At 42.9% G+C, this 72,089-nt stretch overlaps 2 protein-coding genes and 1 long non-coding RNA gene across 3 annotated transcripts; 2 read left to right on the forward strand and 1 right to left on the reverse strand.

Annotated features, from left to right (window-relative positions):
* Positions 1-26,511: 26,511 nt before the first annotated feature.
* LOC118566473 lies at positions 26,512-30,314 on the reverse strand. Its single transcript, XR_004933045.1, has 2 exons — positions 29,705-30,314; positions 26,512-27,005 (listed from the first exon to the last, which is right to left on the reverse strand). It is a non-coding gene; the product is annotated as an uncharacterized LOC118566473 (long non-coding RNA).
* A 7,739-nt stretch (positions 30,315-38,053) lies between these two features.
* LOC105927982 (retrotransposon-derived protein PEG10) lies at positions 38,054-40,326 on the forward strand. The gene is made up of 3 exons (XM_036148642.1): positions 38,054-38,230; positions 38,306-38,569; positions 38,645-40,326. The coding sequence occupies exon 3, from the start codon at positions 38,782-38,784 to the stop codon at positions 39,784-39,786; it is 1,005 nt and encodes a 334-aa protein (XP_036004535.1). The 5' UTR covers positions 38,054-38,230; positions 38,306-38,569; positions 38,645-38,781; the 3' UTR covers positions 39,787-40,326.
* Positions 40,327-42,583: 2,257 nt separating this feature from the next.
* On the forward strand, positions 42,584-43,836 carry LOC118566456. Its single transcript, XM_036148643.1, has 3 exons — positions 42,584-43,311; positions 43,387-43,650; positions 43,726-43,836. Exons 1-3 carry the CDS (start codon positions 42,847-42,849, stop codon positions 43,795-43,797), a joined length of 801 nt encoding a protein of 266 aa, XP_036004536.1. The 5' UTR covers positions 42,584-42,846; the 3' UTR covers positions 43,798-43,836.
* Positions 43,837-72,089: the final 28,253 nt, after the last annotated feature.

A 72,089-nucleotide genomic window follows, 5' to 3' on the forward strand; every position in this document is an offset into this window, starting at 1 on the left:
TTTTCTGTTTGTCAGGTTGGGTTTGTACTCCCAGGAACTCTGAGGTCTCCACTAGCTGTGAAGACGCCCCCTCCCCTCACACACACGCACACACCCGTCTTGTTCCCCTCTGCTGGCTGGCGCCTTGGCCCACTGGTGCGTTGGTGGTCCTCTGTGACTGAGGCTGGGTGCTCGGGCGGGCACTGACTCACTCCTGGTGGCTGTTTGACAGGGCCTGGCCCCCAGTGGCTTTGTCAGGGCCTCGGGTCCCTGGCCCATGGGTGGATCTGCTCTGGCGTAGATGGCTGCTGGTGGAGCTTGTCCCCTCTGCTCCCGGGGACGTCTGCGTTTTGGCTGTTGGGGGGTTTCCCGGGGCCCATCTCTCCTCTTCCCTGGGATGGGGGAGACAGCTTTCCCTGTGTTGTCCTCTCTTGGGCACCTTTGCTCTGGGGGTCCCTTCGGGCATCTGGGGTTCTGGTTCCCCTGGCATCTGCCTCAGTGCTTAGGGGGGTGGGTCTTTGGCTCCTCAAAACCACTATTGAGCATTTTTCTCATGGATAAGCCTTACATACACAAGCACACTCTCACTAACACCTACAGGTGCTTGGATCCAGGTATTTACAGATTCACTTCTATACAAAAAAAAACCTATCTTCGGCTGCCACTTTATTCAATTCAATTCAATTCAATTCAATTTTATTTATATAGCGCCAAATCATGAAACATGTCATCTCAAGGCACTTTACAAAGTCAAGTTCAATCATATTATACAGATTGGGTCAGATTATACAGATTGGTCAAAAATGTCCTATATAAGGAAACCAGTTGATTGCATCAAAGTCCCGACAAGCAGCATTCACTCCTGGGGAACCGTAGAGCCACAGGAAGAGTCATCTGCATTGTACATGGCTTTGCTGCAATCCCTCATACTGAGCAAGCATGAAGCGACAGTGGGAAGAAAATATGCATTTCATATTAAATAATACTGTATATTCTTCAGTGATGGTATCAAAGCGTTGGTTGTTTGTATCCATAATACTTTATGTCAGGGTTCGGCAGTCAGCGCCGAGCAGTTTTGGCTCGGAATGTTCTTTTCCTGTTTCTCTCCTCTTTTTGCAGGAAATCGGGTTGCGACTGGTGGGCATGACACACCCCTGTGGCTTGTTACGGCGGGCACATTTAAGCAGCGGTCTGGCGGCTGAAGGACGCCAGAGTGTTAACCTGATGTGGTACGTCTCAGTGGCCACTTTCCTGACAGCCTCATGATTTCCACTATTAAGATTGATCTCTTGTTCTCAGGCATCTCCCATGCTTCGGATCCCGCTCTGAACCTCCCAAGGTCTAATGAAACCTGAGTCTGGCCGTCCCGTTGGTTCCTCCGGCTGTCCACTGACCACCGCTCCCTTCTGTGCTGCTCGGACCTTACCAGTCCACCTGTCCTCCCATCGGACACTTCGATCACCTGCTGCTACCCCGAGGAGTTGCCGACCGAGCCCATGATACTTTATAGGCTGGTTTTACTGTTCTTTTTTTATCTCCCTTTGCATGTGAAGAGATAGAGCAGAGGATGTTGTATTGCTGTTTCCTTTTCTCTCCTGTTTCTGTTTTACCTTTTCTCCATTTTGGTCATCTGTTTCTCTTCTTTTTTTCTTCTTCTACCTTCTTGTTTCAGTGTCCATTTAACATGAAATAGTCCCAGCATAAATAATGGTAACTGTATCAGCAGCAAGGGGCACTTGGCCCGGAAAAGGCATCCCTGATTCAAGACGTTTCCACAAGGTGGAACTCTACACTGTTTATGACCTGTTGTCTTCTGAAGAACAAAGAGGCAGTGATTGCTACTCTGGGTAAACAGAGGAACAAACTGTTAAAAATGGCTACAGTTCCCTCCCCTTGCTTTAAGGATTTAAAGTGTCTCCCAAAAGAAGAACAACAAGGGTTATGGACAAAGCCAAAGTAGCCTTGGTGGTATATCAATTTTGGTTGGACTAAATGTTGCATGTTGCAAATTTAAATCAATCAAATGTTAAGCCCTTAAGGATTATGGCTCACCCAGTTGACCATCCTGTTGATCTTGCCAAAAGGGGAAATGATTGCCTGACTGCTAAGGGGATATAAGAAAGCCCAACTCCCGGTGTTGACAGACCAGCCTATTCAATTCAATTCAATTAAATTTTATTTATATAGCGCCAAATCATGAAACATGTCATCTCAAGGCACTTTACAAAGTCAAGTTCAATCATATTATACAGATTGGGTCAGATTATACAGATGGGTCAAAAATGTCCAATATAAGGAAACCAGTTGATTGCATCAAAGTCCCGACAAGCAGCATTCACTCCTGGGGAAGCGTAGAGCCACAGGAAGAGTCATCTGCATTGTACATGGCTTTGCTGCAATCCCTCATACTGAGCAAGCATGAAGCGACAGTGGGAAGAAAAACCACCCATTAACAGGAAGGAAAAACCTCCGGCAGAACCGGGCTCAGTATGAACGGTCATCTGCCTCGACCGACTGGGGTTACAGAAGACAGAACAGAGACACAACAAGAGAAACAAAAAAGCACAGAAGCACACATTGATCTAGTAATCTGTTCTACATTAGATGGTAGTAGCGGGTGAGCCGTCTTCTCTGGATGATGTCACAGTTAACAGAACGCCAGACCAGGTGTACCTACTATGAAGAGAAAAGAGAGAGAACAGAAAGTTAAAGCAGAAATGACAACACATAATGCATAATTGAAGAACAGTAGAACTCAATAGAGTGAGAAAATTAGATCCTGATATACTCCAGTAGCCTAAGCCTATAGCAGTAAAACTATAAAGGTAGCTGAGAGTAACATGAGCCACTAGTTATAATTTTTGTCAAAAAGAAAAGTTTTAAGCCTAGTCTTAAAAGTAGACAGGGTGTCTGCCTCACGGACCAAAACTGGGAGTTGGTTCCACAGGAGAGGAGCCTGATAGCTAAAGGATCTGCCTCCCATTCTACTTTTAGAGACTCTAGGAACCACCAGCAGACCTGCAGTCTGAGAGCGAAGTGCTCTGTTAGGAACATACGGAGTAATCAGAGCTCTGATATATGATGGAGTTTGATTATTAAGGGCTTTATACGTTAGAAGAAGAATTTTAAATTCTATTCTTGATTTAACAGGAAGCCAATGAAGGGAAGCTAAAATTGGAGAAATATGATCCCTCTTGTTGATTTTCATCAGAACTCTTGCTGCAGCATTTTGGATCAGCTGAAGGCTTTGAACTGCATTTTTTGGACTTCCTGATAGTAAAGAATTACAATAGTCCAGCCTTGAAGTAACAAATGCATGGACCAGTTTTTCAGCATCACTCCTGGACAGAATGTTTCTAATTTTGGCGATATTCCGGAGGTGAAAAAAGGAAACTCTGGAAACCTGTTTAATATGGGATTTAAATGACATGTCTTGGTCAAAAATAACACCAAGATTTTTTACTTTATTACCAGAGGCCAGGTTAATGCCACCCAGATTAAGTGATTGGTTAAGAAGTTTATTTTTGAGGACTCTGGCCCAAAGATTAAAACTTCGGTCTTGTCAGAATTTAGATGCAGGAAATTTAAAGTCATCCAGCTTTTGATGTCATCAAGACATGACTGCAGTCGAAGTAATTGATTGGATTCATCAGGATTTATGGATAAATATAGCTGAGTATCATCAGCATAACAGTGGAAATTAATCCCATGCTGTCTGATAATTTTGCCTATCGGAAGCATATATATAGCAAAGAGAATTGGTCCAAGGACTGAACCCTGTGGTACTCCACAGGTGACCCTAGAGTTTGAGGAAGATTTATTATTAACATGAACAAATTGGAATCTGTCTGACAGATAAGATTTAAACCAGCCTAATGCTTTCCCCTTAATCCCTACAGTATGTTCAAGTCTTTGTAGGAGAATATTGTGATCAACTGTATCAAACGCAGCACTGAGATCTAACAGGACAAGTATAGACACAAGTCCATTATCTGAGGTCATGAGAATATCATTAGTGACCTTCACCAGAGCTGTTTCAGTGCTATGATGAGCTCTGAAGCCTGACTGAAACTCCTCAAGTAGGTCATTACTTTGTAAATGTTCACAAAGTTGATTAGCAACTACTTTCTCAAGAATTTTAGATAAGAAAAGAAGATTAGATATAGGTCTGTAATTTACTAACTCATCTTGATCAAGAGAAGGTTTCTTAAGTAAAGGTTTAATAACAGCTACTTTCAAAACCTGTGGTACATATCCATTTACTAAGGATAGATTAATCATGTCTAAAATAGTGCCACTGATCAAAGGGAATATGTCCTTAAACAACTTGGTTGGGATTGGGTCTAACATACAGGTAGAAGGTTTAGATGAAGCTAAAATTTTAGATAGCTCAGAAAGCTCTACTGCTTCTAAACAGTTCAAACACTGCGCAGATTCTGAAGATTCCTCCAATGCTGCCTCACTTACTGAGGACGAGGTAATCATGTTTGGGAGGATGCCAATTATTTTATTTTTAATGGCATCAATTTTATTTATGAAGAATCCCATAAAATCATTACTACTAAGAGCTAAGGGAATGGATGGATCAACAGAGCTGTGGCTCTGGGTAAGTTTGGCAACTGTACTAAAGAGAAATCTAGGATTATTTTTATTCTCTTCAATTAATGATGAAAAATATGCTGCTCTAACTCTGCGGAGGGTCTTGTTATACAACAATAGTCTGTCCCTCCAGATTAAGTAGGATTCCTCTTGGTGTGTAGAGCGCCATTTTCTCTCCAATTTCCTAACATTGTGCTTCAAGGAACGCAGCTCTGAATTAAACCAAGGAGCAAGCTTCCTGTGAATAATCACCTTCTTTTTCAAGGGAGCTACATTGTCTAATGCAGAACGCAATGAGGAAGTCAGATTGTTAGCAAAGGTATCGATTTGTGAATGGGAAGAAACAGCAATGCTGCCATCTACAGGGCATTTCTGCAATACTGAGGATATTAAAAAGGGGACAGACTCTTTAAGTTTTGATACAGCATTATCCGATAAAAATCTACTATAATGAAACCCTCTTTTGGGGGTGGAGAACTCAGTTAGATTAAACTCAAATGTTATTAAAAAATGATCAGACAGGACAGGGTTGTGAGAGAATACTGTTAATTCTTCACAATCAATGCCATATGTCAGAACAAGGTCTAAAGTATGGAGCCGAGAGTGCGTCGGTTCATGCACATTTTGAGCAAAACCAATTGAATCTAGGATAGTTTTAAAGGCTACACTAAGGTTATCACATTCAGTGTCAACATGGATGTTAAAATCACCCACTATAATAACCTTTTCAGTATTTAACACCAAATCAGATAAGAAATCTGACAACTCATCTAAAAACTGAGTGTAAGGGCCTGGTGGACGATACAAAACAACAAACAGAAGAGGTTTTATTGCTTTGCAGTTTGGATGAGGGAAACTGAGGGTTAAATGTTCAAAAGAACTGTAATTATTAGTTGGCCTGGGACTAATTAATAAATCTGTGCACCTGGGATATCCTATTTTGCTGTCTTTGAAGACCTGTTCACATCCAGATCTTTTCTCATTCTCTGTGGCCTTCAGAATGTTCAATTCTATTTATATAGCGCCAAATCATGAAACATGTCATCTCAAGGCACTTTACAAAGTCAAGTTCAATCATATTATACAGATTGGGTCAGATTATACAGATGGGTCAAAAATGTCCTATATAAGGAAACCAGTTGATTGCATCAAAGTCCCGACAAGCAGCATTCACTCCTGGGGAACCGTAGAGCCACAGGAAGAGTGTTCTCTTTCAACTCCATATTACTATATGTGACAAGACGAGGTTATGAGATTTTAATATTTGGCCCCTCGAAACCGGAAATATCAATAACGCCACCTTGGGAATTGCCCCCAAGGAAATAGATCGCCAATAAGGCACTACAAGTTCGTTACCCAAAGAGAACAAGACGATTCCACAACAAGATGTATTTTATTATTCCACGCTAAAACACAATTAGGATACAAGGGACAACACGGGGAAGGAAAGGGGACAGTACTGAGGCTAACCAGCAGGGGGTGGGCAGTCCAATTATAGTGAGCTGGATCTTAAAGAAAAAGAAAATGAATCAATCCAAACGAATCACCCCACTCACTTGTGAACAGACATGCATACGTGGAAAAAAAAACAAATTATCCCAACACACAGCTCCAGTCCTCAGAAAGGGCTTTCCCCCACCCCACCGCCTTCAGCTCTCAGCCTGGAAATGAGAGGGTAGGACTAATAAAGCAAAAAAAACAAAAATAAAAGGCAATAGTAACAGTTTAAACATACACCAAGGCTAAAATGAGGTTGTTCTTAACCTCAAACATAATTAAAAATAATTCAAGCTTTAATTGGATAACCTAAACAAAGAAACCCAAGGCCAGATGCACACAGAAAACAGGATGGTTAGAATAAACAAATATTAACCCAAAATACAGAACTAAGAAACCCAAATTGAGAATTTAGCAGAAACAAATCCCAAAATAACCAAAAACAACAAAAATAAAGCAAGACAGTAACAATAAAACAAAGCAGCAGAGTCTCCAGCAGGCTGCAGCAGCTTTATCTCCGAGCTGGATTATTCTGCCACAACCAAGGAGCCCCTTCTGGACCCGCAGCAGGAGGATCAGCATGCAAATACCTTCTATATATATACACACATTTATATCAATAATTATCAATTGTGGTGCTATGAGGATGCGTAAGTGTGATAGAGTACCTACCAGTTTGGTGTCATTACACTGCACTGGGAGGGGGGGGGGGTCGTTTCATCCACACCCCAGTCCCAAACAAGAGATTTCAGGCACTTTCTAAGGTCAAACAATCTGAGTCAGCCACTAAAATTATAAAGCTAACGCAGCAGGAGAAAACATTACTTACTAGTAGAATTCTTTTCCCTTGAGTGAGCCAAACAATGTCCTCACTACAACATGACCAAGTGTAGGCATAAAGCACCCAGATGAGGGAGACTCCCTTTATGCTCTCCACCCATAAGCTAATTGAACACCAGGTGTCCTCAATCTCAGGAGAGGCTTCATCCTGCTACATTCCACCCCCCCAATAAAAATCGGCGTCCCGACGACTAATTTGAAATCCAGCTAACACCATGGTCTAAAAACAGCAGTTACAGCATTCACCACTGTATCAGATGGATTCCCAACCTGCGGTTCAGGGCCCGCTACTGGTCTAGGGAGGTGATGCACATTTCAGTGTTGACCTGCAGTTGACCTCTGGGTTCGCCGCACCTTTCCCTTGCCGGTATCCAGTTGGGGGTGTTGCGGCACGTCTAGCTCCAACGGGCTCTGCATCCTAGAGGGACCAGGCAGCTCTTGATCTTGTAAAACTGTAGCCAGTGGGCGATGAGCTTGTTGAACCACCACAGCATCCTGCACCAGGGGAGAAGATACAGACCCCGTACGCACGACCAAGAAGTCATCTTCCACTGAAAGATCTTCCTCGGATGGCAACTGATCTGGTAAGGGCGAGCTAAGGACAGACCCAACTGGAGACCCCGTCCAAACCACTGGCTTCAACATGGTACGGTGAACATTTTTAACCTTTAACTCATCATCCACTGGTGCAATAGTATACACAGAGCCTCTTTCCTTAGGTGCTCTGACTACCTTATGCACTACAGAACTCCATACATCATGGATCTTGTGGCGCCCCCTTACCCCAAGCTGTCGCAGCAACACAAATTGCCCTTCTTTCAAAGGAACATCTTTCACACAGTCGTCATTCTTTTTCTTCCTACGCTCAGCAGCCTCCTTCAAACGTTCTCTAGCACCCTCAAAAGCAACCCGCAACCGGCTCTGGTGTTCTTGGATCCATTCATGGACACTGCCACCCACAGGATCCTGAACCCTTCCTAACAAGAAGTCAACTGGTAATCTCGGCTCCTGGCCAAACATCAGAAAGAATGGGGACTCTCCTGTGGCTTGATGAGGTGTGGTATTATAAGAATATAAAAGTTGTGGCAAACAGGAACACCAGTCCCGTTTACGGGACACTGGCAGAGTGCGCAACAAATTGTGTAATGTTCGGTTAAATCTTTCGCACTGCCCATTACCAGCTGGATGGTATGGTGTGGTACGGGACTTCTCAATACCATAGAGACTACACAGCTGTTGGATCAAAGTGCTCTCAAAGTTTCGTCCCTGATCTGAATGAATACGGGCTGGGACGCCAAACTTTGAGAACCACTCCGTTACCAAAACCCGTGCCACCGTGGATGCATGTTGGTCACGTGTGGGGACTGCTAATGTATACTTACTGAAAACATCTGTCAAAACAAGAACATTCTCCAAACCAGTGCGAGAAGGCTCCAACACTGTATAGTCCATGGCAAGGATCTCATTTGGCCGTGAGGCCAACAAGTGCCCCATGAAACTATATACAGCTGGCTGAGTGTCCTTAGCCACTTGACATCGCTCACAGTTACGGCACCACCGTGCCACCTTACCAGACATACCTGGCCAGTAACAACGGAGCCGGAGCAACTCTAACGTCCTCTCAACACCTTGATGTCCATTTCTCTGATGGACCTCTGTTAAGACCTCCTCCTGTAAAGCAACTGGCAACAATACCTGCAGGGTTACTTCTGTGGTTCTTGGGAGGGAAACCTGGCGATACAGGACTCCATCCCGTTCCACCAGCCGATCCCATTGCCTCAGTAGAACTAACGCAGGTTGAGATGAATTCTTACGCTCCTGATGTGTTGGACGCCTTTTCTGCCTCCAGAAGATCAAGATTTCTTGTAAAACCGAATCATTCTGTTGGAGAGCACACAGATCAGAAAGGGTATACTGAGGAAAGGCTGTAATAGCAGCCTGAATTACTTCAGATCTTTTTTCCCCCAAGGCTTGCTGCAAAGGCTCAGGAAGCGAAGTACCTGGAAGCATAGCTTCTAGCTCCTGTACCCCAGGAGAATGCAGGCGAGACAATACATCTGCGTTCTTATTACTTTTACCTGAACGGTACTTTATATCAAAGTCAAAAGATGCTAGCTGCGCTGCCCAGCGCTGCTCTGTAGCACCCAGCTTAGCAGAGGACAGGTGGCTTAGTGGGTTATTGTCAGTGTAGACAATACACTTATGACCTAACAAATACTCACGAAACTTTTCTGTCATGGCCCACTTAAGTGCCAAAAATTCTAGTTTCATAGAGCTATAATTGGCCATATTTCTCTCAGGGGGTCTCAATCCTCTGCTAGCATAGGCTATTGGCCTCACTTTGCCTCCTTGCTCCTGTGAAAGCACAGCCCCAAGCCCACCATGGCTTGCATCAACTTCCAGTATAAATGGAAGAGAGAAGTCCGCATAAGCTAGGACAGGTGTAGTGGTTAATTTTTTTTTCAGGGCCTCAAAACTGTTTTGACAAACCTCAGTCCAATGATCCAGCATCCCTTGGTCCCGTTTCTTCTTGAGCTTGTTTCCTCCACTTTCAGCCACCAGTTTATGCAGTGGTGCAGCCAACTTGGCAAACCCTTCCACAAACCGCCGGTAGTAACTGGCAAAGCCCAGGAATGCCCGCAGCTCTGAGATGGTACTTGGAGGTTGCCAATTGGCCACCACTTCTACCTTACTTGGATCGGTAGAGACACCCTTGTCAGAAATGACATGACCCAGGTAACGGACCTCCTGTTGGAAAAAGGCACACTTTGACAACTTTACCTTGAGGTTCTCTTTCTGCAACCTCTCCAGCACCACCTTCAGCCTATCTAGGTGTTCCTCTATGGTAGAAGAGAACACCACGATGTCATCCAGGTAAAGCAGCAGAGACTGGCACTGCTGCTCACCAAAGATTCTTTGCATCAGTCGCTGAAAGGTGCTAGGGGCATTACACAGGCCAAATGGCATGCGGTTCCACTCAAACAACCCGAAAGGGGTGCAAAAAGCTGTTTTTGCCCGATCTGCTTCAGCCACCGGGACCTGATTATAGCCACTGGCCAAATCCAGGGTGGAAAACCAACATGCACCTGTCAGTGCATCTAACGATTCCTCAATGCGAGGAAGAGGGAAGGCATCCTTCCTGGTTTTACTATTAAGTTGCCTATAGTCGACACACATTCTGAGACTACCATCCTTTTTTCTTACCAATACTATAGGGGATGCATATGGGCTGCAACTTTCTCTGATTACCTGCGTGTCCAGGAGTTGGTTAATATGTTCCTTCACCACATCATAATCAGATGGAGGGATCCGCCTGAAACGCTGGCGAACCGGAACATCATCCATGAGAGGGATCTCATGGGCAATCAGGTTAGTGCAGCCTAAATCCCCATCATGGGCTGAGAAAACAGATGTATACTGTTTAAGGAAAGACCTCACCTTCGTCTGATTGTCTGCTGATAAACTGGACAAGTTCACATCCTTCAGCTGATGCAGTGCCACCCCATGAATAGACTGGGAGGCCACCGTTGCAGCACAGGGTGATACCTCAGTAACACCAGCTGGCAAACTGGCCAAAGTGACTTCAACCAGGGTACCAACCCTGGTTCGGGGGTAAAGAAGCACATCTGTACAACCCACATTGATAACCAGAATATCAGCCATTCCATTCTCCACCCTAACCAAAGCAGAAGAGGCAAGCAATCCGGCTGGTAAGCCAGACTCCAAGGGCTCAAACAAAGCACTTGTGCCTGCATACTTTTTGGAACAGGTGGCTGCAACCAATTTCATCATGCCACCAGGGATACGACAAGCCTTTTTACCACCCACTCTGACAGCTCCAGGGGCTCTATCTAAAGCCATAACATTAGTCTGGTGACACTGATGCAAAGCCTGCCGAACAGGCTCAGGAGCCTGAGATAATGCCGGCAGGTTAAATAAAGCCGAACCGTGTTGGCCAAACAGTTCTCTGTAGCATTTGCTAATAACATTCATCCCCAGGACACCAGGGAGGGGAGGCAAACCACCCCCCAGGGTGTCCTTAACCACCAACACTCCACACTGCATAATTTTATCAAAGAGCTCAACATCAAGTTCTAGATAGCCAATATACGGTATAGCCAATCCATTAGCAGCCCGGAGCTGGAGCCAATTACATGTTTGAAGCTTATCTACACCCCATGGTTCAAAATGCTGATGAAAGAAGCCTTCAGTGATCGTAGAAACCATGGACCCGGTATCCAACAAACAGGGGACCAATACTCCTCCCATTTTCACTTCCACCTGAGGGCAGGATGACATGAGCCTGGAAACCTCTGAGCCAGAAGCAGCACCGCCAGAACTGTGGCTCGGCAGTTCGGCGGGCATTAGTTTTCCGACTGTGGACCACGATGGGATGGCCTGGCTGACTGTTGGGTCTGAGCAGTAGATTGGGGAGGGGCAACACGAATCCCATCACATTCTCTAGCAAAATGACCGGGCTGCTGGCAACGTCTGCAAATAGCGGAGCTCCGGTTAAAAGTAGAACGACCCTGCTGTTGACCTTGCAGTAACGAGAGACTTTGAGTAAGTTTGTTTAACTGCTCTTGCTGCATCTTCAATAGCTCTCTCATTTCAGTCAACTCTGACGTTAAATGCTGGGGGCACTGCACACCATATTGCAACCCGAGAACTGATGGAACAGAATAACTTCGACCCCTAGCACCTCCAGGAGTCCCCTCACGCTCCCACCTGAGTGCTTCAGCCCGAACATCTAGCAGTGTAGCCGTCGGTTTCCCACGCACAAACTGCTTTAACTCACGGCGCAGTGAACCATCAATAACATGCTCAACAAATTGGTCACGCAACAACACCTCAGCATTAGGGACATCACTTGGCGCCTGCTGTCTGACGGCTGCCATTAAACTCATTAATGCAAGGGAAAACTCTTGTAATGTTTCTCCTTCCTGCTGCCGACGAGAAAAGAAAGCCTCCTGCAAGGCAACATACGAGTCTGAACACCCATACAACTCCTGAAGCACCGCAATTATTTTGGCTGGATCCTCCCTTTCTGCTCTGGGACGAAACTTAATTTCCTCACGGGGCTCCCCTTCTAGATGATCAAATAAGAAAAAGGCCTGATCCAGCTCTGACAGGTGACGAGCCCTCATACAAGCCTGCACTTCCTCCAACCATTCCACCAAACCCAGCCCCTTCCTTCCTCTGAAAAAAGGACATTTTCTGTCTCGGGGAACAAGCACCAGCCTCTCAAGCTGTTGGGCACCAGCATTAGCAAAAGATGTAGATGGAACGGGGAGCTCAGCACTTTGACCAAGTGTGGCAGCAGCTTGTCCCTGTTTCAATCTCTCATTTTCAGCCTTCAACTGTGAGATTACCTCCCTTAATTCCTGCAACTCTCCTTCCATAACTACAATATAAATTAAACTGAACACACCAAGGGAACAGGACTTCTAGGCCCACTTATGGGAAACACTGCTGCTTTGTTTTAAACGACACAAGTCACCAAAAAAAAATAAAAAAAAATAAAACAAAAAAATATATATATATAAAAGTGGAATGTCTGTTCTCAAGGGATCCTGTCAACATATATTATAAGAATTTTTTGTTTCACTGAAATATTTAGCTTCCGTAGAGTAAACTGGATGAAATTTGATGATAATTACTTAAATAACTTTTACCAAGGAAAACTTTGCTTATAATATTGAGTGAAATTAAAATCATATTAAAAACCAGAATCAGCTGGGAAACATTGTCACAATGTTACAGATCATAATGTATTGTGAAAAATACTTTTTTGTAATTTACAGCTCTTAAATGATTATGTAATGTTTTCATTCTTGTTTAATGTTTATTTACACAATAAAAAAGCTACATGCATGAAGCTGTACATCCTCTGTTTTCTATTTATGCCTTCCATTGGAATATAAAATCTGCAAAAATACTTTTTTTCATGGATGTGACATGTTCTCAGCAAGCAATATTCTAGGATTTCCCCGCAAATATAGTATGGTTAAAAAGGCAACACATTAGATACATCCAGAGTCACACAGATCCATTGGTACTCAAGCAAACGGTTAAAATTAATATGATATTTTTGGACCCCTAAATGGCTTGTGGTCTGTGGAATTAAAATCCTGTTAATAGCAGATCAAATTTAGACCAAGTACAATGTGAGATAAATCATCTTTCATGTGCCGCGTGGGTGGCTTTAATGCAGTCTGATCCCTGCATTTCCATAATCCCCCAATGTGTCATGTAAAAAAATTACTAATTACAGCCATTTTAACCAAGCAGGTGACATCTTTTGAAGTACTATTACCCTTGCAATCCAATTAGCTTAACACATGTCAGCTTTATTCAGCAGTGATGGGTATATTATCCTGAAACTTAGACCTATTTCCTTACTGATCCCTGAGAGGTAAAACTGAAGGCAACTAGATTTCTTTCTTTTGTCTTGACAATACTTAGCCACATACTGATTTGAAGGTCCTATATCAAAGTTTCTTAAACATAAGGAAGTATGACACTCAAACCAAAAATATACATTACCTATATCCAATTAGGTGATGTATATAAATGTAGGTACCTACATTTATATATGTACACAAACTAAGAAACAGGACATTAGTGTATGTGTACATAAAACATTCACAGGTCATATTTGATGGCTCAGTGCCCGTATTCACAAAGATTTTTAGAGACCTCTCAGAGAGCTACTATCTCAGCCTAAACGTTCTTGCCTAGGAGTCTTATCTTAAGAGTGATTCAGATAGCAGCTTAGAGCGACTCTGAGTAAAGAAATAATGCAATTTTTTATCTTAGTTAGGAGGTATGACACTGTCTTTTTAGAGATGTGATTGGTTGACCAACACACACACACAAATGCATTCCTAGGAATCAAAGAGAAGTAAACCGATTAGACTGAATTAAAAGGTGAGTGTGACATGATTATGAAACTTTGCAATATTAAAAAATTGTCACAAAGAATCAAAATGTTTGAATGTGCCTTAATTAGATTATCATAATCACTTTGATATGGTATATTTTGTTTACTCACCATACTGGTCATTTTAATACTTCATCTTTTTGATATTAATGTACACTCACCTGTCAGCATTTTACTATGATTACCTGCTGGTGTAAAGAAGTTGTATTTGGGAAAATGGCAGACATATAATGGAGAAAAAAGGTGGAAAAATCTGAGAACAGCCTCAGCTCTTTCCTTAACGCTCTGGGAGAAGAATAGTGGTAAAAGGTAAATTGATCCAAGGATCACTGTGTGAATAGGCACACTTTGAAGCACAGATTGATGCACCTTTTTCTCTGTGCATCTTTGTACTTTTATGCGCCAGCATTGAAAAGTACTCTGTGCAACAATCAAAAGCCAGAGGGGTGATGGCATCACACAATAAAACTTCTAGATGACCATATAGGCTACTGAAATTACATCACTAGAGCTGCACATTTAACTCTGCACCACAGAGTCACAGGTGACTCTGTGGTGGCCACAGCCCTCCTCTACGCTGTCGTCTGCTGGGCTCCTGGCAGCGCAGAGCAGAACAGAATGAGGCTGAATAAGCTGGTGAGAAGGGCCACTTCTGTCCTGGGCTGCACTCTGGACTCGGTGGAGGAAGTGGCGGAGAGGAGGGTGTTGTCCAAGCTCACATCCATCATGGACAACACCTTCCACCCCCTGCACCAGACTGTAGAGGAGCTGAGCAGCTCATTTAGTGACAGATTTAGACACCCTGTCTGTAAAAAGGAGTGCTACCGCAAAACATTCATCCCTGCTGCTATCAGACCATACAATGCTGCACTATAACTGCAATAACTTGTGCAATTACTATTTAATACCCTGTGCAATAACCTGTGCAATAATCCTGTTAAACAAGTGACTTCAGCTGTTATAGTTATCCCACTACCTCACTGTTGTTCTTTAGCTGGTACCACTTTATGTACAACGTCAATCCATATGTCACCTTGAATATACATAAGTCATCTTAAATCTGTTCTTTATTTCCTTTATTTTATTTTATTTATTTATTTTCGATCCACTGTACATATGTGGACACACTGTATATATCCTATGCACTTTTCCTCCTTTTGGCACCTTCTTTTTTTCTACTGATTATTGAGCCGATGTAACAAGTGAATTTCTCTAATGTGAGATCAATAAAGTCTATCTTATCTTATCTTAACCCATCAAGCCGCTAAAACGTATTAATTTCCCTTTATGTGCACGATACAGTTTATCTTATCTACACATTAATAATTGTATGATTGTTAAAAAGTTTATGTCCTCATTTCCCACACTCTTTAGGTTGTGGATCAGTCAAACAGCTACATCTGTTTCTGCCAAATTCCCTGCTTATGACACTCTTAGACTCGCTAAAAGTCCTCCCCACTACTCCTAACATTTTTCCCTTTTCTTTCTAAAGGCCTGGAGTGCTTTGTAAATAGCTTTCCTCTTACCGAGGTAAAATTCTAAGAAAAATCTTAGAAATTGGAAAATTCTAAGATTTTTCTTAAAATCACATCACTAAGAGCTTAGTAAGAGGTAAATGCTTCCTTGTCATTAAGGAAGCATTTAACTTAACACCCTTAATTGTTGCATTCCTATCATATCAATATGAACAAAATCAATGAAGAATATTTATTTATTTAGCGCCAAATCCCAACACATCATCTCAAGGTCAAATTCAATCAAATCATACAGACAAATTGGTTCAAATATTTCCAATCTAACAAAACCCAACAGTTTGCATCGAGTCTTGACAAGTAGCATTCACTCCTCCTGAAAGCATGTGTAGCCATAGTGGACAGTTGTCTGCATTCTTGAGAGCTTTGCAATAATCCCTCATACTGAGCATACATGACGCAATGGTAGACCCAACGGCAGACCCTTTAACAGGAAGAAAAACCTACTGCAGAACCCGAATCAGTGTGAACAGCCAAATGCCACAACCGACTGGGGATTTGAGAAGACAGAATAGATTCCTGGCTCTTTCCGTGTCTCTGCCCAATGTTAGAGAGGGTAATGGGATATGATCTGCCCCCTTGGTTGGTGTCACAGCTAACAGAATGCCAGAACAGGTGTCCTTACTATGAAGAGAAAAAAGAACCTAAAGTTAAAAGTTTAGATGACAGCAAATAATGCAAAATTGGAGAACAGCAGGACAACTACACAGAGTGAGAGAGATAGATTTTGATGTCCTCCAGCAGCCTAAGCCTATAGCAGCATAACTATAGCTCAGGATAACCTAAGCCACTCTAACTATAAGATTTGTCGAAAAGGAAAGTTTTAAGCCTAGTCTTAAAAGTAGAAAGGGTGCCTGCATCATGGACCAAATCTGGGAGTTGGTTCCACAGGAGAGGGGTTGGATAACTGAAACATCCTCCCATTCTAATTTTAGAGACTCTAGGAACCACTAGTAGATCTGCAGTCTGAGAATGAAGTGCTCTGTATGGAACATACTGGGCAGTCAGATCTATCATGGAGCTTGATCATTAAGGGCTTTATATATAAGAAGGAGAATTTTAAATCATTTTCTTAATTTAACAGGAAGCCAACAAAGGTGTCGGGACCTGGGAGCTACTCCCTGTCTGTGTGCTGCTGCTTCCTCCCCCTCTCTCCACAGGTGGCAGCTGATGAGCTGGGAGGCTGATGATCACAGGTTTTCCTCATTCCACACTCTTCAGGAGGATCTTAAAAGGGGTTTGCTGCCAGCACTTCACCGCCAGAGTGCTAACCCTCGTGGTCTGGTTCGAGTTCGGACTACTGCTCCGAAGTACTCCACGGCTTCAAGGCTATCCCAAGAATCTCTGAGTTTCCCCTTCCTCCGCGATTCCCAGCTGGCAGCTGTCGGACCACAGTTCCGCCTTTCGATCGCACCCTGCTCACTCTCCACCACTCCGTCACCCAGCCACCCTGCCTCGCCGCCTTGCCGCCCCCACAGTAAGCCTCCCTGTTAAAGTAAAAAATGTTGGTGTTAGTTTTTACCGAGACATGTCATTTAAATCCCATATTAAACAGGTTTCCAGAGTTTCCTTTTTTCACCTCTGGAATATCGCCAAAATTAGAAACATTCTGTCTAGGTGTTCTGTTTGTGATGCTGAAAAACTAGTCCATGCATTTGTTACTTCAAGACTGGACTATTATAATTCTTTACTATCAGGAAGTCCACAAAATGCAGTTTGAAGCCTTTAGCTGATCCAAAATGCTGCCGCAAGAGTTCAGATGAAAATCTACAAGAGAGATAATATTTCTCCAATTTTAGCTTCCCTTCATTGGCTTCCTGTTAAATCAAGAATATAATTTAAAATTCTTCTTTTAATGTATAAAGCCCTTAATAATCAAGCTCCAATATCGTCTTTATTGTCATTGAAACGTACATTACAATGAAATTTGCTTTCTGCATTTAACCCATCCCCTTGGGGAGCAGTGGGCTGCCATGTGCGGTGCCCAGGGAGCAATCTGGGATTAAGGGTCTTGCTCAGGGACCCAGAGTGCCAATACTGGGGACTGAACTGGGTACTTGCATCCTTCTCTGAGTGCAAGCACACTGCTCTAACCATTCGGCAACATCATATATCACAGATCTTACCCCGTAGGTTCCTAACAGAGCACTTCGCTCTCAGACTGCAGGCCTGCTGGTGGTTACTAGAGTGTCCTTTAGCTATCAGGCTCCTAAGGTTGCCACATCACGGACAACCTCACCTGGTCTGTGAACACCACGTCACTGGTGAAAAGGGCACAGAAGCGCTTGTACTACCTGCAGAGGATGAGGAGAGCCCACCTGCCACCGCCCATCCTCACCACCTTCTACAGAAGCACCATTGAGAGCATTCTGACCATCTGTCTCTCTGTGTGGTGTTGAGGCTGCAGTGCCTCCGACTGGAAGAACGTGAGAAGAGTAGTGAGGACAGCAGAAGGGATCATCGGGGCTCCTCTTCCCTCCATTAAGGACATTTCATCTTAGCGCTGTGTGTCCCGAGCCCGTAACATCATCAGTGTTGTGCAATTATACACTGTTAAAAGTTATTTAATGTTTCATAAATAACTCTCTGTCTGTTAAGTATTGTCTGGTGATGATCAGCTCTTAAGCTGATATCAAGACAATGGTTGAAAGGGATGAATTCGAGCACTAGCGATCTTTTAACAGCAAAACCTGCACACACATAGAATAAAAGAGTGACAGCTTCATTTCAAGTTCAAGAATTTAATAACAGAAATAAAATGAACATCCAGAGAACATCACTATGTAATGCTGTTTACCTGAATTAACACAATATTTCCATTACTAGATTTCGATTACTTCACTAGCCTCTCTACTAGGCTAGTGAAACTTAACTAAACCACTAAGCAAAATGAAGATAAAAAGAAGCTAAGCTAAGGAACTATTTACATGCAAAAACAAACAAAAGACAAACAAAAGTGGTTGATCATAATCAGAATACTTCAGTGACTCCTGGTTCACTGCAGATCTGATTAACAAAAACATGGAATGGAGTTAAAACATTTGCCATGTATTTCAATCCATTCACAATGCAAAGCCCAAGTCAAACAAAACATTATTTGTTAAAATAATATTCTGAGGACCGTTTGTCCTGTAAAATCATTTAATTCAGAAACGACCGAGTTTGTTAATGCTGTAGGAGCCATGAAGGTGTTTTATTATTATTATTATTATTATTATTATTATTATTATTATATTCAATCTGATTTATGTAATGTTAAGTAATATAATTTGATGGTTTATATTTGGGTTACTTGGGTTATTATATTTCATTACTTTTGTTTAATTTCTTGTCACAGTAAGTGGGGGCGGTAACATTGAACTAATTTTACGACAGGTGCACAGGCACGGGGGAAAGTAGCCTAACTGGAGAGAGGGTGAGTTACGGGGAAGCCGTATCTTTTGTTGACCGCTGTTACGCTGCCTACACTGTGATTTTTTTTTTTACTTTGCGCACGTTATTATTATTGGATTACTGGATTAAGTTGGACAACCTTTTTCAATAAACTCGTCAAGACGCATCTGGATTGCAGCGGATTTTTGTTTGGTACAGCGCGTCATACAATCATACACTCATACCTCAGCCTCTCAGCGACTGCTTGGCTTTTTGGATGCAAGTCGCTACACTTTTGTCAACAAAAGGCGACATTAGGAAAGCAACTGCGGACGTTTCAAGGACCAAATGGAAGAAAGGATCATCGGAGATAAAGGAAGGAAGACTGGACCGACTTTCGATCATTAAGCCACAGCCTCGGAGGACTCAAAAGCCAGGTAGGCTGGCTGGTGTTTATGTACATTAAGCTGTACATTGGAAGGAATGCGGCACGCATATGCTGTTTGTCCATTGGGGACATTGTTGGATTAAACACCGTTTGAGTTGTCATACCGATCGCTGGCAATGATTGTGTGGATTCGGTGCTGTAATATCTCCGCACTGTCAGATGAATCTTCGCTTTGTCCCTTTGAAATTGCCGCTGCTCTGCTAATGTGCGTGACGTTTCTGGATACGTGGAAGTGTTTGGACGCATTGCAGCCTACACCCATGCTACATTGAAGATCTGCTTTGTCTCATTGAAATTGCCGCTGCTTTGCTACTGCATGACGTGTTTTGAACATGTTTGCATATTTATTAAGATGTAACTGAAAAAAAGACGCAAAAAAAAAAAAAAGAAAATGAGTCAAAAGGGTGTTTCAAGTTCTGAAATGGAGAGTGAGAAAAGGCAATCTAAGCCCACAGCAAAGGCTTTGGCAAACAAAATCGAAACGCTTCAAAATAAAAGGAGAAAGAGTGTGGATAAAGTTAAAGGGTTCATACAACAAATGAAAACATTAATGAAAAATAAGGAAAATGTTTCACAAGTACAATCTCTTTTGGAGAGTTTAATTGATCAGTGTGAAAATGCCATCAAGTCACATGACCTGCTGATTCCTTTACTCCCTGAAGAGCAACAGAAGATCCAAAATGAATGGTTTTCTAACATCATGACCTATAGCAACACATTTCAAAGGCGTGTTGAGCAATGGTTGATTGAGCCAGATGAATTGCTTGAGTTACATGATCAAACTGATTATGGTGAAATGAATAAACAGGAGTTGCTTCCAATACCTGATGAAACTCAGCAACAGGATGCCTTAGTCATTGATGCAGATGAGCTACAAGACGATGTTAAACCAAATGACAGTGTGTCAAATGTGGGAAGCAGGGTGTCCAAATCACGAAACTCTGCCACAGGAAGAGAGTCTGTTGCTTCCAGTATTTCTTCTGCACGTCTCAAAGCAGAGGCTGACTTGGCAGCTTTAAGGACAAGACAAAAATTATTAAAAGATAAACATGAACTGGAAGAGGAGGAGGAACGGTTGCGTAAAAGGAAAGAACAATTTAAGTTGGATGAAGAAATTGCGGCAAACATGGCAAAATTGGATGTGCTCAAGTCTCGGAGCATCTTGAGTGAGAGAACCTCTGTTTCGAAGTGCTCAGATGGAATGAACTCCTATCTGGCAAAAGGACAAAAACTGCTCCCTAATACTAAAGCAAAGTCATTTGTACCACAAAGGTCACAACATGAAATCAACCATGCTGATCTGGATGCAGGAACAAGACCTAAGGAGAGAAATCCATCTCAGTTAATTCATTCACATGGAACCAATTTATATGCAGTGAATCACAGTACTCGAGAAGGGATACAAACGCAAGATGGAGATGCCTTAAATATTGTTCCAAATAAAGATCAAAGCAATGTGCTTGGCATTATGAGCAAACAAAATGAAATAACATCACTGTTGGTGCAGCAGCAGTGTCTTTCATCTTTGCCAAAGAGGGAGATACCAATCTTTGACGGTGATCCATTAAAATATCATGCGTTTGTGAAGGCCTTCAAGAACAGTGTGGAAAGGAACACTGCAAATCACAGTGACAGACTGTATTTCTTGGAACAGCACACAAGGGGTCTCCCCAAAGAATTGATCAGAAGTTGCCAGCATATGGATCCTGAGAGAGGATATGCTAAAGCAAAAGTGTTGTTAAAAGAGCAGTTTGGAAATGAGCAGAGGATTTCATATGCTTACATGGAAAAAGCTCTTTCATGGCCGCCAATCAAGAATGAAGATGCAAAAGCTCTTCGTGATTATAGCCTTTTTCTCAGAGGTTGCTGTAACGTTATGGAAGAGGTGCAATACATGCAGGAACTGGACATACCTGCTAACATGCTAACCATCATAAAAAAGTTACCCTACAAATTCCGAGACAAGTGGCGTTCTGCAGCCTGTGAACTACAGGATAAGTGCAGCCAGAGAGCTACATTCATTGACCTCACAACTTTCATAGAGAAACAAGTGCGGGTTCTAACTGACCCAGTGTTGACCCAGGACGCTCCATCACTGACAACTTATAGAGGAGTGAACAAGCCAAATCCACAAACTCGTTCTGGAATTAAGGGAACCAGCTTTGCTACCGCTGTAGCTCCTGTGATACACAAGACTCAGCCTGGCACTAGAGGAAATGAGCATGTGGAGTTTGCGAGGAGAACATGCATTTGTTGTGGAGAAGGACATTTTTTGGATTTGTGTCCACAGTTGGGGAAGAAGGCACACAAAGAGAGGTTAGGCTTCTTAAGAGAGAAGGGTGTCTGCTTTGGCTGTTTGTGTATTGGACACATGAGCAAAGTTTGCAGAAAACGGATTTCCTGTGCAAAATGTGGTCTCAAACATCCAACTGTTCTTCACATTCCACAAAAGGAAAAGGACAAGGATCCGGAACTAGCTGAGAGGAAATCAGAGGTGTCCGTCGACAGTGCCCTGATGTCAAGTGGGCTTACAGGGGCTGGTGATTACGACTGCAAACTTCCAATAGTTCCAGTGCAAGTTAAGTCCAAGAAGGGCGATAAGATTGTCACCACCTATGCTTTCTTGGACCCGGGAAGTACGGCCGTGTTCTGTACAGAGGCACTAAGGGAAAAACTTAGTGTTCCAGGAAAGAAGGTCCATATTCTCCTACGGACGATGGGCCAAGAGAAAGTGGTGAGCAGCTATATGGTGCCAGGACTGGAAGTGGCCGGCTTGACTGGGGAGCATTTCTGTGAGCTGCCTAAAGCTTACACGCAATCACACATGCCTGTTCACAAGAGAAACATTCCAAAACAGAGTGATATTCAGAAATGGCCTTATTTGAAACATGTTCACTTGCCTGAGATTGATGCAGGGATTGAGCTGTTGATTGGGACAAATGTCTCCAAAGCCTTGGAACCCTTGCAAGTGATTCGTAGTGTAGGAGATGGACCCTATGCAATCAGAACAATGCTGGGCTGGACAGTAAATGGGCCTCTGGATGAAGACGGTGGCAGTGAGCAGCCAGAGTTAACCGTGAACAGGGTGTCAGTTGTGACTTTGGATGAACTTTGGCAGCAGCAGTTTAAGGCAGACTTCCCTGAATGCAGCAGGGAGGAACAGCCTGCCATGTCAAGAGAGGAACAAAAGTTCATGGAGCTGGTTACAAGTTCAGTGAAACAGGTTAATGGTCATTATCAGATCAACCTGCCATTGAGGAATAAGGACATTAGTATGCCAAATAATAAGAAGATCATTGAGCAGCGTGCCTTACATCTGAAGAAGAGGCTTCAGAAGGATTCATCATTTCATGCTGACTATAAGGCCTTCATGGAAGATCTAGTTGTCAAAGGCTATGCAGAAAGGGTGCCTGAAGAGGATTTGGAACGTAATGATGGCAGGGTTTGGTACATCCCGCATCAAGGTGTTTACCATCCTACGAAGAAGAAGATCAGGGTTGTTTTTGACTGTGGAGCTAGTTTCCAAGGAACATCACTTAATGCCCAACTCTTACAGGGCCCAGACCTCACAAGTTCACTGATTGGAGTGATGAGCAGGTTCAGGAAGGAACCAGTCGTCATCATGGCGGACGTGGAGGCGATGTTTCACCAGGTCAGGATACCACCTGAGGATGCTGACCTCTTGAGGTTCCTCTGGTGGCCTGCTGGAGACTTAAGTCAAGAACATGTGGACTTCAGGATGCTGGTGCATCTCTTTGGGGCAACGTCCTCTCTCAGTTGTGCCAATTTTGCCCTCAGGAAATGCGCAGAGGACAACAAAGAACAATTCAGCGAAGAAGCAATGGATAAAGTTCTACATAGCTTTTACGTGGATGACTGTCTAGTATCCGTGGCTTCGGAGGAAAAAGCTGTATATCTTTATCATGAGCTCATCGCAATCTGTGCCAAAGGTGGGTTTCGACTCACAAAGTGGATAAGCAATAGGCGTGATGTCCTAAATGCAATACCTGAAGAGCACAGAGCCAAAGATATGAAATTGTGGAACATGGACCAGGAGTCGCCACCCGTGGAGAGAGTGCTTGGTGTGGAGTGGTGCATTCAGTCTGATACTTTTAAGTTCAAGATTGTTATTAAGGACAGACCACTCACTAGGAGAGGAATCCTCTCTACGGTTAGCTCCATTTATGATCCTCTTGGGATGGTGAGTCCTGTCGTCTTGTCTGCCAAGAAGATCTTAAGGGATCTGTGTAGGAGAGCACTCGGCTGGGACGATGTCATACCCCAGACTGTGGCTCAGGAGTGGACAAACTGGCTGGATGAACTCTGTCATTTGGAGAAATGTAACATCATGAGGTGTCTGAAACCATCAGATTTTGGTGAAGTGTCTACAGCACAATTACATCATTTCTGTGATGCAAGCGAGGATGGCTATGGAACAGTGACTTACTTACTGTCACGAAATGCACAAACACAGGTGCACAGTGCGTTCATCATGGAAAAGGCGAGGGTGGCACCATTGAAACCTGCTACCATCCCCCGAATTGAGCTTATCGCTGCCACCATGGCCAGTCGCATTGACATCTTGTGGAGGAAAGAGCTGCATATGCAACTTCAAGACTCTGTGTTTTGGACCGATAGCACTTCGGTGCTCAAATACATCAGGAATGAAACATCCAGGTTCAAAGTCTTTGTTGCCAACAGAGTCACATAAATTCGCAAGGCTTCACAACCCTCTCAGTGGAGGTATGTTGGAACAGCAAGTAATCCAGCCGATATCGCCTCCAGGGGTGTGAAAAGTGATGCATTTCTCAAGGATGCAACATGGGTGTCCGGGCCTCGTTTTCTCCTTCAACCAGAGGATGAGTGGCCTGTCAACCCCGAGGATATTCATCGACTAACAGCAGATGACCCTGAGGTCAAGAAGGAAACCACAGTAAATGCTGTACAGGCCAGTGAGGAGGCTGATGCAGTATCTTGCATGATCCACCACTTCAGCTCTTGGATCCGTCTGAAAAAGTCTGTAGCCTGGATCTTGAGATTCAAGACTTGGCTCTCATCTCTCTGTCAGAAGAGGAGACAGTTGAATGTGGCTCTTGCACAATCAAGATTGGATGAAGAACAACAACGGCGTTCATTTGAGAGGGATATGGAAACATTCAAGCAAAAGACTCTTTCAGGTTGTCTATCAGTGGAGGAGTTGGAGAAATCAGAGATGGAAATCATTAAGTTTAGTCAAAGGAGAAGGTTTCCAGAAGAATTCGCCATGCTAGAAAAAGGCAAAAGTGTCAAGGTTCACAGCCACATCTACACGCTCTGCCCACTATTGGAAGATGGGATTTTGAGAGTTGGTGGCCGGCTCAGCAGGTCATCTATGCCAGCAGAAGCTAAGCATCCCGTAATACTGGCAAAAGATTTGCATATCTCAACCCTTCTGCTGAGACACGTCCATCAAGAAGTGGGACATAGCGGGCGAAACCACATGTTGTCCAAGCTGCGTGAGAAATATTGGATCTCAGGAGCTAGTACAGCCATTAGGAGTGTTCTGTCAAAGTGTGTGAGCTGTCGACGTTTGAATGCTCAGCCAGTCTCTCAGCTGATGGCAGACTTACCATCTGAAAGGGTGACTCCAGATGAACCTCCATTTACTCGGGTAGGAGTGGACTACTTTGGACCTTTCGAGGTGAGAAGCAGAAGAAGTGTAGTGAAGAGGTATGGAGTAATTTTTACTTGCATGGCCATAAGAGCAATCCACATTGAGGTGGCACCTTCACTCGACACCGATGCCTTCATAAATGCTCTCAGGCGCTTTATAGCAAGACGTGGTCAAGTACGGGAATTGCGCTCAGATAATGGGACTAATTTCAGAGGAGCAGAACAAGAACTGAAATCACCCATTGAGCAGTGGAATCAGATGCAGATCAATGATGTCCTCCTTCAGAAAGGGATAAAATGGACATTTAATCCCCCAGCTGGGAGCCATCATGGTGGTTCTTGGGAGAGGTTGATTCGATCAGTCCGTAAAGTCCTCAACTCCACCTTGAATGTGCAAAATTTGTATGAAGAAGGTCTTCACACAGTTCTCTGTGAAGTGGAAGCCAGTATCAATGGCCAACCGATAACGAAAGCTTCCATGGATCCTCATGACCTGGAACCATTGACACCTAATCATCTGCTGCTTTTGAAGGCATTACAATCTTTGCCACCAGGAGTCTTCCAGGAAGCCGACATGTACGCACGCAGGAGGTGGAAGCAGGTACAGTACATGTCAGACCTGTTCTGGAAGAGATGGGTTAAGGAGTACTTACCTCAATTGCAGGAGCGGCAGAGATGGTCAGGAGTGAAGCGAAACCTTGTCCCTGGAGATCTGGTGCTCGTAATGGACAGTACAGTACCTCGGAACTCTTGGGTCGTAGGACGAGTCCTACAAACCTTTCCAGACCAAAGGGGCTTTGTGCGTCAGGTGCGCATCAAGACTAAGAGTAGCTGCCTGAACCGGCCTATAACCAAGATATGTCTGCTTCAGGAGGCCGATCCTGGAGGTGGGGCAGCTGTTGCAGATGACAAGGCCTAGACCTCTGACTAGACGTCTGACTTTACTTGTGACGCTTGACTAATAGTGACTGTGGTGAACACAGATCACAGGGCTATGTGCTGGTAACCTCTGGCCCTACCGACTGACTTCTCACAAAATCATGAAAATGAAAAAGAAGAAGAATGTAATGTGATTACATATTTTGTTTAGTTTAATTATTTCACGACTCCTATTGTGTGTAATTATTAGGTAATAATTAGGGGCTGGTGTGTAGGAGCCATGAAGGTGTTTTATTATTATTATTATTATTATTATTATTATTATTATTATTATTATTATATTCAATCTGATTTATGTAATGTTAAGTAATATAATTTGATGGTTTATATTTGGGTTACTTGGGTTATTATATTTCATTACTTTTGTTTAATTTCTTGTCACAGTAAGTGGGGGCGGTAACATTGAACTAATTTTACGACAGGTGCACAGGCACGGGGGAAAGTAGCCTAACTGGAGAGAGGGTGAGTTACGGGGAAGCCGTATCTTTTGTTGACCGCTGTTACGCTGCCTACACTGTGATTTTTTTTTTACTTTGCGCACGTTATTATTATTGGATTACTGGATTAAGTTGGACAACCTTTTTCAATAAACTCGTCAAGACGCATCTGGATTGCAGCGGATTTTTGTTTGGTACAGCGCGTCATACAATCATACACTCATACCTCAGCCTCTCAGCGACTGCTTGGCTTTTTGGATGCAAGTCGCTACAAATGCGATTCTCCCTCCGGGTGCATGGGGTCGCTGTGGCAACTCGGTGGCTAAGAGGTTACAACATAAAGCTGTCGAAATTGCCTTGAAAACCGACATTAATATACCATATTGATGCGGGAATAAGGCTTATAACACCATCGGAGGATGGCAGAGCAGAACATTTACGCTCTACGCTTTAAAACGGACTCCTTTTTAGGGGTCCGAAACCGGATGTTAGCAAGGCTAATATCCTGTTAGCTAGCGCGACCTACCGGTTAGCCCTTCGTTCTAAACACCACGGTTTACGAAACATTTTGCCAATAAACCTTTTACTTCACCCTCAGCCCGCTGCCCAAACCTGTCCTTTTCAATTCTGTTCAGTTTGGCCATTCACGGAAGGGGCGTTGAAGGAGGAAGTTGTTGGTTAGCGCTAGCGGGCTAGCGCTTGGCTCTTGTAAGGCTAGCATTAGCCTTACAGCAGCATGTGGCTAACGCCGTGGTTGGGTCGGAGGCCTGGGGTGTGTCTCAATCCGCCTACTTCTACACTTCAAACACTTAGTTTTAAGTAGGTAGTGTGGATAACACAAAAAGTCAGTGCACTGAAAGTACCCGGATGACCCCCTAAAAACGGTCACAAAATGCAGTGCGTAACGATGGACCCTACTCGCACTAAACGGACGCCATCTTGACTACAAAGCGGAAAGGGAGGGGCTAAGGACGTCGGGAAGATTTTTCCATTTTGAAAATAATGGCGGACAATTCAGCCGAGACAGCCGGAGCTGCGACACCGCAATCATATAAATGTAAGTAATGGTGGTAATACGAGGCATTGTACTCTCGTCTAACGCATCACTTACATGTCCCTCACTGACAGAAGCTGATATAATCATTTGGCGAGTTAATTAGCGTAAGTTACATGTTAATGCTACCTAGCTACCTAGCACGTTAAGCCAGCCATTGAGACGAGCACATTAGACATGTGAACTCTATCGTGTTAATTTTAAATAACAGCAGTAATAAGCCATCCATTGGGACGAGCACGTTATCTGTGTGAACGCTAGTAAGTTATGAAACTGGCTTTGTGACTATTTTAGATTATGGGCTGGTGAATACAGTGTTGTGCCGTTGTAATGCTGGATATCACGTATACTATTGACGGGCAAGGTGAGTTATATATATATATATATATATATATATATATATTTTTTTTTTTTTTTTTATTTACCGAACGGCTCAATGTAACCATTATTGGTTTCGTCCCGATAGCGGAACCAATAAAAACTGTTGCGGCCGGACCATAGCTGTGAAAAAGAGTTGGCACTGATTTATAGTTTATTTTAGTAGGGAACAAAACAAAGTTTGTGAATTCAGTTCAGTAGTTGTTAAAAATATATCTGTAATTTGTGTGTTTTTTAGCTTTCTTCCTATATGGAATGTTTTTCAAAATCTTTAACATGTCTACTGAGCCAGAAAGTAATGGTTTATGTTAAAATAAACACTTTATCAAACTAATAAGAAGTACACAATATATTTACCTCTCAATGTTACAAAACAAATCTGAATAAATTACGACCATTCTGCAAAATCTAATGTGTTCAACATTAAACATTGATTTTGCAGAATGGTCGTAATTTATTCAGATTTGTTTTGTTTTTTAACATGCCAGATGAAATCAACACAATCATACAATGGTCATGTAATTTATTCAATCATGCATTTTACATTTTTAAATGTAATCATGGTCAGGGAAATAACATGCCATTGCCATCCTCTGTCTCTGCTCTGCACCAGAGACGGCTCCTGGAGGTGCTGGTGCTGGTCTTCGTGCCCTCCTGACCCCACGAACACATCGAGGAACTTCCCCACGTTATCACAGATGGCCTGCAGCTGGATGGAATAAAAGAGCTTCCTGTTAAAATAACAGGCAGCATCTTGTGCTGGGGGCTTCACCCTGACGTGACAGCCATCGATGACACCAACCACACGGTTGAAGGCTGCGGATCTGGCCAGACGGGCAAAGCTACCCCCGAGGCTAGGGAGCTCTTCTGCGGTGGGATGTCGGACCACCCGATAAAGAAGAGCGGCGATCTTCCCACTCACCCTGTGGACTGCCCGGTGAATAGTTGCCCGGGGCATGGCAAAGGCCCTGGCAACAACACGGTAGGAGGGAGTGGCAAGCCAGAAAAGAAAGATCAGGGTGTCGATTTCTGGGCCCCAGCCATGGTCGCATTCCCTGCCCAACAGATCCATCAGTGCGTTGAATGACACCCTTGAAAGGCGATAGTCAACCCTCATGTCGCTGTGGCCATCAAAGTATAGTGCCAACACTGGCACTGTGGCATTTATTTGGCAGTACTTTCTGGGGCTGAGAGGACGCTGTGAGTGGGAAGAGGAAAGTGAATTAATTATGTTAATTATGTTTTGTTGTTTAAATTTTTTTGTTTAAAATAAAGTTAAGATCTGGTTCTGTTACTGTGTTTTCCTTGTCTTTTCTTAATTAATCAGAATTAGTACATGATAGAACATCAATAGGCCTGTCTATTCTGTTGCCTATTGCTTGGTGTATGTTAGTGTAAAGATAACATAACATTTTGAGCACAAATTTATATATATTTGTGAAGTCTTATATTGATAGAGCTTTTTTTTGTTTATCCACTTGGAGCACACTGAAGTAGCCTACTGATGGTAAAATAACTAGCAGCTTACTGTCACTGTCCTGCATAACATTTATATAGGCACTGAAAAAAACATTTAGTAATTGTGACATGAAATGGTTAAACGTCTGTGAACCTGCTGTGTACATTTAGTAATTCATCAACTTAATGCAAGGAACTGCTCCTGACTGTTATGAAAAGGTAACTGCTGCACTGCAATTTGTGCATGATAGGTGTTTGTAAAATACACAAATACACCTCATGTTCAGCCAATATTTGGAGGATCCTGCGTTAATTTCAACATGCTGTGAACGTAACCCATTGTTGTTTTTATAAAATAAAACGCCGGCATATATTTTTGGCGGTCTTTTTGGCGTCTGAAAAATTTGCGGTCACGTGTGTTGCGTTCGTCACGTCATGCCGTCATTTCCGGTAAGTGTTTTAACATAAGTGTTCCATTTGGAACACTACTAACGGTCAAAAGTGGGCACTACGGCAGTAAGTGGTCAGTGCACATCAGCAGTGCACTGACGGAAGTAGGCAGAATGAGACACACACCTGGTGTGAGCACGTTCTCTTAACCGGCTGCAGTTCGATGAGCAGGGGTTTTCCTCAGCATCCAGCCTTCAGCTCCATTGGTGTTCACTTCCCTGTACAGGCTGAGGAAAAATACACAGAGCTGTTTCAGATGCCGGATTTTTTTCCCTGCATCTGATTGTGAAGTTAGGACTGCAACTTAGCTCTGTATTTGCCCGGACATGTTGTTTGTCCGGATTCAGTCAGGTCCTCTGCTGAAGCAGGCAGTCGAATCTAGCAGACCCTAGATCAAGTGTTGTTGGCCCAGGCAATCTTTCAGATGTTCCAGCAGATGAGGCCATATGGCCCCATGGTTCAGGCCCTCTCCCTTGTCCTGGAGAGGTGGTCTGTAGAAGAGTGCTGAAGAGAAGAGAGCGGGCAGAGGTGTGCTGTGTCTTTTATCTGTGAGGAGGTGGTCACAGCTGACCTCCTGCCGAGAAGAAGGGACGAGCGAGAGAGGGGGAGAGGAAGGCTTCTCCTGGCCCCCCCTTATCCTTTGCAGCAGGAGTGGACTTTCTTTGTTGAATCATCCACTGTTCAGGATTCAATCTGAGATCACTATCATGGCATAACATCAGTGACCCCTCACACTCCCACCATAGACTGTTCTCCCTGCTGCCTTCTGGGAAGAGATTCGGCAGCATCCGCTGCAGGTCCACCAGATTCTGCAAAAGCTTTTTCCCTGTCGCCATCAGACTGTTAAACTGCTGAACTATAAAACTGTTTTTATTTTACTTTATTGCTAAAGGCTAGTGATGGGTCCGGCAACACCGATGCCTCGGCGCATGTGTCGAGCTCACAGAGCAAAACCTGTGTCGATACGTGTCGAAGCACGTATCACTATGGGAAAGTCATGTGACCGATACAGGAACTGTTTCGAACTGACTCTGACGCGCCAAACTGTGTTTATAAGCAGTGTTCCCTCTAAGCTGCACGTGTGCATTCGCGCACAGCATCTGGATTCAGCGCGCACAGCAAAGCTATGCTGCGCAGTAAATAATATACAAGCTGAACTGTAAACAAAATAATAATAAACCATGTTATTTTACCATTTTACCATTTTGCAACTCTGGTGAGATTGTATACCATGGCCCTGCTCTGTGAGCGCCAGGTGCTGATCGGAGCGCACCACTGATTGATGGGTTGGGCAGACGCCTTTATGGTTGGGCAGGTTGCGCTGTGTGTCTTTGTTCTGAGCGTTGTTTCAGAAAATACGGCTGATCTACAATGAGTAGAAAGCTGCTACTCTGAGTAGTCCTACACCACTCTGTCATGCTCAGCGTTTCTGCTTTCAGAACAGATGACATAAGTCAGGCAAATAAGCACAAGAGCATCCAATCAACCATGAGTTGAACGTGAGCACAAGCATGAAAAAAAGCCCGATCAATGGAAAGCAAATAACGTGATTCACCATGGCAACGGCAGGAAATAAGCTTGGAAGTGCGCATATCCTGCGAGTAGAATTAGAAATCTTTAAAGAAGGCATATGGACAATTTTAAACCATAAGAAACAATGCTGTTGCTGCTGAAAACCGCAAGAGAAAATTGTTGAAAAGTCCATGCATGCGCAATATAATAGTCATGTGATGGAGAATTAAAGCTGTTTTCTCACACTTCACTCGTTCAACACAAAAAGGTGAGTATGTGTGTGTGTCGGGGGGGATTGATTACTAAAAGCATTGAAAGGACATGGCAGCAAATCTTGATGAAGTCCAGTCAACTAAAGCATTAATTGGCTATATTCAACACATGCAATTAATGACGAGATGGTGGGTGTTATTGAAATAACTGATCTGATATGTTCATCTTTTTGCCGTTGTTCACCAATCCTTCTAAAAATTAATTGACACTGATTGTCTTGTAGGTGTTTGATTTGTGCCAACCTCACCTTATATTAACCATATAGGCTATATGGAATGGAAAATTAGAGCTTGAAGTGCCAACATTTGATACAGAATAAATTATTGCTTTCATTCTGGAACACCTTTAAACTGTAACTGAGTAACATTTCTGACAGCACAACATACAGTTGCCTCTGAAAGATTTTCTGCGTCTCCTACGTTATTAAAAAGCTGCCGTTGGCATAAAAATTAAGCGCAGCACAAAGATATTGTTCAGAACTGAGAGCGTTCCCTCATTGTGCCACAGCTGATGCCACCCAGGAGGTGCACAGATACTTGGCAGAGGGTCCCAGGATCCTATGATATACTGAAAAAACAAAAGACAGGCTGTCAAAGCCTCTTCCATCTTTCATTACAATTTCTCTGCAAACCAGCATCATGTGTGCCATGTGAGCGGCTGTTTTCTACAGCTGTAAAACTGATATCAAAAAAGCGTAACAGACTCAATATCAAAACGTTGAAACAGCTTCTTTTTTTGAATAATAATTTGTAAAAAAAATAAAAATAAATGCCAGTCCACAATCATCTTCATTCACAACAGGTTTACTTAGAGGTTATTACGTTATGATACAGGTTAACATTATTTATTGGCTGTATCTAAAAAAATCTAAGATATTTCAAATTCAAATGAAAATATAAAAACATACAATGCAACATACAATGACTTAAACTGTATTATTGTGTATACTGGGTCATCAAATCAGTATCAGTTAAGTCTGTCAACTAGGTTGCCTGTAGGGATTTTTAAGGTCCAGCAGGTGTCAGTATTCAGTGACACAGTATCGACACAGTATCAATACAGTTTGCTAATGTGTCGAAACGCTTCATGACGCCTCATCGACCCATCACTACTAAAGGCCATCTAGATTAAATGATTGATTAAGACATTTATTTTTAACGACTCTATTCATTCAGGTTTTGATGTCATCAAGACATTCCTGTAGTCTAAGTAATTGATTGGATTCATCAGGATAAATATTGCTGAGTGTCATCAGCTTAAAGGTGAAAATTATTCCCATGCTGTCTGATAATTGTATCATTCGGAAGCGTTAAAGCAATAAAGAGAATAGGCCCGAGGACTTGAGACTGTGGTACTCCAAAATTGACCCTAGAGTTTGAAGATTTATTATTACCATGAACAACTGGAATCTGACAGATATTTAAACCAGCCTAATGCTTTTCCCTACATCACTACAGTGTGTTCGCATCTTTCTAAGAGAACATTGTGATTAACTTGTATCAAATGCAGACCTGTGATCAAACAAGACAAGTAGAGACACAACTCCATTGTGTCAGCCCATGAGAATATCATTGGTGACATTCCCCAGAGCTATGATGACCTCTGAAGCCTGACTCTTCCATAGGTTATTACCTTGTAAATGTTCACATACTTGATTAGCAACTACTTTCTCCAGAATTTTAGATAAGAAAGGAAGATTAGATAGCGCTGCACAGTGGCGCAGTGGGTAGCGCTGTTGCCTTGCAGCAAGAAGGTCCTGGGTTCAAGTACACCCTTGGGTCTTTCTGCATGGAGTTTGCATGTTCTCCCTGTGCATGCGTGGGTTCTCTCCGGGTACTCCGGCTTCCTCCCACAGTCCAAAAACATGACTGTTAGGTTAATTGGCCTCTCCAAATTGTCCTTAGGTGTGAATGGTTGTTTGTCCTGTTTGTCTCTCTGTGTTGCCCTGCGACAGACTGGCGACCTGTCCAGGGTGTACCCCGCCTCTCGCCCAGTGAACGCTGGAGATAGGCACCAGCAACCCCCGCGACCCCATGAGGGATTAAGCGGTTTGGAAAATGGATGGATGGATGGATTAGATATAGTCTGTAATGTATTAAGTCATCTTGATCAAGAGAGGTTTTCTAAAATAAAAGTTTACTTTAAAAGGGAAGTCCGGTCAACAAGGGAAATCAGGGGATCATTAGCTATAACTAAAACTAATACGTTTGTGGTGATTTAATGAATTTAGCGTTAATCAATAAGAGAATAAAAGCATACATTGTTGTCTGGATCACTGTGTATGTGGGTGGCAAAAATGGCCGCCTGACATTACATCCTGTGATGTAACATCGCGGTGAGCCTAGGGCGTTCTACGCGCTTTACAACCTAATTCAATAGGAACTGTTGTACACACCTGCGATCAGCAACAATTATTTCGGAGAGGACTTCACTATTGAAATATTCGAGAGCTATTGTTGAAGCAACAATGCTCATGTGCATGGCAGTTGGATGTTCCAATACATCGGGTAAAAGTGGAAAAAACATTTTTTCACCTTTCCAATTCATGATAGGTTGTTTTGAATGATTACCACGGTGAAGAGGGAGGATTTGCCATCGAACTTCTGGCCAGAGAAAAAACACGTCATCTGTAGCCAACATTTCTTCGAAATGTTGGCTACAGATGACCATTTTGACCAGAGATTGGTTCTAAAGATGAGTTTTATACTCATCTTCTAATATTGCAGAACCCAGCCCATAAACCGTACTTTAATGCTTATTTGTTGTCTTTTTATGTCTCTAAAATGTAAAATTAGTTTAAATTTAAATGCTTAATACCATGTCTATCCTTGTTTAAGGGGTTAAAAAAATATTTTGGCATGAAAACGGTTATTTATTTACAAGGGGACAGATAGGGCATTGGGACTTGCAGTTACACCTGTGGCATCTCCAAAAAAGTGGAGTCGCTGCACCTGGGTAAGCACTGTTTGTACCAGTCTCTCTCAGTGTGTTACTCCCATATTCTTGGAAGTCTTTTGTGTAAGCAAACCATACAGCGTTCCTTAATTTGCGTGTCTGTTCTCGGCCTGTCTCGTTACTGTGATTCTCTTGCCTGTCTTGCATGTGTCTGATTCTCCAGTTGGCTTCTGAATCCTGGACATTGACCTCCTGCCTTGTCTCCTGACCCAGCATGCCTGCCTCTGTCCCTGTCTGAGTACCTCTGCCTGGAGTTGGCCTCCTGCTACCAACTCAAAGCCTAGATCCTGTATTCGCCTCCCGCCCAAGGCCTTCTGGAAACCTCTGCCTGATGAAATGCTTACTTTGTATGACCGAAGATCTGACTTTGGATTCACTTTCTGCTTCTGCCCTGAATATTATCAATGTGGAGTGGATAATTCAGTCTGTGATCCTAATCTCATACATGGAGCCATTGGAGCCAATCATCCATGCAGGTGCAACCTCCCGGCATCTGATGATTGGTGCCAATCATCAGAGCCACGGCAATTATTGGTGCTGTGTAACACCTTTGTGTGGTAATTACAGAGTAATAACAAAAAGAGTACATATATATATATATATATATATATATATATACATATATATATATTAGGGCTGGGCAAGTTAACGCGTTAATTTCGCGTTAATTTCGCGTTAATTCATTAGACTATTAACGGCGATATTTATTTTATCGCGCATTAACGCATGTTGCTCACATGCTTTCAGTCAGTGTCAGTCAGCACGCACGCTGACTGCAGCGCGCTGTGTCACGGCACTCTGGTGCTCCCCCTCCCCTCTCGTACATGGCTCAGCGGCGCCAGCCAATCAGCACGCAGGCTCAGCCTGGCCCGCCCACTCAGCTCTCACACAAACTTAACACACAAACAGCTGAGAGAGACCACAGCAGCGAAAAAACGTGAACAGGGGAAGTAGCACCGTTTGGCTTTATTTTAATACCGTAAAATAATAATAATATTCCTGCATCTAAATTCTGACAAGACCGAAGTTTTAATCTTTGGGCCAGAGTCCTCAAAAAATAAACTTCTTAACCAATCACTTAATCTGGGTGGCATTAACCTGGCCTCTGGTAATAAAGTAAAAAATCTTGGTGTTATTTTTGACCAAGACATGTCATTTAAATCCCATATTAAACAGGTTTCCAGAGTTTCCTTTTTTCACCTCCGGAATATCGCCAAAATTAGAAACATTCTGTCCAGGAGTGATGCTGAAAAACTGGTCCATGCATTTGTTACTTCAAGGCTGGACTATTGTAATTCTTTACTATCAGGAAGTCCACAAAATGCAGTTCAAAGCCTTCAGCTGATCCAAAATGCTGCAGCAAGAGTTCTGATGAAAATCAACAAGAGGGATCATATTTCTCCAATTTTAGCTTCCCTTCATTGGCTTCCTGTTAAATCAAGAATAGAATTTAAAATTCTTCTTCTAACGTATAAAGCCCTTAATAATCAAGCTCCATCATATATCAGAGCTCTGATTACCCTGTATGTTCCTAACAGAGCACTTCGCTCTCAGACTGCAGGTCTGCTGGTGGTTCCTAGAGTCTCTAAAAGTAGAATGGGAGGCAGATCCTTTAGCTATCAGGCTCCTCTCCTGTGGAACCAACTCCCAGTTTTGGTCCGTGAGGCAGACACCCTGTCTACTTTTAAGACTAGGCTTAAAACTTTTCTTTTTGACAAAAATTATAACTAGTGACTCATGTTACTCTCAGCTACCTTTATAGTTTTACTGCTATAGGCTTAGGTTACTGGAGTATATCAGGATCTAATTTTCTCACTATATTGAGTTCTACTGTTCTTCAATTATGCATTATGTGTTGTCATTTCTGCTTTAACTTTCTGTTCTCTCTCTTTTCTCTTCATAGTAGGTACACCTGGTCTGGCGTTCTGTTAACTGTGACATCATCCAGAGAAGACGGCTCACCTGCTACTACCATCTAATGTAGAACAGATTACTAGATCAATGTGTGCTTCTGTGCTTTTTTGTTTCTCTTGTTGTGTCTCTGTTCTGTCTTCTGTAACCCCAGTCGGTCGAGGCAGATGACCGTTCATACTGAGCCCGGTTCTGCCGGAGGTTTTTTTTCCCGTTAATGGGTGGTTTTTCTTCCCACTGTCGCTTCATGCTTGCTCAGTATGAGGGATTGCAGCAAAGCCATGTACAATGCAGATGACTCTTCCTGTGGCTCTACGGTTCCCCAGGAGTGAATGCTGCTTGTCGGGACTTTGATGCAATCAACTGGTTTCCTTATATAGGAAATTTTTGACCAATCTGTATAATCTGACCCAATCTGTATAATATGATTGAACTTGACTTTGTAAAGTGCCTTGAGATGACATGTTTCATGATTTGGCGCTATATAAATAAAATTGAATTGAATTGAATTAAATTAAATCAAGCTGTATGTTTTGTAAAAAGCCGGTTCATTTCAGTGGAAACACAACAAATTTATCTAAGCACGTGAAAAAACATGAAAACGTCGAGCCACAGAAACGGAGAGAGGAGACGAAACTTCTGTCATTGCCCCGACAGACCCACAGACGTCTCTGACTGAGGCGTTTCAGTCCTCCATGGAACATCCAGGTAGATCAGTGTTCATCTTCAGCAGCAGTTCATGTTAACTTTCAAAGTAGATATTATCTATCATATGTTACTGGAGCCCACACAGAAAATGTAATTAAGACCTTGAAAGAACCCAGTACATATATTAAAAAGTGTTATTTAAGTTAAGATAACATTAGCTAATCCTTTTTTTATCCCACGACGGGGACATTTATAGAATTAAAGCAACAGGCAGGTGCACACAACACAGACAAAATTACATAAGGATTAAAATATATAAGAGGTGGATTAGCAAAAAAACACTGAACATAACATTATTGTTATTATTATTATTATTATTTAATTGTAATAATAAAATAAAAACCACAAAAGCCAAAAGGTCAACAGTTTCATGATACATCAAGCTTAGGGACTGGCTAATATACAGCAGGTCAAAAAAGGCCATATTTTGGCTGCAGTGCTTGCTGTTCTCTTATTAAGAAAAGATCAGCTAGTGCACTAAATTCAATAATTGGGTTGAAAAGATCCAGTATAAAATAAGTGCTACAAAAGTGCTACAAACACTTTTGTTCATATGGCAGCAGAACATTAAAATAAAAGTGCTCTTTACACTACTTTTGAATTCATTCTTGGAATTTGCGCATACAATGCGATTAATCATGATTAATCGGGCAAATTATGCGATTAATCGCGATTAAAAATTTTAATCGTTGCCCAGCCCTAATATATATGTGTGTGTATATATATATATATATATATATATATATATATATATATATATAAATAAAAGGTTTTACCCTTTTGGATTAACCTCTGACTTTTGACTAAATATCAGGTTTTAATATCAGGCTCTAGTATCAGGCTTTTGTTTTTACATGTACAGTGACCTTGAGTGTTTTGAAAGGCGCTTGAAATAAAATGTATTATTATTATTATTATTATTATTATTATTATTATTATTATTATTATTAGAGCCTGATACTAGAGTATCAGGTTGCAGCCCTTTTAGTTTGGTTTAGTTCAAATTAGTCCTTAGTTCTTTTCAATTAAGATTTTGATCTATTGAGTTAACTCAAGTTGATCTAAATCACATCAGTGAAGTTCACCTTCGAGTTTGTAAATGTACCCATTTACATTTTGTCAGGACTCAGCTGGCAGGGCCATGCAGCCTGTTGCCATCTTTGCTTCGTCCACAGGTGTTCGCGGTTGGCTGGTGGGCGGAGTAGGCGCACCTGCAGCTCGTCAGCAGCACCGGAGCTGCACTATAAGATCTGCACTCGGACAGCGGGTGGATGCCTGAGTGTTACCGTTGTGGTATGCCTACCAGCCTCGACCTCACGCCATTAGACTTTGCTCCCTCGCTAAACCGCTACCCTTTGTGTCTCCCAGGTACCTCCTCGTGCTCCTTCGTCCTCCTTCGAGCTCCTCAGTCCTACTCGTGCTGCCTCTTGGGATTTCCCCGTTCATCTTGAGTGGAGCCTTGCTTCTCGGACGAGACGCACTCCCGACGACTCCCAGGTTCCATCCGCTGTCCTGAATCCTCCGGTGCTGCTCGGACCTCTCGCCCCGCTCTCAGCCGCCCGGACACCTACGACCAACATTCAGCTGAGTCCACACTGCCGTCCTCCCCGGTCGGGTTTCTTGCACCTCGTGGTAAGCTTACGTTTCCCTGAATACTTTCCTTGGGGCTTTCCCTTCCCAGAATTAACGTTCTCCCCTTCCCTCCAGATCGACCTGGTCCCCGCCGCCCGAGTTCCTGCCCGAGTATCTTCCTGCCCGCAGATTAGCTTCGCCGACTAGCATTCTCGCCTGTGTAAACAATAAACCTTTTAAAACTTACCTGTCGTTACCGAGTGTGTTTCTGCATGTGGGCCCGACATCTCAAGGCAAACATGACAGAAGAACACTCAGGCCAAAGCGACTCAGCAGGCACACTCGGTGGGGCGCTAGCGGTCCAGCAAGACCAGATCCGTGGGTTAGAATCCACTGTCGTAGGTCTGCAAGGCCAGATACAGAGTTTAGCCGGCCAAATTAACCAACTCACGGCCATGCTAAATGCTAGCCAGCAGGCAGCCGCTCCAGCCCCTCCTACTCCCGCTCCCGAGCCAGTCGTGTTTCCGGTGACGTCACCGCCCGATCCCCAAGCCTCCTCCCCTGCTCCGGAGAAATTCTCCGGAGACAGTGGTGACTGCGGAGGATTTTTGTTCCAATGTGCCCTAGTTTTTAACCGTTCCCCTCGCTTGTTTGACCAGGATGACGTGAAGATTTCTTTTATTTTACGGCTGCTTACCGGCCGAGCCCTTAAGTGGGCAGAGACCCGATTCCCTAATTGCCAGCAGTTTGGTTGCTCTTTTAACGAGTTTATTTCCGAGTTTAAGACAGTTTTTGCAGCTGAAGTTGATGAGGTTCAGGACTCTCGGCGACTTTTAGCCCTCCGACAGCGGGGCAGGCGCGTCGCCGACTTCGCTATTGAGTTTCGCACGGTGGCCGCTGCGGCAGGATGGGAGCAGCGCGCGCTAAAAACCGTGTTTTTTCAAGCACTAGATGAGTCCCTCAAGGACGAGTTGATGCGTCAGCAGGAACCTGCCACTCTTAATGAGTTTATCGCTTTGGCTATCCGAATTGATAACCGTCTCCGGGTTCGGTCCAGGAACCGACCCGTGGGTCCGCTCGCTTCCCGGCCGCCTCCTCCCGAGCGAAGCTTTCCTAGACCGGTCGAGTCACCGCTTCCCCCTCCGGAGCCCATGCAGTTGGGCCGGGTTCGGTTAACCCCTGACGAAAGGGAGAAGCGGATGACTTCCAAGCTGTGTTTGTATTGTGCCTCTGCCGCTCATTTTATTAAGAACTGCCCAGAGCGGCCAAAAGAGTAGGTCCGCCGGTCATTCCGGAGGGACCGGCGGACCAGTCCAAGCAAACACTAACTTCTCCTCCGCGACTTTGTTTAAGGGCTGCGATTGTCTCTTTCCGAGACACTTTTTCGTTTTCCGCTCTGGTTGATTCAGGGTGCGATTTTAATTTAATTGATCAAGCTTTTGTTCAACGGGCTGGTTTTGAGACCGTCCCACTTACCTCTCCACTCCAAGTTTCAGCACTAGATGGTGGAGTTCTGCCCAAGATTACCCATAGAACCACGCCGTTAGAGTTGGTCGTTTCTGGGAACCATAGAGAACGGCTGGTCTTTTTTGTGTTCCCTGTTAAGCACGCGCCCTTGGTTTTAGGTTTCCCCTGGTTACAGCAGCATAACCCACATCTAAATTGGGCAGAGCGGCGAGTTGAGACCTGGTCGTCCAACTGTCACGCCGTCTGCTTACAGTCTGCGGTGCCTTCGTGTCAGACTCCCGCGAAACCACTTAGTCAGGTAGATCCTGAGCTCTTAAAGTTGGTACCCGAGTGTTACTATGACTTAAGGCAGGTCTTCAATAAGACGCAAGCTTGCTCCTTGCCGCCGCATCGGCCATACGACTGCGCTATAGACCTTTTACCAGGTGCCCCGCTGCCGGCTAGTCGCCTTTATAATATCTCCCAGGCTGAGCGCCAGGCCCTGGAGAAATATATCAAAGAGTCGTTAGCAGCCGGGCTGATCAGAACCTCGTCTTCCCCTTTAGGAGCAGGGTTTTTCTTCGTGTCCAAGAAGGACGGTTCCCTACGCCCCTGTATCGATTATCGAGGGTTAAACGCCATCACAGTAAAGAATAAGTATCCTCTCCCACTCCTTTCCTCAGCCCTAGAACCGGTCCAGTCAGCCACGGTCTTCACTAAGTTAGACTTACGTAATGCTTACCACCTGGTGCGGATCCGCCGGGGAGATGAGTGGAAGACAGCTTTCAAGACTCCACTGGGCCACTTTGAGTACCAAGTCATGCCGTTCGGCCTTTGCAACGCCCCAGCAGTATTCCAGGCTCTGGTCAACGACGTCCTCCGAGACTTCCTCAATGTGTTCGTCTTTGTTTACCTTGACGATATACTCATTTATTCAAACAATCCCACAGAACATCAGCATCATGTTCGGCTGGTCCTGCAACGCCTGCTTGAGAACAAGCTGTTCGTCAAAGCTGAAAAATGTGAGTTCCACAAACCCTCTGTGTCCTTCCTCGGCCTCATTTTGGAGGGGGGAAGAGTCAGATCTGACCCCGAGAAGATCAAGGCGGTCCTCGACTGGCCGGTCCCCGAGACCCGGAAGGAGCTCCAACGATTCCTGGGCTTCGCCAACTTTTATCGTCGGTTCATCCGGGGTTACAGCCAGATCGCCGCCCCTCTCCACGCCCTCACGTCGGTCAAGATACCTTTCTCCTGGAACCCGCAAGCGAATACAGCGTTCATGGACCTCAAGAGAAGGTTCTCCCAAGCACCTATCCTCATCCACCCCGATCCAAAGAAACAGTTTGTGGTCGAGATCGACGCCTCGGACACAGGAGTGGGCGCGATTCTTTCCCAGAGCTCCGACCAGGATCACAAACTGCACCCCTGTGCTTTCTTCTCTCGACGGTTGTCTCCCGCTGAACGAAATTATGATGTGGGCGACAGAGAGCTGCTCGCAATCAAACTTGCCCTGGAGGAATGGCGCCATTGGCTTGAGGGGTCCGAGCAGCCCGTCCTCATCTGGACTGACCATAAGAATCTGGCTTACATTCAGACAGCTAAGAGACTAAACCCCAGACAAGCCCGCTGGTCCCTTTTTTTCTCTCGGTTTAATTTATCTATCTCCTACCGCCCCGGTTCGAAGAATCAGAAGCCAGACGCTCTGTCCCGCCTCTACTCACCTCCCGACGCAGAGAAGGAACCTGCAACAATAATCCCCCCGTCTTGTGTTTTTGGAGCCCTCCAGTGGGAGATCCAGGACGTAATCTCCCAGGCCCAGCTCACGGATCCAGACCCTGGAACCGGCCCCCCCAACCGAACCTATGTCCCCTCCTCAGCTCGTACCCGAGTACTACAGTGGGCTCATTCAGAGAAATTCTCGGCTCACCCAGGCATTCATCGAACCCGTTCCTTTTTGTCCCGGCGGTTCTGGTGGCCCTCCATGTCCCAAGACGTCAAGGATTTTGTTCTCTCGTGTCCCGTGTGCGCTCAAAGCAAACCCTCAAACCGGCCACCTGCGGGTCTCCTTCAGCCTCTGCCTGTCCCAGAGCGCCCCTGGTCCCATATCGCCCTGGACTTTGTTACCGGGCTTCCCTCGTCTCAAGGTATGACAGTCATTTTAACAGTAATCGACCGTTTTTCCAAGGCCTGTCATCTCATACCCCTCAGAAAACTACCCTCAGCTCTTCAAACGGCCCAGCTCCTGGTCAAACATGTATTCCGCCTACACGGAATCCCACAGGAGGTTCTGTCTGACCGTGGTCCCCAATTCATATCGCGGGTATGGAAGGAGTTTGCCGTGGCCCTGGGGGCCCGGTATACCCTAACCTCGGGCTACCACCCGCAGACCAACGGTCAGACAGAACGTTTGAACCAGGAGCTGGAGACCGCCCTCCGCTGCCTCACCTCACAGAACCCATCCGACTGGAGCAAATATCTACCCTGGGTAGAATATGCACACAACAGCCATGTCTCCGCCGCAACTGGAATGTCCCCCTTCGAGGTCTCTCTGGGTTACCAGCCACCACTACTCCCCGATGACAGCAGACAGATCGCCGTACCCTCAGTAAAGGATCACATTGACCGCTGCAAACGTTACTGGTCCCAAACCATCCAGGCCTTAAAGGACACCGCCGAGAATAACCGCAGGTTCGCTGACCGTAAACGCATCCCAGCCCCGAGTTATCAACCAGGTCAACAAGTCTGGCTCTCCACCCGTGACCTCCCCTCCCGAGCAGCCTCACGCAAACTGTCCCCACGATTCACGGGCCCCTACGAGATAACCTCCATACCCAGCCCCACGACTGTCCGTCTCCGCCTCCCATCCCACTCCCGAGTTCATCCCACGTTCCATGTCTCTCAGATCAAGCCAGTCAACTCCAGCCCCTTGTGCCCTCCGGCCGAACCCCCACCACCCTCCCAGGACCATCATGGACGTCAGATCCAACGGATCGTGGCCTCCCGTCGACGAGGTAAGGGGTTCCAGTATCTCGTCGACTGGGTGGGCCGCGGTCCCGAGGATCGGTCCTGGATCCCGGGCTCCGCCATCCCGGACCGCTCATTCATTGACTCGTTTCTCTCCTCTCGTCCGTCTACGTCCTCCTCTGGGCCGCCAGGTGGCGACCCTTGAGGGGGGGGTGGTGTCAGGACTCAGCTGGCAGGGCCATGCAGCCTGTTGCCATCTTTGCTTCGTCCACAGGTGTTCGCGGTTGGCTGGTGGGCGGAGTAGGCGCACCTGCAGCTCGTCAGCAGCACCGGAGCTGCACTATAAGATCTGCACTCGGACAGCGGGTGGATGCCTGAGTGTTACCGTTGTGGTATGCCTACCAGCCTCGACCTCACGCCATTAGACTTTGCTCCCTCGCTAAACCGCTACCCTTTGTGTCTCCCAGGTACCTCCTCGTGCTCCTTCGTCCTCCTTCGAGCTCCTCAGTCCTACTCGTGCTGCCTCTTGGGATTTCCCCGTTCATCTTGAGTGGAGCCTTGCTTCTCGGACGAGACGCACTCCCGACGACTCCCAGGTTCCATCCGCTGTCCTGAATCCTCCGGTGCTGCTCGGACCTCTCGCCCCGCTCTCAGCCGCCCGGACACCTACGACCAACATTCAGCTGAGTCCACACTGCCGTCCTCCCCGGTCGGGTTTCTTGCACCTCGTGGTAAGCTTACGTTCCCCTGAATACTTTCCTTGGGGCTTTCCCTTCCAAGAATTAACGTTCTCCCCTTCCCTCCAGATCGACCTGGTCCCCGCCGCCCGAGTTCCTGCCCGAGTATCTTCCTGCCCGCAGATTAGCTTCGCCGACTAGCATTCTCGCCTGTGTAAACAATAAACCTTTTAAAACTTACCTGTCGTTACCGAGTGTGTTTCTGCATGTGGGCCCGACATCTCAAGGCAAACATGACACATTTACACAAAAGTAAATAGCATAAAAACAAATAGCATTTACAATTTGTTGTACTCATAATAAAAATACAAAGGTTATAAAACTAAAATGATTCAGCAAAAGACTGAACAAATTAAATCAACTTAAAATCACTACCTCGGCATTACATATTCACAAAATCATAAATACATTGCGCATATCTTTTTTCCCTTTTAAAGAAAGAAAAAAAAACATTTCCTTTATTTTTACTAATCGTCTCCACACAGGGACAGATCAAGTAGGCCTATAGAAAATATCTTCTTCACAAAATCCAAACAAAATTGGCTTCTAACAACTTAAGATTCTTCACCTTCCTCTCTCCCTCTCTCAAAGTTTTATCTGCAGCCTGCTATGCAAAAACCACACACTGTTCCAGCAAAGAAAAAAACCTATTAACAATTCGATTGGTGGTTGCTGGTCACCTGGGTCAGGCAGCAACGTGCCCTTCAAAATAAAAGTCCAAATGCATTTTAAACACAAAATAACTGATGAAATAACATACTGAATGAAATAAAATATTACAGATGTTTTTAATTAATTTTTAACCATATTAACAAATCTATTCCTTTTAACCAATTTATTTATTTTGCTAACTAAGTAAACCTGGGTTACACTGCCACACCTGTGTGTTGCGCTTTATAAACCTTTCTCTTCCAGAGTTCAGGTGCCAGTTTCTCAAAAACCTTGTGTGAGCAGACCTTCAAGCATTCCTAGACTGCCTTCCTATGAGTGACCCTGTTTGTGTTTTTTGCCTGTTTGCCTCGCCCTTGTCGGACTCTCCTGTTGGTTCTCGGATTCTGGAGATTGACATATGCCTGTTGCCTGACACCTCCTGTCTGCCTCCCGTATCTCTGCCTATCAGACTGACTCTGGATATATGGACTCTTGACTGGACTCTGGACACGCTCTGGTGGACAGGGTGGATTCCCCTACTGGTACCTCTGCCTGCCTCTGATTACCCATGTATGACCCTGGACCGTTTCTGGATTTCCTCTCCTCCATCGAGCCGAGGAATGGAACCGGCTGCTGCTGACAGTTTGAGCTAAGAGCTCTCCCTGGGACCATTGATTGGATTTCTGTCCAACGTTCAAGCAAGGTTAATGGCTTTTTTACATCTCGGACACATTTCACAGTGGAAGCAAAACCCTCTCCATTTCAGAGGTTCCTGAGCCAGTTTCTGAAGATTCCCTCTCAGGCTACGCCTGTTCACTAAATAAATCTCTTAAAATGCTTAATCTGTGTCTGTCAAATTGTCAGGTCTGAGCCAGTTCCATTACACTGGGTTCTGTCTTTCACAGCCACCTCAGTCTTGATGTGGTGCCAATGCATTTTGGCAATGCAGTAAAGTTTTTAGTATAGATTAGCTGTATCATCCCACTATTTTTCTGTTCTTTGTGCTCTACTAGGGATGTAAAAATATCACACTCTACTGACCTCAATATCAAGCCCATGACATTTAATGTATCATAGACATCACTGAAATGCCAGCACTCACAAAAAGACTTATATTTATTACACACACAGCACAATACACAAACACATTTCAGCCACTTAGTTTTCCTCAGCCAAGTGGCTGAAACATGTTTGTGACCGTGCTGTGCATTTAATAAATATTATGTCTTTTTTATGAATACTGATACAACAGTGTTTTTTCAATTTATTTTTCAGCCTGCATTGTCATGATTTGGGTTTTGTTATGGTTTATGTTTGTTCTTGTGATTAATGGGGAAGTCCGGTCAACAAAGAAAAAACAGGGGACCATTAGCTATAACTAAAACTAATACATTTGTGGTTATTTAATGAACTTATCTTTAATCAATAAGAAAATAAAAACATAAATTGTCGTCTGGATCACTGTGTATGGGGGCGGCCACTTCTGCCCATATTTGGGCAGTAGGGGCCGTCTGACATCACATCCTGCGACATGGAAAAGCGGAGCGGCGACAGCATTTCTCCGCTCTTTCCATGCAAAGTCAATAGGAGCCGTTCTACACAGCTGCGATTATCAAAAAAAATTTCGGATTTCCAGAGGACTTCACCATTGACATTCGCGAGAGCTATTGTTACAGCAACGATGCTCACGTGCATGGCCATTGGATGTTCCAACACAACTGGTAAAAGTAGAAAAAACATTGCTTATTTCAACTTTCTGATTCATGAGCCACCGGGCTCGTCGCTGAATTGCCAACTTGAAGATATCGGATTTGCCATCTAACTTCTGGCTAAAGAGAAAAAACGTCATATGCAGCAACCATTTTGAAGAAGAATGTTTTGAACATGACATGAGAACGAGGATTTTCGGTAAGTCATTTTTTAATGTAGAATTTTTTATTTCGAATTTGCGGGGATGGTTACAGACCAGAGGGGCGGAGGGATACCACATGTTATGTGGTATCCCTCTGCCCTAGCATGTGCTGGAACGCTTTTATGTTTTAATATTTAGGCGCCCGCCTATGCATTGAAAATGCATGGCGGAGGCCTTATACTATCCACCTAATAAGGGTTTCTTTATTTTTACTTATTTTTCTTCCGTCACCGTTAATACAGGCTGAACCGTAGGGTCTACCCCCACAAACTATATATCAAAACGTTCGTCTCGACGCCGTGAAGCGGGCTTTTTGTACTTGACGTGACCGTGGTCACAAAATTAACCAAAAACCACTTGTCAAAACCACTTCCTAGACACAGTTGACCTCTCAAAAATGCAGAGCTCAGCATGGCACTTTTTTTGGTACAGTGGTTTAGGTGTTGGGCTGGGATCACCAAAGGTCGCAGATTCGCAACCCGCTGTGGGTACCCAATATTTTTTTTCTTTTTTACAAGTAACAAATAAATAATTTGAACAACTGATATAAATGAATGAATGATGAAAAAATTGCAACAGCAAGAACTACCCCCCGGCCAATACAGCACCACTCGCCTGTGGGAAATGGCACTACACACCATTTTTGTCAAATGTTGAGTTCTGGGCCCAGATTTGGTGAGGCTTAGTTGCTAAAGGAGGCCGATCTGACACATGGCCTTTGGTGAGCTTTGGTGACATTAAGTATTGGCACCCTTTTTGAGGAACTTCCCAGTACAGGATTTGGACCAAACTAACAGAGTACAATCACCCGGTGATACTGGACACAACCATGTTAGCTGCTAACGCTTAGCATGTTGCTAACCGGAAGTAGCTCTAGGAAGGTCTCACCAACTTCTGCTTCACAGAGTTTGTACTTCCTTTAGTAGTTTGTAATGCCTTTAAGATTTTTATTCACATATTTCATTTTTTCATGCTACATTGAAGTATTTATTCATGTTTTAATAACACCAGTTTTCCATGCTGCTTGGATGCAGACCTTCTCCTGTCGGCTGGTATTGACGAAGACAAATCCTTTTCACACTCAGAAGATTTGATTTAAAATCCCCAAGTGATAAAAGCCTACGACCAAGGAACTCGGAAGCTTTGCCCTTTGGTGAGCTTTAGTGACATTAAGTATTGGCACCCTTTTTGAGGAACTTCCCCGTACAGGATTTGGACCAAACTAACAGAGTACAATCACCCGGTGATACTGGACACAACCATGTTAGCGGCTAACGCTTAGCATGTTGCTAACCGGAAGTAGCTCTAGGAAGGTCTCACCAACTTCTGCTTCACAGTTTGTACTTCCTTTAGTAGTTTGTAATGCCTTTAAGATTTGTATTCACATATTTCATTTTTTCATGCTACATTGAAGTATTTATTCATGTTTTAATAACACCAGTTTTCCATGCTGCTTGGATGCAGACCTTCTCCTGTCGGCTGGTTTTGACGAAGACAAATCCTTTTCACACTCAGAAGATTTGATTTAAAATCCCCAAGTGATAAAAGCCTACGACCAAGGAACTCGGAAGCTTTGCCCTTTGGTGAGCTTTAGTGACATTAAGTATTGGCACCCTTTTTGAGGAACTTCCCCGTACAGGATTTGGACCAAACTAACAGAGTACAATCACCCGGTGATACTGGACACAACCATGTTAGCGGCTAACGCTTAGCATGTTGCTAACCGGAAGTAGCTCTAGGAAGGTCTCACCAACTTCTGCTTCACAGTTTGTACTTCCTTTAGTAGTTTGTAATGCCTTTAAGATTTGTATTCACATATTTCATTTTTTCATGCTACATTGAAGTATTTAATCATGTTTTAATAACACCAATTTTCCATGCTGCTTGGATGCAGACCTTCTCCTGTCGGGATACTGGACACAACCATGTTAGCTGCTAACGCTTAGCATGTTGCTAACCGGAAGTAGCTCTAGGAAGGTCTCACCAACTTCTGCTTCACAGAGTTTGTACTTCCTTTAGTAGTTTGTAATGCCTTTAAGATTTTTATTCACATATTTCATTTTTTCATGCTACATTGAAGTATTTATTCATGTTTTAATAACACCAGTTTTCCATGCTGCTTGGATGCAGACCTTCTCCTGTCGGCTGTTGGCTCATTTGTTGTGGTCTCTTGTCATTCACACAGAACAATAAACCATGCCAGCCAACATGAGTTTTACAAACGGCAAAGCTTTGTCTTAAGCAGAAACGTGCCTCTACACAGCGCTGCGTTCTCAGACCAGTGTGATGCGTTCACCAGCGTCAGAAAGCTATGGTGCATTCAGGAGCATGGGACATTTCTAATTTACAATAATATATATATTTTTTTACAAGTAACAATTAAATAACTTGAACAACTGGTATAAATGAATGATGATAAAGGAATTTATTTAACATGTTTTGGGACAGTTTGTATTCAGACGTTTTAAGAAAACATTAAAGTATTTTATGTATTGTTTATTAATTTATTTTATATTAATACTTAATCTCTTCCTTTTCCTGTCAAATCCTGCCTCAAGCATTTCGCTGGCTCTCCTTATTATTGTAAACTTTGTAATGTAACGAGAGTTCAGGGACATCCTACAATCAGGCTTAGGCTACTGGAGGACATCAGGGCCAGTTTTTCTCACTCTACTGATTTCTACTGTTCTCCAGTTTTGCATTGCATTGCATTGAAATGAAAGTCACATTTCCTGCCACAGTTGTTTGCTGCTTCTCCACCGAAGCCAGGCCTGCAAGCTCTCCACCATCAGCCATCACTTATCAGTTACCCTCCTTAACTGCCTCGAATTTTAGTCATACTCAAAAACTGCTAGTTGAAAGAATAATTAATTTAATTATTATTTTCTGTTTAAATATCCAGTCATATTCACTGAATTAGAACATCTTTTTAGAATGTTTTTTAGTCTGAAAATGACAAGTACCTTTTGAAATTAACCTTAATGCAGGTACCAAACTTGTCCTTAAACCACAATAATTGTATTTATTTTACTACTATAATGTACTATTTTAATCTTAAATCTTATTTTTATTAGTTGGGATGGCTGCCAGCACAACACTGCATTATGTCCTCGTGACAGAAATCATCGCTAGAAAATAAGTCATCTACAGGGGTTGGACAATGAAACTGAAACACCTGGTTTTAGACCACAATCATTTATTAGTATGGTATAGAGCAGAGGTGTCAAACGCGGCAGCCAAATGCATTATCATCATTCAACAATGATTACTGAAAAAGACGTACTTCGTTCTTGCAGTTCCTATACTGTCCACGAGGGGCGCTGTGTATTATTCAGAGCAGATAACAAGCAGTACTCTTGTACTGCTTGTTCACCTTCCGGGTCAGAGGTGAACTCCTCCATCTTGTGGCTGCTATTGCTTGCAGTGCTGTGCTGCCGTTTTTCCTAAATTACGAAAGGATATTGTTGAATCAAGTCCAATTAACCCAGACGAAGGGTTCCATTGGGTGTTTTCCTTGCAAATACGTGACGGTGAGTCGTTTATTTAATGTAGGTTTTATATTATGGTAGAAATGTGGTGGCTAGTCTACACGGCACTGAGCTATATGCTACACGTATTGGCATTTTAAAAATGGTCTTATAAGCTTAAAAGATCATTCTACTATTGTTGATTTTGGGGCCGAATACAAGATATGTTCTCAAAGCGTTAAATAAGCCCTTTGATTTTTCAACATTTTGTCTTTTAAGGATAATTTTAAGTTGCTTTTCATTAAATTTGTCAATGGCCTATGGAAGTCTGGAGGGATGGCAGTAAAAGCCTAATAGCAGCGCGATCTCTCCTCCGCTGCAGCGCCGGTAAAGAGCTGCGTGAAGCTGACACCCCACCCACAGAAAAAACTCCGTTAAATAGACGGAATGGTTAGTGCTTCATTTGTGCAGGTTTGTGACGTTAAAATTATCGTTTGTGCTGCTTTGGTTTCGGAGATATTATGAATTTTAATTTCAACCGATGATGTCATCCCAGCCCGCCGCTTAAAAATAAAGTGCTACGGTAAATCATGTTATTGCTGACACTGGAAAAAACGTAACTCTTTTTAATATATTTCTACTGATAAATCAGTAACATTACTATGAAGTTGTGTCATCTACCGAGCCTCCCCCCCCCCCCCTACAGCATTCTTGGAAAATGATTTATATATTCCTGCTTATTGTCAAAGATCTCCTGGGGAAACATGTTTTTGTTTGTTTTTTTAGTTTCCTGACTGAGGGGAGAGGCTGGAACAGTCTCTGTGCAGGATGGCTGGCGTCCTTAATGATGTTCCTCATTTGTGTAAGAAGATGTGGTCAGATCTACCGTTTGGTCTCAACACTTTTCTCAAGAAAGCAGTTTTTAATTTTATATTTTTCTTTTATCAAGCAAGTTGTTTTAGCCGCTATTGTAAAATGTGTGTTATATTGTTTTGTACTTTATTCCTGAATAAATATTAGGATTTATTTTGTCTCATTTAAAGAACTTTACTTTAGATAGCAATGTCCAGTGAGCCACCAAAAAAGGCATTTCATTTATTAGAATGTTCAACTGTTTTCATAAAGTCTATTTTTCCTAATCAGAAGGGTTTATTCTTCTTCGAGAATATAATGTTTATAACATTTTCAAACAGTAACTTGGTAATAGTTGATCTTAGTAGTCATAGTTAATTACTCCTCTGAATTAATTAGAATAGCAAACCTTTATTGCTCTACAGTAGGGAGATTTGGGGGTGTCTGCACCTAACAAAAGGGCAATTAAAGTATACAGGCTTATATAATGCAGAAAACATACCCAAACTAAAATCAATAACAGAAAAACTGCAAAAAATAAATCACACTGGTCAGCCTATAAAGTATAACAACACTGTAAGGAACGATCTCCTAAAACGTTCCTTTGTCCACCTAAGCTAAACCTTTAATTAGGCTGAAGGACCATTCCACTTTTTATTGGCTTTATGCATGAAGTGGGAAATATTGTTCAACTATGAATATATTGACTGTGTTATCAGCTGAAAGTATAAAGCATATAGATTGAATTAGAAATGCCTCAAAATATAGACCAATTTGGTTTGTCGTGTATTGAGCTCAGCACAAAATATTAAAAACTTAACGCTCCCCAAAAACTATTGGGCTGCAAATCTTAATGAAAACTTTATTTTATTTTATTTCAAGGTTGTTGTTGCACAAACAAAGCACTGAAAAAGTAGCCCACTGTGGTTTGCTTTGGATCCAGCTCAGCACCAGCAAAGAAAGAAAAACATAGCACTTTATTTTGAAGCGGCGGTCTGGGATGACGTCATCGGCTTAAAATTAAATTCATAATATCTCCGAAACCAAAGTAGCACAAACGTTAATTTTAACGGCACAAACATGCACAAAGCACTAAAGAAGTTGACCACTCTGGTTTGCTTTGGCTCCAGCTCAGCACCAGCAAAGGAATAACAATGTAGCGCTTTATTTTGCAGAGGCGGCCTGTGGTGACGTCCCCGGCCGAAATTAAAACTTATATTATCTGCGAAACCAAAGCAGCATAAACGCTAATTTTAACGGCACAAACGAAGCACTAAAGAAGTTGACCAGCTTGGTTGGATTCAAAGCAAAATGGGGGGATGGTGAACTCTAGATGAACAATGGCCTATGGAAGTCTGGAGGGATAGGAGTTCAAGTCTAACAGCAGCACTTAGTGTGTGTTTTTAAGTCCCAAAAACTGTGAATAAATGTTTTTCAACATCTTACAATCACTGTGACCAGTTCCTATGCATAATGCACTAAAATAAATGTTTAACTTAGTAAAAGTACTGTTGAAATTGCAAATACTTTTCTTAAACTCTGAGGTTATTCATAATGTTGTGTAAAAGGGAAATCTTTTTATTATAAAAATCAACAACAAGTCCACACAGTGACGCACCCATCTAGCACACGTATGGGGCCAAGGGAATGCCATGATATGGCAGCCCAAACCATCACTGCTTCGCTCTGGGCATGCAACAGTCTGAGTGGTACGCTTCTTTGGGGCTTCTCCACACTGTAACTCTCTCGGATGTGGGGAAAACAGTAAAGGTGGACTAATCAGAGAACTATACATGTTTCACATTGTCCACAGCCCAAGATATGCACCATTGAAACCGACGTTTGACATTGGCACGAGTAACCAAAGGTTTGGCTATAGCAGCCCGGCTGTGTATATTGACCCTGTGGAGCTCCCAACGGACAGTTTTGGTGGAAACAGGAGAGTTGAGGTGCACATTTAATTCTGCTGTGACTCTGGGAGTCGTGGTTTTATGTTTTTTGGATACAATCTGGGTTAGCACCCGAACATCTCTTTCAGACAGCTTCCTCGTGTGTCCACAGTTGATCCTGTTGGATGTGGTCCATCCTTCTTGGTGGTGTGCTGACATTACCCTGGACCCCGTGGCTCTTGATACATCACAAAGACTTGCTGTCTTGGTCACAGATGCAAGGCAAGGGCAATGTATTTATATAGCACAATTCAGTACAGAGACAATGCAAAGTGCTTTACATGATTAAAATATAGCAAAATAAACGCAAGTAGGAATAAAATGTAGATAGAAAATAGAATAAAAGCAAGTAGAGATAGAATGTAGAAACAAAGAAGAACATTAAAAACAGTAAAACAGTTTAACTAGAACAGTCAAAGGCAATTTTAAACAAATGTGTTTGTAATCTTGATTTAAAAGAACTCAGGCTTTCTGCACTTTTACAGTTTTCTGGAAGTTTGTTCCAGATAAGTGGAGCATAGGAACTAAATGCTGCTTCTCCTTGTTTAGTTCTGGTTCTAGGTATGCAGAGCAGGCTGGGGCCAGAAGACCTTAGTGGTCTGGAAAGTTGATACACTGATAACAAGTCTGTAATGTATTTAGGTGCTAAGCCATTTAGGGATTTATAAACTAACAGAAGTATTTTAAATTCTATTCTCTGAGATACAGGGAGCCAGTGTAAGGACTTTAGAACTGGGGTTATGTGCTCTACTTTCTTAGTCTTAGTGAGGACGCGTGCAGCAGCGTTCTGGATCCGCTGCAGCTGTATGGTCCACTTTTTAGGCAGACCTGTGAAAACACCGTTGCAGTAATCTATTCTACTAAATATAAACGCATGGATTAGTTTTTCCAGATCCTTTTGAGACATTAGTCCTTTAATCCTGGAAAAGTTCCTCAGGTGATAGAATGCCGACCTTGTAACTGTCTGTAAATGCTTTTGGAGGTTCAGGTCTGAGTCCATCACTACACCAAGGTTTCAGGCCTGATCAGTGGTTTCTAGCTGAAGCGACTGAAGCTGTGTGCTAACTTTTGATCTCTCCTCTATTGGTCCAAATATTATTACTTCAGTTTTGTTTTTATTCAATTGAAGAAAGTTTTGACACATCCAGCAAGATGTGCACCAACAATTTGTCCTCCTTTGAACTCACCCATGTCACCCATAATGTTGTGTGCATTGCAATATTTTGAGCAAAACTATGCTCTTACCCTGCTAATTGGACCTTCACACTCTGCTCTTATTGGTTCAATGTGCAATTAATGAAGAATAGCCACAAGGCTGGTCAAATTTAGCCATGAAACCTCCCACACTAAAATGAGAGGTGTTTCAGTTTCATTGTCAAACTCCTGTATATAGTGTATTTCACTTACTGAATTGAATTACTGAAATAATTGTCTATACTTTTATTTATTAAGATTTAATTCTAGTGTTTATGTAAGGCAGAGGTTACAAATGTAAACGTTACGACCTTTTGTTTGGACCGTTTTTGCCTTTTCTTCTTTCTATTAAAAACGGCTCTAAGAGAAGAGGTGGAAACAACGCCGCCAAAATGACGCTTGTGGCCAAAAAGTGTATTACGTCAGTAGTGGTTTAGGACTACCGTAGCAAATGAATGGCAAACTTTGACTGTCGGCTGTCGCCAATTAGGTCATTAGCTGCATCTCAGATCGAAATACGCAGTTTGCAGCTCTGCAGACGCAAAGTTTTCCTGGTCGGCAGGTTTTGATGAAGACAAATCCTTTTCACTCAGAAGGTTTGATTTAAAATCCCCAAGCGATGAGAGACTACGACCAAGGAACTCAGAAGCTTTGCCTTTGACGGTCATGCCCACCACCAGGCGGGCGCCTTTTTCAACTTCTTCAGAAGTTGAACGATTCTAGTTATACAATAATGACCACCTGCCCTATTTACTAGGGGGCAAATATAACTCAAGTCACTTCAGCGCGATTTCTCCTCCGCTGCAGTGCGGTAAAGCCGTGCTGCAGCGGTGCGAACACGCGCTCGCACACACACACACGCGCGTATATATATATCTTGGGGGTGCCCGACTGAGTTTGCACTGGAAATAAGTCCGATTTCTGTCAAGAAACTCTTCTAAAAAATCCATATTACTATCAGATGATGATAGCTCCATGGAACTCCCATCACTGTCACTAAGTACTTTATCACTCTCTGCTTCGTACAGAGCACCAGTCGTAGCCATCTTGGAAAATAGTGCGTCGTTGCAGCGGATCTGCTGAGTGACGTCACAAAATGGGATGTGACAGTACTATTTTTGACCAAGATGGGTTCCTCCACATATACATGATTAAATGAAAATTATTCTTAATTAAAAATTTTTTTATAATTTATTGCACAGTATGTAGTAGTTTTATATTTAAAGTACTTTCAGCAGTTTGAATTCTGGTTTTGACCGGACTTCTCCTTTAATTAGTTCATTCTCCTGCCTTAAGTTAAGTTTCTGTTTAGTTTTTTTTTTTTCTTGTTTGGTTTCTATTATAGCTTGTGTTCTGTTTAGCCTTAGGTTTAGGTTCTGTATCAGTTTTGGAATAGTTTGGGTTTTATTGTGGTTTGGTTTTGTTTTTTCCATGCCCATGGGTGAGTTTTGTCCAGCAGTTCCTGTTCCCTGTTATGTGTTTCTCCTGCCTGATCTGACTACCTGCCTTTTCTGCCTTGGGCTGTTTATTTACCACTAGCCTTGTTTTTGTCCTGCCCTTCATTTTTTCCTGCCTGTTTTTCTTGGTTCCTGCTCACACCTGTGTTTGGAAATAAACCATCTTAAAAACGTACCTCTTGTCCGGCTGAATACTGGGTCCGTCTGTCCCTGATCATGACAGAATGATGTGGCCCTAACCGGACCTATCGTCAGACAAGTACGTTGTATTTTTATTTTTTCTCTCTCAACTTGAGCCCGCCGCAGGTCTGGAGCTCACCCTCCAGCAGAACCATGTTGCTGAGAGAGTCACTGGAAGGTTCCAGGCTGGTGATCTGTCCCCCCGGCGTCGGTCCCAGATGCCACCTCCTCAGCAGCAGCACTCCCCCACAGCTGCCCCACCGTCGTAAACACCGACAAGTGGACAGTTGTGTTTTCTCCTCGGATCCTCCGTCTGCTTCCAACGTTACGATGCAGCCTGTCTCTCCCGTGGTCCGGGAAGTGGGGACCATGGTGTTTCCACCTCTTGTCACTGCTCCGGACATCTGTAAGGAAGTTCCGCAGCCGGCCCGTGACGCCGCGACCCAGGAGGGTCCGCAGCCGGCCCGTGATGCTGCGACCCAGAAGGGTCCGCAGCTGGCACAAGACGCTTCGACCCAGGAGGATTCACTGTTGGTCCACGACACTTGGACCCAGGCGGGTCTACCACCGGTCTGTGATGCGGGGACCCAGGAGGGTCTGCCGCTGGCCTGCGACGTGGGGACCAAGGAGGGTCTGCCACTGGTCCACGATGAGGGGGTTCAGACGAGCCCTCTTCCAGGCCGCAACCCTGGAAGAGGGCTGAACTGTTTAGATGCAGTAGAGCTTTCTGAGCTATCTAAAATATTAGCTTCATTTAAACCTTCTAACTGTATGTTAGACCCAATCCCAAACAAATTGTTTAAGGAGGTATTCCCTTTGATCAGTGGTCCTATTTTAGACATGATTAATATATCCTTAGTAAATGGGTATGTACCACACGCTTTTAAAGTAGCTGTTATTAAACCTTTACTTAAGAAACTTTCTCTTGATCAAGATGAGTTAGTAAATTACAGACCTATATCTAATCTTCTTTTCTTATCTAAAATTCTTGAGAAAGTAGTTGCTAATCAACTCTGTGAACATTTACAAAGTAATTACCTACTTGAGGAGTGTCAGTCAGGCTTTTGAGCTCATCATAGCACTGAAACAGCTCTGGTGAAGGTCACCAATGATATTCTCATGGCCTCAGATAATGGACTTGTGTCTATACTAGCATTTGACACAGTTGATCACAATATTCTCCTACAAAGACTTGAGCATACTGTAGGGATTAAGGGAAAAGCATTAGGCTGGTTTAAATCTTATCTGTTGGACAGATTCCAGTTTGTTCATGTTAATAATAAATCTTCTTCAAACTCTATGGTCACTTGTGGAGTACCACAGGGTTCAGTCCTTGGACCAATTCTCTTTACTATATATGTATGCTTCCGATTGGCAAAATTATCAGATTAATTTCCACTGTTATGCTGATGACACTCAGCTATATTTATCCATAAATCCTGACGAATCCAATCAATAACTTCGACTGCAGTCATGTCTTGATGTCATCAAAAGCTGGATGACTTTAAATTTCCTGCACTTAAATTCTGACAAGACAGAAGTTATAATCTTTAGACCAGACTCCTCAAAAATAAACTTCTTAATCAATCACTTAATCTGGATGGCATTAACTTGGCCTCTGGTAATAAAGTAAAAATGTGTTATTTTCGACCAAGACATGACATTTAAATCCCATATTAAACAGGTTTCCAGAGTTTCCTTTTTTCACCTTCGGCATATTGCCAAAATTAGAAACATTCTGTCCAGGGGTGACGCTGAAAAACTAGTCCGTGCATTTGTTACTTCAAGGTTGGACTATTGTAATTCTTTACTATCACGAAGTCCACAAAATGCAGTTCAAAGTCTTCAGCTGATCCAAAATGCTGCAGCAAGAGTTCTGATGAAAATCAACAAGAGGGATCATATTTCTCCAATTTTAGCTTCCCTTCACTGGCTTCCTGTTAAATCAAGAATAGAATTTAAAATTATTCTTCTAGTGTACAAAGCCCTTAATAATCAAGCTCCATCATATATCAGAGCTCTGATTACCCCATATATTCCTAACAGAGCACTTCGCTCTCAGACTGCAGGTCTACTGGTGGTTCCTAGAGTTTCTAAAAGTAGAATGGGAGGCAGATCCTTTAGCTATCAGGCTCCTCTCCTGTGGAACCAACTCCCAGTTTTGGTCCGTGAGGCAGACACCCTGTCTACTTTTAAAACTAATCTTAAAACTTTAATTTTTGACAAAGCTTATAGTTAGAGTGGCTCATGTTACCCTGAGCTACCTCTATAGTTATGCTGCTACAGGCTTAGGCTACTGGAGGACATCAGGCGCTATTTTTCTCACTCTACTCATTTCTACTGTTCTCCAGATTTGCATTGCATTACATTGAAATGACTGTTGTCATTTCAGCTTTTAACTTTTTGTTCTCTCTTTTTTTCCATAGTAGGTACACCTGGTCTGACGTTCTGTTAGCTGTGACATCATCCAGGGAAGACAGATCACCCGCTATTGCCATCTAATGTAGAACAGATTACTGGATCAATGTGTGCTTCTGTGCTTTTTTGTTTGTCTTGTTGTGTCTCTGCTCTGTCTTTTGTAACCCCCAGTCAGTCGAGGCAGATGACTGTTCATACTGAGCCCGGTTCTGCTAGATGTTTTTCCTTCCCGCTAATGGGTGGTTTTTCTTTCCACTGTCGCTTTAGGCTTGCTCAGTATGAGAGATTGCTGCAAAGCCATGGACAATGCAGACGACTCTCCCTGTAGCTCTACGCATCTCCAGGAGTGAATGCTGCTTGTCGGGACTTTGAAGCAATCAACTGGTTCCTTTTATATAGGAAATTTTTGGACCAATCTGTATAATATGATTGATTTGACTTTGTCAAGTGCCTCGAGATGACATGTTTCATGAATTGGCGCTATATAAATAAAACTGAATTGAATTGAATTAAACCCTGGGTCTCGTCGGGACCCTGGGCATCGTGGTCCTCGTCCAGACGACAAGCGGCGTCGTGGTCCTTGTCCAGACGACAAGCGGCGTCGTGGCCCTCGTCCAGACAAGCATTGTGGGTCTCGGCGAGAAGACAAGCATCGTAGGTCTCAGCGAGAAGACAAGAGCCCCATGGAGACTTGAGGATACCTGGGCCTCTTCGAAAGCTGTTGCCCCCGCACCTTAGGCTAGACAGACAATTTCCCAAGTGGCTGAACAGGCTGTCTTGTCGGAGGTGCTGGAGGGGCTCCTGCTGAGGTTCCTGGTTTCTAAGAGTCTGCCTGAACCTGAAGCCTGTAGCCCGGGGCCTCCTGAACCTGAAGCCTGTAGCCCGGGGCCTCCTGAACCTGAAGCCTGTAGCCCGGGGCCTCCTGAAGCTGGTAGCCTGGCGCCCTCTGAAATCTGTAGTTGGGCACCCCCTGATTCTAAACTCCTAGCTAGTTTATGTTTTATCATTAGGGGGGGCCTGCACCCTCGACGCCCGCCAAGGGGCCTGCACCATCATCGACTTTGCCCTCGAAGGGCCCTACATCGTCGTCGACTCCGGCCTTGAAGGGCCCTGCTTTGTTTCCAGCCGCCAGACAACCTGACACAACGGAGTCGTCCTCTGAGATGTCCGCTGGAGAACCTGACACAATGGGGCCGTCCTCCAAGAGGTCCGCCGGAGAACCTGACACAACGGGGCTGTCCTCCGAGAGGTCCGCCAGAGAACCTGACTCTCAGGGGCGGTCCTCCGAGACGTCTGCCGGACCACCTGACTCGTCGGGGCTGTCCTCCGAGACGTCTGCCGGACCACCTGATTCGTCGGGGACTCTGGCCCTCCGTCCTGTTACCTCCCTCCACCCGCCCGGTCTGGGTTTTTGTGTTAAGGACGTCTGGAATCCGCCCTTGAGGGAGGGGCTCTCAGGATTTGGATTTTGTTATGGTTTATGTCTGTTCTTTGATTAATTAGTTCACTCTCCTGCCTTAAGTTCAGTTTCTGTTTTGTCTTTTTTTCTTGTTTGGTTTCTATTATAGCTTGTGTTCTGTTTAGCCTTAGGTTTAGGTTCTGTATCAGTTTTTGGAATAGTCTTGGTTTTATTGTGGTTTGATTTTGTTTTGTTTTTTCCATGCCCATGGGTGAGTTTTGTCCAGCAGTTCCTGTTCCCTGTTATATGTTTCTCCTGCCAGATCTGACTACCTGCCTTTTTGCCTTGGGCTGTTTATTTACCACTAGCCTTGTTTTTGTCTTGCCCTTCATTTTTTCCTGCCTGTTTTTCTTGGTTCCTGCTCACACCTCTGTTTGGAAATAAACCTTCTTAAAATCGTACCTCTTGTCCGGCTGAATACTGGGTCCATCTGTCCCCAATCATGACATGCATCCAATTTATTTATTTTTAGACCAGTTGAGTACGCCATTTCCTTTGTTCTCAGTATTGTAAGACATTTCATGATATCAAACTCTTACTGTATGATATTAGCACAGTAACTAGATGGTATAATATTAATTCCATCATCCATAAGTCAACAACAAAAAAATTTGGTCAAAAATAAAATAGCTTATCATGCCTTTCTCAATCACCAGCCTCTCTCCTCTCTCACTTACTCACCTGGTTCCTTCTCCGATTTCTGATCACGTGATTGGATCGCGACTAGGGATGTTAAAAAAAATCGATTTTCCTATTATGAATCCATTCAAATATTCCTAAATAGGAATTCGTATAACCAAAGATCGATTTAAAAAAATGGACACAACTCTGCACTGACAGGCACCTGCAGAGCTCGACTTTTACAACCATGTACACGGTGTCACACTAACTGTTTGGCGGCAACAAGTCTTCACATTGAACTGTTTTATATGTGACACCGAGCTTGATACATTGAGCTTCTCCAAGTAGGAGGTCGCAAGGATGCGTGGCATCACAGTCCCTCATTCTGTGCGCACTGACAGATGTGCGGTGGGTGCCTGCTGGAAAAGAAACGACTCTACATTCTCAACTAGCTAAGCTAATCGAACATTTAAATAATAAATAATTGAACTTTATTGATCTTACAATGGAGAGATTCACTTCTGCATTTAACCCATCCCCTTTGGGAGCAGTGGGCTGCCACTGTGCAGCGCCCGGGGAGTAGTGTGGGGTTAAGGGTCTTGCTCAGGGATCCAGAGTGGCTGTGGGAGTTGAACCTCTGGGACCTAAGCGCAATGCTCTAACCACTAGGCCACCACCCCCCATTACCATTACTTCCGAATGTTCGTGCTGCTAGGTAAAAAATCCGGGTAGAGCCCGTGCAGCTTACAGTATGCACACAGCACACCTCAATATATGTCAATACACATGTATATAAGTCACCGTGAATGTACATAAGACATCCTCTGCCTTATTTCTATTTTGTATTTTTATTTTCTTATCTACTTCTTTTTGACCCACTGTATAAACGGAGACACAATGTATATACCTGATGCACCTTGTCCTACTTTGGCATCTTATTCTGATTACTGATTACTGAGCCGATGTGACACGTGTATTTCTCCAATCTGAGATCAATAAAACCTATCTTATCTTAATATGTGTAAGCCCCACGTGTTCCAAAAACACAGTGAAAACGCATTAACCTTCTAAATAACCCATTTAACTTTCTCTGTTTATTTCTCTGCCAAACCTATGGGTGCCTCTTTGTCAGTTCGTTCACTTTGGGCATCCAGTTGGAAGCAGTACTCCCAGGAAAAGCAGCAGGCATGCGGCTCTACGGCTACCCAAAATGCGGTCGGAGCAGGCCGCTCCAGATCGTACTCGAGTCCTCGGCATCCGAACCTCAGCTCTGCAGCGGGCGACTCCAGATCAGCCCCTCATCTGACAGTCGAAATAACTGTGGAAGTACTTTCTGTCTTATTAGATGTCTGGTTACCAGTGTTTCCCCCAGGAATTCCGTTAGCAAAAAGTAGTTTATAGAAGTATACTAAAAGTGCACTAATTTTATACTTAAAATCAGGCAATGCACTTAAAGTTTACTTATTCTAAACTATATTTCATATACTTAATAATAGTATAGTCAAGTGTACTTGACTTATACTGAGAAGTATAAAAAAAAGTCTAAGAGTAAGTATATTATTACTATAGCTATACTTAAACACTGAATCTTGTTCTTGTACTGTTGTTGTTTTCTGATTTCTGCCTCAAGGTACTGATACTACATATATCCTAAATCAGTAAAGAATGAAAGATGAAATAATTGACTTATGCTTACATTTGCATTTTTTACTACTTTTTGCTTTCAGGTATTAACCCTATTTTAAACTTTGGATCTGATCATATTCAAGATCATATAGTGCTGGTGTTTAAAAGTTTACAGTAAATTGATTTGTATTTGATTCATCTTTGTGTAGCGTAACTTAAAACATGCAGAGACAGGGAAATATGTGACTGACTTGATTGGACAATTTCTAGTCTCTTTTTACAAGCATTTGGCAGTGGTTTTATGTACACAGCATTATCTCTTTCAACAAGAACACATTTGGTTAGAATCATGTCAGGCTACACAGCATTAACAGTTTCAGTTTTTTTTCCTCAAACAAGAAAGTACTTTTTATATTGATCTGTGAATCTTTACATAAAGGTCTCTCTGATTTAGCAAGTACTTCAACTAAAACACAACATAGTCTGGCACATGAACACAAAGCAGAAATTTGATGTGAACAAGTTTGTTTAAAAATAACCAAGTAATCATGAAGGGGAATTACCAGAAAGTAGAAGTCATTTTTTAAACTTCTGTTGGCCTCAAACGCTGTGTTGCAAAGGTTACAATGATTGTAACAGTGTGCACTATTGCCAAGGTATACAAGGCATTTTTCACAATAAAAGTTAACTTCAGATTGTGATTAACCTCTAAATTCTTTGTGGAAAAGGGTACATTCAATTCAAGTTCAATTCAATTCAATTCAATTTTATTTATATAGCGCCAAATCATGAAACATGTCATCTCAAGGCACTTTACAAAATCAAGTTCAATCATATTATACAGATTGGGTCAGATTATACAGATAAGTGAGTAACTGCTTTGCTTGTTAAATTGTGTCGCAGCACATATGACATGAGCATCAGAAGACTTTCTCCCTTGAAAAAAGATGCACCATGATATAGGGGTTTGTCACCATCTGCTTGGTCTTCAGAGCCCTATAGATACAAGGAAAATAGAAAACATGTATGTATGAATGAAAATGAACAGCAGCAAACTTGAGCAGTAATCTCCATCTAGCATAAAGTATTTGCCTATAGCAAAATTAAAAACAATTGTTGCATAGCTTAGAAAGTAACTCCCCTAAGGGTTACACAAACTATTGTAATTTACCAAAAATATAGTTCGATAATGATTATTTTTAAAATTGGAGGCAACTGGACATTAGCTTTTTTTTATTGTTGGTACATATGGAGGTGGAAATTTCAATTTCCTTTTATACCTCTACATAAGGCAGATGAAAGTAGCAACAATTTTGAGACTAGTGCCCTGCTAAGCTTAAATACGTCATATATACCCTGTCATATTTCAAGAATTAAATGCATTGAATAATTTGGAAATGAACATTTCCACTTGAGAATAACACTGGGTCATTTTGTATTTACCTGTTGAAAGGCAATGTCCAAAACCCTTATAGTGGAGGAACTCCTGCTGTCAACATCTGTAACTTCTCTGCGGGATGCAACAGGGTGACTTATTTGTTCTTCTGTGTAGTCCTGGGGTTCTGTCCTGGAAAGGTGGAATGCTGAAATTGTTTATGACAACTCAAGGCATTTTATTATACACAGGTATACTGAGTGGATTTTTAACATTGTATTTCACCTACAAATAAGACTGTATGTAGTCCATGGGTAGCTACTGGAAAAGCAAAGACACTGAACAATAAATGAAAAATAAATAAATAAATAAATATATACATATATATATATATAGATAGAGAGAGAGAAAAATCGATGAGCATTTACCTCACATTGCCAGTAGCCCATTTCTAGCAAGGAGCCCTAGCTAGCTGTTTTGATCTTTGACATTGAACATAAAATCATAGTAGTCTGAATTCATCTCATTATCTCTTACTTACTTTTACTTTCCATCTGTGCTTGGTACTCCTTGGGATATCTGCTGTGTAATCCTCCAAATATCTTTGATAAGGCGAACGACGTTTCGCCACGTTAGCTCTAATGGGCTCATTCACAGGTTTTCTTCTGTCTACTCCTCCTCCTGACGTCACGTGACTTCTGCCCTTTCCGTCCATGTTCCCGCCTCCCTACCAGGCAGCCAATAGGAAGCCCGGTCGCAAATTCCCGCCCATAGCGGCGTTAACGTTTTTTTTGTTTTTAAAAAAAGAAAAAAAGCTCCTGCTCTCAGAATGTAATTTTCAGGATACAGAGATGGCATCTGCCCTTTATTATTTCAAAGACAAGACTGTGGAAGTTGGGAAATCTTCCTGGATAAGTACTATCGATCAGCAACAATGTCCGAAAATATTGACTGAGTGCCCTAACCTGGAAGATGAAGATTGATGGATATAAAGTGGGACATCAAAGGGAGAAAAAAGTCGGATGGTCCAACTTTTGATGGTAAGTTGTTGATTTTTTTTCTTCCTATAGTTATCTTTATTTATTTGTAATTTCGCTTCGTAATAGTCCAGTTATATTGATTTTTATTAAACTAATCTACAAGCTAGCAAAACTTGCATGATTCGACTTTTGACTGTTTTTTTTCAAAGAAGGTTAGTTCATTCATAGAGTCGTTACTTTTATTCGGTGCTATATGATCAATATAACATAATATAAAGTGTATTTATTTCCTTATTTTATTTAATCGTGGACTTTTTAAACCACAAGAAAATGACTTTGGTCCAGCTCAGGATATCATGCTGTACTGCTTATCAAATTCTCTGCACAAGTCAATTTCAAATATTTTGTTAAACAGTATTAATTTAACAATTAACATTAACAGTGAAATAATTGGATGAGGACTACTATGAACAGTAATATTTAAAAGTATTTTTCAAATTACATGATGTATTTCTATTATATTCCTAATTTGATTTTGTAAATAAATAAAAGGGGACATGGTATTTAATCAATCAATCAATCAATCAATCAATCAACTTTTATTGTCAATTTCATCATATGCTCCAGACATACAATGAGATCGAAATTACGTTTCTCACTGTCCCACGGTGAAGACAAGACATATTTACCAGACTTAGTACACAGACAACATAACATTCAGATAAAAGTAAATAAGAGGGCACATGCAGTGAAGAAATAAATAAAAGCAGCAAAATTTGGTTTTAAAATTGTACATGGACAGTCAATAAAATATTACATTTTAAAGTTTTGGTTTTAAAATTGTACATGGACAGTCAATAAATATCAATGCAAAAATAAAATATTAGTGCAAAAGTTCTGTTTTTTAGTATTAATAAGAGTCATTATGTAAGTGCTGTATTTTCTGGATAAAAACAACAAGTTTCAAAGTGCAAAAGTGTGCAGGTGGAGTAACGCAATGCAAGGCGGCCATCTGTGGGTCAAATGTCCAGGATGTTATGTAGCTGCGGATGGAGGGGGAAGAGAGTTCAGCATCCTAACAGCTTGGTGTATGAAGCTGTTGCTGAGCCTGGTGGTGCGGGAGCACAGGCTTCTGTACCTCTTCCCAGAGGGCAGTAGGTCAAACAGATTGTGAGCGGGGTGACTTGCATCACTCACAATTTTGGTCGCCTTTCGGATGAGGTGGGTGATGTAAATGTCCTTCAGGGAGGGGAGTGAAGCACCAATAATCCTTCCAGCTGTGTTCACTATGCGTTGCAGGGCTTTCCTGTTGTATTCAGTGCAGCTTCCGCCCCACACAGTGATACAGCTGGAGAGGATGCTCTCATTGGTGCCTCTGTAGAATGTGGTCATGATGGCTGGTGGAGCACTTGCTTGCCTGAGTTTCCGCAGGAAAAACAGGCGGCGCTGAGCTCTTTTTGCCAGTGAAGCGGTGTTGGTGGTCCAGGAGAGGTCTTTACTGATGTGCACCCCCAGGAATTTGGTGATGCTCACTCTCTCCACCACAGCACCATCGATGGTCAGTGGCAGGTGCTGGGTGTGACCTCTCCGGAAGTCAACAACCACCTCTTTGGTCTTGCTGACATTCAGCAGGAGGTTGTTGTCCCTGCACCACGTGGTCAGATGGTCGACCTCTAGCCTGTATTGAGTCTCGTCGCCCTTGGTGATGAGACCCACCAGAGTTGTGTCGTCAGCAAATTTCACTATGTGATTGTTGCTGTAGGTTGCAGTGCAGTCATGTGTCAGCAGGGTGAAGAGAAGCGGACTGAGCACGCAGCCTTGGGGGGCCCCTGTGCTCAGTGTAATGCTGCTCGAGGTATTGTTTCCAAAACGTACAACTTGAGGCCTTTGACAGAGAAAGTCCAGTAGCCAGTTGCAGAGGTAGGTACTGAGTCCCAGTTTGTCAAGTTTGCAGATGAGTTGTTGTGGTATTATGGTATTGAATGCAGAACTAAAGTCTATAAACAGCAATCTCACATATGAGTCTCTTTTTTCCAGGTGGGTGAGGGCTGGGTGGAGGGCAGAACAGATTGCATCCTCTGTAGACCGTTTGGCTCGGTATGCAAACTGGAAAGGGTCCAGGGTGGGGGGGGGAATGTTTTTTATATGTGACATGACAAGCCACTCAAAGCACTTCATAATGATGGGTGTCAGTGCCACAGGGCGGTAGTCATTGAAGCAGGATGGAGCACTTTTCTTCGGCACAGGTATGATGGTGGCAGCTTTAAAACATGATGGGACGATGGCTTGCTTCAGGGAAGTGTTAAAGATGTCTGTGAAGACATCCTTAAGTTCCCCCGCGCAGTCCTTCAGTGCACGACCTGGGATGTTATCTGGACCTGTTGCCTTACGGATGTTGATAGCAGCAAGTGTCCTCTTCACGCTGTCGGCAGAGAGGCACAGGGGCTGTTCGTGTTGAGGAGGATAGATCTTCTGTGGACAGGTGCTGTTTTGTGCTTCAAAGCGAGCAGAGAAGCGGTTAAGATTGTTGAGCAGAGGGATGTTGCTCTCACAGCTCTGTGGCGCGGGCTTGTAGTCCGTGAGGGCCTGAATGCCCTGCCATAAGCTTTGTGCGTTCCTGCTGTCTTTGAAGTGGGTGGTTATCTTGTGAGTGTATTCCTTTTTAGCTTTCTTGATGCCACGGGACAGGTTGGCTCTCGCTGTTCTCATGCCAGCTTCATCCCCAGCTCTGTGGGCTTTATTCCTTGCCCTCAGCAGCCTGAGGACATCCCCTGTCAACCATGGCTTCCAGTTAGCCCGAGTGATGATGTCTTTTGTGTGAGTCACATCATCAATACACTTGGTGATGTAAGAGGTTACAGTGTCTGTATACTCCTCTATGTCTATCTGGTTGTTGTAAGTGGCTGCCTGCTTAAACATTTCCCAGTCTGTTGTGTCAAAGCAGTCCTGAAGAGCATCAGAGGCTCCCTCAGGCCACACTTTTACCTGCTTACGAACCGGTTTGTTCGCTTTTACCCTTTGTTTGTATGCGGGCATTAGCATAACAGTGATATGGTCAGAAAGTCCAATGTGGGGGAGGGGGGTGGCTTTGTATGCTCCTTTGTGTGTAGTATAAACCAGGTCCAGGGTGTTATCTCCTCTTGTTGGAAAATCAACATGCTGGTGTAGCTTTGGAAGTACAGTTTTAAGATCAGCATGGTTAAAATCTCCAGTGAAGATGGTGAAACCGTCTGGGTGTACCGTCTGTTGTTCACTGACAGCCTGGTAAAGTTCAGTAAGAGCCGCGTTCTTATCACTGTTGTTGTTGGTATGTATACTGCGACTAGCAGAATCGCGGTAATTTCCCTTGGCAGATAAAAAGGACGGCACTTAATGATCATAAACTCTGCTAGTTGTGAGCAGTGTTTGCATACTACTACAGTGTCCCGGCACCATTCGTCACGGATGTAAACACAGATTCCTCCTCCTCGTGATTTACCTCCCTTTACAATGGCCCTGTCTGCTCGAAAGCATGCTAACTGCTCCAGTTGTACAGCAGAGTCCGGAATGTTGTCATTTAACCAAGTTTCAGTGAAGACGAACACACAGCAGTTACTCACTGTCCGGTTCGTTGATCTCAGCAGTCGTATGTGGTCCATTTTGTTATCCAGTGATCGTACATTTGCCAGGAGAATGGATGGTATAGCTGTGCGAGTTGGGCTGGCCGCCAGCCTGGCCCGGACGACTCCGCGCTTGCCCCTCTTCTGCTTCCTCGCACACCGCTTCCGACGCTTCCTTTCCAGGGGAGGAGTAGCAGGCGAGTCCGGTGTTTTTGCAAGCCGGAATAGTCCGAGTTCCTTTAGTGTCTCTGTTGCAAAATCCAAAACGCTGCAAGGCTTGCTTTTACGGATGTCAATTAAAAACTGCCTGCCGTACTTGTAGTATAACATAATTAGACGAGACACGTAGAACAAAACACCGTATGGTTGGAACAGAGAGAGGGCGCGCCACCTGCGCCAGTACGCGCCACCTACTGTAATGTATTTCTATTATATTCCTAATTTGATTTTGTAAATAAATAAAAGGGGACATGGTATTTAAACCATGTTGCACTCAAAAATGATTTACTGATTTTAAAATATATAATTTTATGTACACATATTTTTGGTAGAGGGAGGTTAGACGTTTCTGATGAGATTAAAATAATAAAAAAAATATATCAGCCCACTACAACACAAAATATAGCACATTTCAGCAGTTGGGACTTAAAAGGAACAGGATAATAGGAATGACAGACTAAAATAACAGAGCAGGTATTACAATTTGCTCAAATGAATTAATATTGCAACTTAAACCCACATTCAGTAATGGCTGATCTACAAAGCCTGTTGACTTTATCGTTTTTTTCATGTTTTAATACTTTGTTTAATATAGCTAATTCACAACACCTGTCATCTCAGTGTACTTTAAAATCCCTCTGTTTTTTTTGACAACGTCTCTCACACACACAACTACAGTGACCTCTGCAAGAAGAGACAAGAATTCATAAATGGTGAAGACATCTGGCAAGAAGCACCCAAGAGGAAGAGCAAACCAAACAGCAAGTGGAAAGATGTGGCAGAGGAGGACCATGCCACCAAGTTCAAACAAAAAAGGTAGCTGCCTGGATAAATAACACTGCATGAGACCAGTCTATTGTAATCCAGAACCTTGTAAAATATTAACACTAAAACTTCATCTGAGGACCACCAAAGGCAGCCTAAATAACTAAACTGCCACTTGCACAATAGTTTGAAACCATGGCATTAAGCAAAGGGTGATCACTTGTTTCTCAAGAGTGTGAACACTTTTCTTCAAAGCTGATGTGTTAGAAGTAGGCAAAATGAAAAAAAAAAAAAAAAACGAAAAATGAGCGTGTTTGATAAGTCGGAATTAGGTTGGCTCTATAACTGGGTAAGGAATCTCTCAATTTGCAGCTATTATGGAGTGTTCCTAATCTGAACTTGTCCAAAACCAGGAACAACTGTTGTGAACCGGTGATTGCGGCATGGACATTAATGCATCTGGGGAGTGAAGACTGGTCCATGTGGTTTGATAAAATAAATGAGGCACTGTAGCTCAAATTATTGGTGGTTCTGATAGAAAGAGGTACAAATACACAGTGTACTGAAGTTTATTACACATTTACACCTGCACATAATCATACGATCTGGACCATATAAAGATGGGTTGAGGTTATTTAGTCTGATAAATTCAGTTTTCTTTAACAGGATGCATCCGGTAAGCCAACAGGGTCAGTTTGATGCTTTGGGCAATGCTTTGCTGGGAAACCCTGATGCTCCATTGTCACAGAGCATCTTTAAGCTTTCATGAGAGCAATATTCTATCAGTGTACTCTTTGAGCAGGATAGCATGGCTTGCCACAGAGCAAAATTACACTAAGAATAGTTTGAGAAGCACATTAAACAGCTTCAGAGACTGATTGGGGCTTCTTCCGCAGAAGCTAATCTAATTGAGCAACTTTGTGCGCCATATTTTATACCAAACAAATGACATTTTTGATGGAGACTTGTGAGAGATCAAAGCACGTCGTAGTGCTGGTATTATAAAGGAAGACACGTGTTTGACACTACTTATGTCAACAAGTATTAAACCATTTTTCCCTACCTATCAGATTATGTGACTATAAAGGGCCTTACCAATTTCAGATATTCTGATTGACCCTGAGTCTGCACTTGAGAGGCACTAGAGTCACAGAATCTGTGAAAAATTGTATTATTCTGGACTTTCTGCAGGAGTGAATTCTGCAAAGTTGATCACTGAATGCAGTCAGCAGATAGAAAATATTTAACAATTTGTCTGTATGATATGATTGAATTGTCTTTGTAAAGTGTCTTGAGATGACTTGCATTTTGAATTGCCGCTATAGAAATAAACTAACTTGAATTGAACTTCGTTAACAACACCTTTGCTTCTTTACAGTTTCTGTAAATTATAGATTATTCCAAAATGTAACTAATAAACCATCCTTTATGTTTGACATGTGTGTTAAATGTGGATAAATGTACCAATAAGTAACGTTTTGTTTGTATATTTGTTTTCACACTCACAGTCTATGCCCAGGCAAAGTTCCCCGACACCTCCATGCAAGATGTCAGACGGATCATTAGAAAGAATGCAACAATATAAGCGATGCAAAGCAACTAAATGAAAAGAAGTCATAAAAAGTAGTGTTTCTGTCAAGATATTTTTGTTCCAAAAACGTGTACTTTTTTCACCTTCTTTTGACAACCAAGAACTTCAGTTTTCAGTTCTTATTTAGTTCTTAGCTGAAAACATACTTTTGTTTAGATCTTTGATGACAATTGTAGTTTTTCTTGTTCCATTTTTCACAAAGAATGACTTCCTTGTGTTCACATTTTCATATGTAAATGTGTTTACATGTTCATTTCAATATTGAAAGCTAAGAAGGGTTTAATTTCAGAGAAATTTATTTTTAATTTTTAAATGCAGTCTGTAATAGTTTAAGCTGACATTAAAGAAACTGTACATTATGTTCTATAATATATCAAGATTCTGTCTTGTGATTGTGCAAACACATAGCATTGTACCTACATTATGAGGTAACTAAGAATATGTTATTCATATGATGTGCTACAACATGGTGAGTGAACTTAAGTATACTTATAATATACAAATTAAAATGTCAAAAATAGTATTGTAGTTTTAGTAATCCTTGAATGTGTACTTAAACTAAAATATGGACTAGCAGTATATAACCAGTACATTGGCAGGATATTGAAGAGTATACTGGTGGTATACTTTAATAAACTAAAATGTGAGCCACAAGTATACCTTGTAAACGTCTAGTATATAGATTAGTGTACTTGCTTAATACTTTAATGTATAATTTAGTAAACTTAAAATGATCTTGGAACAGTATACTTTTATGGAGGACCAAGTCTTCCATAATTAAAAATAAATACAGAAAAAAATAAATGCTCAATAAATAAGTATGCATACGATTAAATGGCACCAAAAATACAATACACAAATAAATGTAGGTAGAAATTAAATTATAAAGTCAGACATAAATGTATATATCTCTTTTAATTAGCTACTTTATTTATTAATTACTTATTTTTTATGTGCATGTTATAATATTTTTGTGTTTTATTCTTTTTTTGTAGTTTTTTGCCCTATTTATTTCTTCCATGCTATTTATTTCTGCCTGTCCTTTTTACATTTCTGTATGCATTTCTGCCTCGTTATGCAAATGAGGAAGGGGTGGGTCTTAAGGGGTAAACTTCTGCCCATTGGTTGGTTAGCATTTTACTGCATCCTTCGTATCTACATTGCTTTTCCCTGCCATAAAGCATTCCTCCTTTGTTTAGCAATGTCGGACTCTGCAGTGAGATGTTCAGTGTCCGACCTCTTAAGGGAAGCCGCTAATAGATTGGAAGAATTAGAACGCTGTACGTTTGGGATCTGAAATGTTTTTCTGTGGTGCTTTGAACATTTTTTTTTACTTTTACTTTACTTTTACATAAACAGCTTCCAGTTCGAGTATCAGTTGTGTGGGACCAGAGGAGTAACGTTCCCTGTAAGCTCGCTAGCAAGCTTTCGACTGGCAGGTTTTCTCTCTAATTTAGAGTAATTTAGCTAATCCAAAATGTTTTAGCATTATTCACAGATGAGTTTAAGGTAATTTAACACTTGGCGAGCGATTTACATGTTACTTTGGTGGCAAGTCTTAGAGGAGAACGTAACAGTTACTGCTCTCTGTTGTAACTTGGTTTAATGGCAGGCTTAGTTAGAAGCCGTGTCGGTTGTGGCAAGCCGTTTTATCATAAATTTGGTTTTACCTCCCTTATGTTCCACATATCTCAAATTGTTTTATGATTAGACGCTTTAGCGATTTAAGATATCTCTAATTACATTCTGACTAGTCGAAATGACGTCAGATTTACCATTGAGCTTTACAAAAACTGCATCTGGTTATTAATTGAACTGGCCTTGGTTGCGGAATATTCCTTATTTCCAGCTTGGACATGGGTCGATAGAAGCGCTTTCAGCTTCCCTAAGCCGTTTTTCAGTGCATTGTGTGTGTGTTTTAGATATCTGGAATGTAATTACGGATAGTCAAACAAAACCGAATTTATGTTAAAGCATCTTGCCATATATAGGCTAACGTTACTGTGTAGGCGGGCGCAAAATGGTCATACTTTGTACTTTTAAAAAGTTGAGCAGCGATGCAGATGTAATGTTAACATTGTACAGGCAAACTCATCTTGAAACGTAATGGTAGGTGCT

This window comes from Fundulus heteroclitus, chromosome 16 (genome assembly GCF_011125445.2).
Source record: "Fundulus heteroclitus isolate FHET01 chromosome 16, MU-UCD_Fhet_4.1, whole genome shotgun sequence".
Classification (NCBI taxonomy): Eukaryota; Metazoa; Chordata; class Actinopteri; order Cyprinodontiformes; family Fundulidae; genus Fundulus; species Fundulus heteroclitus.

Coding starts and splice junctions, on each gene's coding strand:
- LOC118566456 (XM_036148643.1), top strand. CDS start 42,847: ATGTCTCTCAGATCAAGCCAGTCAACTCCAGCCCCTTGTGCCCTCCGG. Junction 43,312..43,386: donor GCCTGAGTGTTACCGTTGTG/GTATGCCTACCA, acceptor TGTGTCTCCCAG/GTACCTCCTCGTGCTCCTTC. Junction 43,651..43,725: donor CGGGTTTCTTGCACCTCGTG/GTAAGCTTACGT, acceptor CCTTCCCTCCAG/ATCGACCTGGTCCCCGCCGC.
- LOC105927982 (XM_036148642.1), top strand. CDS start 38,782: ATGTGGGCCCGACATCTCAAGGCAAACATGACAGAAGAACACTCAGGC.